Source organism: Arvicola amphibius, chromosome 3 (assembly GCF_903992535.2).
Source record: "Arvicola amphibius chromosome 3, mArvAmp1.2, whole genome shotgun sequence".
In the NCBI taxonomy this organism is placed as follows: domain Eukaryota; kingdom Metazoa; phylum Chordata; class Mammalia; order Rodentia; family Cricetidae; genus Arvicola; species Arvicola amphibius.
In genome coordinates this window covers 89,662,725-89,723,672 of record NC_052049.1, presented here as the reverse complement: position 1 = coordinate 89,723,672, position 60,948 = coordinate 89,662,725, and the positions used below count along the sequence as shown (strand labels likewise).

At 49.1% G+C, this 60,948-nt stretch overlaps 5 protein-coding genes across 8 annotated transcripts in view; 4 read left to right on the top strand and 1 right to left on the bottom strand.

Annotated features, from left to right (window-relative positions):
* The first annotated feature begins 2,039 nt into the window (after window positions 1-2,039).
* Window positions 2,040-18,740, top strand: Ap1m2 (adaptor related protein complex 1 subunit mu 2). Of its 2 annotated transcripts, none has more exons than XM_038323345.1 (13): window positions 2,040-2,154; window positions 5,184-5,340; window positions 5,520-5,587; window positions 8,525-8,655; window positions 8,746-8,893; window positions 8,980-9,106; window positions 12,023-12,165; window positions 12,260-12,331; window positions 14,243-14,401; window positions 16,634-16,759; window positions 17,794-17,869; window positions 18,353-18,444; window positions 18,479-18,740. In XM_038323345.1, exons 1-12 carry the CDS (start codon window positions 2,113-2,115, stop codon window positions 18,373-18,375), a joined length of 1,272 nt encoding a protein of 423 aa, XP_038179273.1. In that variant the 5' UTR covers window positions 2,040-2,112; the 3' UTR covers window positions 18,376-18,444; window positions 18,479-18,740. The 2 variants fall into 2 exon arrangements, with proteins under 2 accessions (XP_038179273.1, XP_038179272.1); XM_038323344.1 differs by having other exon boundaries at window positions 12,017-12,165.
* A 1,637-nt stretch (window positions 18,741-20,377) lies between these two features.
* Window positions 20,378-22,921, top strand: Cdkn2d (cyclin dependent kinase inhibitor 2D). Its single transcript, XM_038323451.1, has 2 exons — window positions 20,378-20,734; window positions 22,045-22,921. The coding sequence occupies exons 1-2, from the start codon at window positions 20,594-20,596 to the stop codon at window positions 22,402-22,404; spliced, it is 501 nt and encodes a 166-aa protein (XP_038179379.1). The 5' UTR covers window positions 20,378-20,593; the 3' UTR covers window positions 22,405-22,921.
* Window positions 22,922-23,428: 507 nt separating this feature from the next.
* Window positions 23,429-38,624, top strand: Kri1 (KRI1 homolog). 3 transcript variants are annotated; one of them, XM_038321459.2, is made up of 19 exons: window positions 23,429-23,557; window positions 23,654-23,727; window positions 24,840-24,945; window positions 26,556-26,652; window positions 30,653-30,707; window positions 30,786-30,835; window positions 30,995-31,091; window positions 31,176-31,253; window positions 31,766-31,893; window positions 32,400-32,526; window positions 32,632-32,727; window positions 33,353-33,523; window positions 35,046-35,121; window positions 35,576-35,664; window positions 35,874-36,000; window positions 36,087-36,217; window positions 36,592-36,656; window positions 36,736-36,834; window positions 37,821-38,624. In XM_038321459.2, exons 1-19 carry the CDS (start codon window positions 23,464-23,466, stop codon window positions 38,140-38,142), a joined length of 2,082 nt encoding a protein of 693 aa, XP_038177387.1. In that variant the 5' UTR covers window positions 23,429-23,463; the 3' UTR covers window positions 38,143-38,624. The 3 variants fall into 3 exon arrangements, with proteins under 3 accessions (XP_038177387.1, XP_038177386.1, XP_038177388.1); XM_038321458.2 differs by having other exon boundaries at window positions 26,538-26,652; XM_038321460.2 differs by lacking the exons at window positions 23,429-23,557; window positions 24,840-24,945 and having other exon boundaries at window positions 26,538-26,652.
* Atg4d (autophagy related 4D cysteine peptidase) lies at window positions 38,303-48,133 on the bottom strand. Its single transcript, XM_038321461.2, has 10 exons — window positions 47,713-48,133; window positions 46,622-46,705; window positions 46,363-46,536; window positions 45,202-45,478; window positions 45,062-45,126; window positions 42,709-42,839; window positions 39,741-39,819; window positions 39,576-39,652; window positions 39,379-39,498; window positions 38,303-38,832 (listed from the first exon to the last, which is right to left on the bottom strand). Exons 1-10 carry the CDS (start codon window positions 47,951-47,953, stop codon window positions 38,650-38,652), a joined length of 1,431 nt encoding a protein of 476 aa, XP_038177389.1. The 5' UTR covers window positions 47,954-48,133; the 3' UTR covers window positions 38,303-38,649.
* A 12,694-nt stretch (window positions 48,134-60,827) lies between these two features.
* The window catches only part of S1pr5 (sphingosine-1-phosphate receptor 5), a 4,409-nt gene continuing 4,288 nt past the window's right edge, over window positions 60,828-60,948 (top strand). Inside the window, exon 1 of the mRNA XM_038323598.1 lies at window positions 60,828-60,948. This exon is cut by the window's right edge and continues 10 nt beyond it. The gene's annotated coding sequence lies outside the window, so the exon portion shown is untranslated.

Here is a 60,948-nt window from a genome sequence, read left to right as displayed (position 1 = left end):
CAACAGAGTTTCTCTTTAACTTTGGAGACTGTCCTGGAACTAGCTCTTGTAGACTAGGCTGACCTCGAACTCACAGAGATCCTCCCATCTCTGCCTCCCGAGTGCTGGGATTAAAGACGTGCACCACCACCGCCTGGCACCCATCAAAAACATTTTAGGGGCTGAGAGTCTAACCAATGGTACAACACTTGCCTGGTTCACGCCAAGGTGGGACTTCTGCCCCACAGGAGAGTAAAAACAACTAGAACAACAGAATTGTGACATAGTAACCTGGCTATGTGGCCTTCTGACTGTGCTGGGATTCCTCAGTGCTGGCTGAGTAACTCTGCCGACAGGCGCCCTGCCTCTGCGTTAGGACAATTCCCGCGGCGGCTCTCTGAGTCCTCTGGACTCCAGGGCAGGTAAAGGACTGCGACTGGCTGGCTAGCCGGCGGGGTAGGGGGACTAAGGGAGGGAAGAAGAGGGGTGGTTGCGGCAACGAGGCTCAAGCGGGCTGTGTCGCCCCCTGACGGCCGTTCAGGAAACGTTTCTTCTGGTAGAGCATCAAGCCGCTGACTCCGGGAAGGTTTGAGGTGGTTCCCTTTCTCCCCACTCCGCGAAACCGTAGTCCAGCATTTGGAAGGTAGAGACAGGATGATCTTGCGTTTAAGGCCAGCCTGGGCTATTAAATAAATAAATGACGTTAGAAAACAAAAACAAAGTCAGGCGTGGTAGCTCGTGACCTTAATCTCAAGACTTGTAAAACTGAAGCAGGTCTGAACGGCTTGACTAGGTCATCCTTGGTAATCTCAACCTTCCTTCTAGAATTAGAAATATTACAAAACACAGGTCAGGTGTGGTGACACCTTTAATCCCAGCACTGGGAAGGCAGACACGAGTGGATTTAGTGCCAGTCTAGTCTACAGAGTTCCGGGACAGCCAGGGCTACACAGAGAAACCCTGTTTCTGGGGGAAAACAAACAAAACAAAGTAGTAAAATGTGTAGTGTATGGGGCTGGAGAGACCGCTCAGCAGTTAAGAGCACCGGCTGCTCTTCCAGAGGAGCCGTGTCAATTCCCAGCAACCACCATGGCAGCTCACAACTGTCTGTAACTCCAGTTCCAGGGGACCTGATGCCCTCACACAGACATACAGGCACATAAAATGCAAATAAATAAATTATTAAAAAATCTATAGTGCGAGTGAGTAAGAAGGATTGACATTACTGAACATCTGTCTGGTGGTGGCACTGGGGCACCAACACAAACTGTTCGTTAAGTCCCGTAGAGACTGGCATTTGTGGGTGAGAGAGCAAGGTCCATAGATGCATGAGCAGATTAACACCCTAGTGGATGGACAGAAGCTTGTATGTATGGGTGGGTTGATGGATGCTGATGTGTATGGACGTGTGCAGGAAGGGGTGATAAATGGATGGTAGCCAGATCAATGGACACATGTCCTGGGGGTCTCACCATCCACCCAGGCTTTTTTTTTTTTTTTTTTTTTTTTTTTTGGTTTTTCGAGACAGGGTTTCTCTGCGGCTTTGGAGCCTGTCCTGGAACCAGCTCTTGTAGACCAGGCTGGTCTCGAACTCACAGAGATCCGCCTGCCTCTGCCTCCCGAGTGCTGGGATTAAAGGCGTGCGCCACCACCGCCCGGCTCCACCCAGGCATTTTTTAACTTTATTTTATGTGCATTGGTGTGAAGGTGTCAGATCTCATGGAACTGCATTTTCAGGCAGTTGTGAGCTGCCATGTGGGTGCTGGGAATTGAACCCAAGTCCTCTGGAAGAGCAGTCAATGACTTAACTGCTGAGCCGTCTCTCCAGTCCCCCACTCAGGCATTCTTGATCACCAAAAGAAAATCAGAAAAGGAAAGAAAAGAAAATCAGAAGGGCAGCTGTCACACCTCAAGTTCTGCCTTTCCCAGCCCCAGAAGCAGTTATCAGCGTTGCTGCCGACCACTCGGTTCACCTGGCCGCCTCCCCTTTAAGACGCGCTCACCTGACGGCCTCCCCTTTAAGACGCGCTCACCTGGTGGCTCACCTGGGTGAGGGCGCTTCCGCAGGAAGAAGGAAGCTGCGCGGCTGCCTCTCCCTCTCGCTCCCGCCTCTCAGCTTCACCGGCTGCCACCATGTCGGCCTCGGCAGTCTTCATTCTGGACGTCAAGGGCAAGGTGAGGTAGGGGCAAGGGATCGCGGGACCCCGGGACAGGCCGCGGGCGCAGGTCCCGAAGCCGGAGACCCGCCCCCTCCAGCCAGCGTCTGCGGCAAGGGGCTTTACTTCTTGCCTTAGTGTTTCCCTATATGTAAAATGGGAATAAGAAAGATCCCTACCCTATTAGCGCCCTGAACCAGTGAGCACAGCCTTTCTGCAAACCATAGAGCTCAATAAATTCGCACAGTGGAAGGCCTTCACTTTCTCCTTGCAAGCTGCCAGTCCCTTCTCCGTTGGCAATCATAGCAGCAGATGAAAAATGAGCCCTGTAATAAAAGAATAAAATATAAAGTAATAAAATGGACGGGGCTGGGCATGTGCCTCAGTTGTGAGCTGGCTAGATTTGACCCCAGAGCACTCTATAAACACCTGTAATTCCAGCACTTCGCGGGTGGAGGCAGAAGGCTTGGGAGACCAAGAGAATTAGAGGCTACGTGACACACTGCCTCAAAATCAAACAGCCGCTTGGGGACCTGAGTTTCAGCCTCGAACCCAAGTAAGGGAAGAGGAGACAACCCATAAAGTTGTCCTCTGACCACATACACACTAGCCACGGACCCACACTGCCACACACACATCGTGCACAAAACAGTGTATGTGAAAGAAACAGTAACAGTGGAGCCGAGCGTTGGTGGTACAGGCCTCGGGAGGCAAGCAGACCTCTGTGAGTTCCAGGACAGCAAGGGCTCCCCAGAGAAACTTGGCTTGAAAAACAAAAACAAACAAGCAAACAATAAGGACAGTGGAAGGAGCCACATCTGTCAACCTCACTACTCTGGAAGCTGAGGCACGAGAGTGACCTGAGCTCAGGAGTTCAAGGCCAGCCTGGGCTACCACAGCAAGACAAAACAAATAAAATACTCTTGAACAAGAACAGTTCATGAAGAGGGGTTCAGGTCAGCTTGTCTACTTTTTGTGGCCATGGTTTACAGCTCCTACTTTCTCAGTCTAGAAAATGGAGACAATGACACCTGCCTCAAGACTGGGGAGGCGTGGAGGGGAGCTGTGGTTGGGATGTAAAATGAAATGGAAAAAATACATTATATATAAAAAAAGACTGAGGCAGGCACTGAACCCCTTAGCAAAGGTTCCCCCTCTCCCTCAGTGGTGGGATGGAACCCGAGCTAACCACACAGCACCTCTAGGCCACGTTGTAATCCTCTTCTAACTTGTTGTTGTTTGGTTTTCAAGACGGTTTCTCTGTGTAGCCCTGGCTGTCTGGGAACTCTCTCTGTTGACCAGACTGACCTCAAGCTCAGAGATCCTCCTGCCTCTGCCTCCCTAGTGCTGAGATTAAAGACGTGCGCCACCACCGCCCGGCGCTCCTCTTGCCCTCCTACCATGTGGGTGCTGGGGACGCCCCTCAGGCCATCGGTTTGGTGCCAAGCCCTTCTTCTCCCACTGCGCTGTGTCACAGCCCCCTCTCTAATGTTTGCTTTGAGGTGGTTGAGGTACCCAGGCCTGCTTCAGATTCACTCTGCAGCTTAGCCATCCTCCTGTCTCAGACTCTCCTTGGTAAGGCAAGGCCCAGCACATCCAGCCGCCCTGACTGGTGCTGGATTGACCTTTGCAGTGCTGAGGATGAACCCGAGGACTTCATGCGTGGTAGGCCAGTCCTCTACTGCCGAGCTCCACTCAAGCCCCGCATCCTTTGTCTTCTGTGTTGAGGCAGAATCTCATGTAGCCCAGGCTGGCTTTGAACTTCTGTACAGCCAAGGATGGCCTTGCACTTCTGATCCTCCTGCTCCCACCTCCTACTATCCCCAGTGCAGCACTCATTAGTAGAAAGTTGTTTGAGCTTCATATGGACCCAGGATACTTTTAACTGTGGGTCTTGTGTACCCACTTAACAGGCACAGAAACTGAGGCATACAGAAGTGGAGCCTTACCTGTGCCACTTAGGTAACAAGTCTGTGGGAATTAGACACTGAGCATGACGTGGCGGCAAACACCTGTAATCTCAGCATTCAAGAAACCAAGGCAGGAAGGATTGAGAGTTTGAGACCAGCTGGGTCTCCATGGAAAAACTGTCTAATAAATAAGAAAAGAAAAAGAAAGACAGCTAGGCAATAGCTCAGCGTGTTAAGCGCCTGGCGCTGATGTGAGCGAGGTCCCTAGTTCGAGACCTGGGTTAGAAAGCTTTGCCGGGCGGTGGTGGCGCACGCCTTTAATCCCAGCACTCGGGAGGCAGAGGCAGGCGGATCTCTGAGTTCGAGGCCAGCCTGGGCTACAAGAGCTAGTTCCAGGACAGGCTCTAGAAATTACAGGGAAACCCTGTCTCGAAAACAAAAAAAAAAAGAAAAAAGAAAAAGAAAGATAGGCTAAGGATGTAGTTTACTTGGTAGAGTTTATTTATTTATTTATTTATTTATTTGTTTGTTTGTTTGTTTGTTCGTTTATTTATTTATTTATATTTATTTTGGTTTTTCAAGGCAGGGTTTCCCTGTAGTTTCTAGAGCCTGTCCTGGAACTAGCTCTTGTAGACCAGGCTGGCCTCGAACTCAGAGATCCGCCTGCCTCTGCCTCCCGAGTGCTGGGATTAAAGGTGTGCACCACCACTGCCGGCTTAGAGTTTATTTTTTGTTGTTGTTGTTTGTTTTCGAGACAGGGTTTCTCTGTAGCTTTGGAACCTATCCTGGAACTAGCTCTTGTAGACCAGGCTGGCCTCAAACTCACAGAGGTCTGCCTGTCTCTCAAGTGTTGGGATTAAAGGCATGTGTGGCCACTGCCCGTCTGGTAGAGGGTTTGTCTTCATAGCTCTAGCTTAGGTGGAAGCAGGAGCACCAGGACTTCACAGTCACCCTCAGTTACAAGGCTGGCCTTGGCTATGTGAGATACTATCTCACCATCCCCTCCATAAAACAAAGTAGAGGCCAGGTGTATATGGGGAAGAAGGAGGGTTAGAGAAAAGAGACTATGACATCCTAAGGCCCCTGAACCCTGGGTCTGGGTACTGGTGATGGCTGAGTCCTTTCTTCCTACCCTTAGCCCCTGATTAGCCGAAACTACAAAGGTGATGTGCCCATGACGGAGATTGACCATTTCATGCCACTGCTTATGCAACGTGAGGAGGAGGGTGTGCTGGCCCCGCTGCTGAGCCATGGCCGAGTACACTTCTTGTGGATCAAACACAGCAACCTCTACTGTATCCACCCCATGCTGGGCAGGAGTGTCAAGAACTTGATCTAGAGGGCGGGCGATGTACTGAGACCAGTTTACACAGTGCATGGGGTAAGGGGTTGCAGGAATGGGGTGGGGGCTGCAGGGGACATGTAGCACCCCTACCTCGAAAATGGCTCTTCTTCCTTAACCTTACTGTACCAGTGGTGGCCACCACACTGAAGAACGCCAATGCCTCTCTGGTGTACTCCTTTCTGTACAAGACTGTGGAGGTAGGGACTGGCTTCTCATTGCTATCTGGTCTGTCTGCGTGTGCTCCCCCTGTGACCATGCCAATTAAAGCTAAAGCCTTCTCTCTCCTCTCACTACTGGATTAGGAAGAGTCGCCCCAGATTTGAGTTAGGGGTCTAGTCCCATTTCCCTGCTGTTTCTGTGCCTGAAACCCAACAGGAGTGCTGTTGTAATGGGAAGGGAAGAAAGGGATACATATGAAAAGGGGGCCTTGGAGGTGAAGTAATACAGAGAAAGTGTCCCCCACAGAGGGCAAGGTGAACAAAAAGGCCCTGAGGTGTGGATAGAGTGGAGGCTAAGGGGTTCAAATGAGAAGATGCAGGTTGAGCATCAGTGTGCTCGGTGCTGGACGAGCCCCGATGTTGGATGTTTCAGATGTTAGAACCTTTGTAGATGTGTAGTGAGGCATCCCGGGGATAGAGCAAAGACTTCAGGAAACGAGTTTGTGTTTCATGTATACATGTATACTTTATATTCATCTGGAAGTTTGTTTTATTTTATTTTATCGGTTTTTCAAGACAGGGTTTCTCTGTGTAACAGCGCTGACTGTCCTGGAACTTACTTTGTAGACCAGACTGGCCTCAAATTCACAGAAAAAAACATCCTGCTGCTGGGATTAAAGGTGTGCACCATCACTGCCCAGCCAAAAATAATTTTTAAATTCTTTAAATTTTTTTTTATCTGTATGGGTGTGCTGGACTGTAAGTCTGTGAACCACATGCCCAAGCAGGCTGGAATAGAGCATTGGATCCTTTGGGACTGGGGTTAAAAGATGGTTTGAGCTGTTATGTAGGTGCTGAGAATCAAACCTGGGTCCTTGGAAGAGCAGCCAATGCTTTGAATGACTGAGCTAGCTCTGCAGCCTCTGGAAGGCCATTATTTTTTTTCCCATATGGTGGTGTCCAAGCCTTTAATCCCAGTACTCAGGAGGCAGAGGCTGGTGAATCTCTATGAGTTAGAGACTAGCCTGGTCTACAGAGCAAGTTCCAGGACAACCAGGGCTATGAAGAGAAACCACACACACACACATTAAAAAAAAAAAAGGAAGGAAGGAAGGAAGGAAGGAAGGAAGGAAGGAAGGAAGGAAGGAAGGAAGAAAGGAAGAAAAAGAAAAAAGATGTCTCCACACCTTAGCAACCATTAATGGCCTATAGATCCCCAGAAGTGGTGGTGTCTCCTATCCCTAGGATGCTGACTGCTCAATTTAGTTCAGGTAGTCATGTCTGTGTATTTATTTTTGAGACAGGCTCTCTCGCAGCCCAGCTGACCTTGAACTTCCAGGCACAGGTGTACCTAGTTGTTTTACATGTATTCGGTTAGTTCTTTGTGTGTGTGGCACATGTGTGTGCACATGTGTATGAGGTATGGGTGTGGAGATCAGAAGACAGCTAGCCTTCGGCTCATGGGTCCCAGGATCATCGGGTTTGGTAACGAGTGACTGCTTGCTAAGCCGTCTGTCCCGTCCGTTTGTTTTGATGTTGGTTTCTCATGTGCTGGAGAATTACATCCATTTGCTCTGTTTTATTCTCTTCCGTTTGCATCACATCACTGGCCCTCTACTCCTGACAGATACACAGGTTCCTGGTGCAGAACACAGATTTATAAGATATGCACTTTATTTAAGATTTGTTTACTTTTAATTTTATGTATATGGGTATTTTGCTTGCTTGTATGTCTATGTACTTCAGGGATGCAGTGCCCACAGAGGCCTGAATGGAATGTTGGATCTCCTGGGACTGGAGTTACAGACCGTTGTGAGCTGCTGTCTTGGTGCTGGGCACTGAACATGGGACACAGTGCTTTTAACCCCTGAACATCTCTCCAGCCCCAACTTTTTTGTTTGTTTTGATGTGTTTGTTTACACAGGGTCTCTCTATTTAATCCTGGAACTTACTATATATAACCCATGTTGGTCTTGAACTCAAAAAGGCCCCTTTTCTCTGCCTTCTGAGTGTTGGGATTAAAGACATGAACCACCATATCTGGCCTCCACACTTTTTTCTTTTTTTTTTTTTTTTTTTTTTTTTTTTAATTTATTTATTTATTATGTATACAATATTCTGTCTGTGTGTATGCCTGCAGGCCAGAGGAGGGCACCAGACCCCATTACAGATGGTTGTGAGCCACCATGTGGTTGCTGGGAATTGAACTCAGGACCTTTGGAAGAGCAGGCAATGCTCTTAACCGCTGAGCCATCTCTCCAGCCCCTTCTTTTTTTCTTTTTAAAGATTTATTTATTATGTATACAACACTCTGCCTCCATGTATGCCCGCATGCCAGAGGAGGGCGCCAGATCTCAGTACAGATAGTTATGAGCCACCATGTGGTTGCTGGGAATTGAACTCAGGACCTCTGGAAGAGCAGCCAGTGCTCTTAACCTCTGAGCCATCTCTCCAGCCCCCACACATTTTTTCTTAGGGAGAACAAGATGGATCAGACCTCTCATTTTAGAGCTTTAAAGGCTACAGCAAGAGGATGGAAAGTTCATGCCCAACCTAGGTTCCATAGCCAGACCCTTTCTCAGAGCAACAGTCCGGAGTGTTGGGGTGTAGCTCCTTAGTAGAGCCCCTGCATACAATCCCCAGGGAGGGGCTGGGGTGTTGCTCATTTGTAGAGTCCTGACCTAAAGCAAGGTGCTGGTTTCTTCCAACCCCTGTACCATACCCACACCCAGAAAACCCATTTTAACCCCACTAGCTGTTTGTCTAGATTCTTCAAGGTGTAGGTTTCCACCGCTGTTTCCTTCCCACACTGACATGCTGGATATGATTGACCCCATCACCAGTGGCTATCACGTCTCCTCTTAAATTGCTCCATGGGAGAGAGCCTGTCTCTTTGTTTGCAGCCCAGGCACATAGTAAGTAGGTGGTCCATAATTGCTTCCTGGCTGAGTGTGTTCCCTGGGGCCCCACACCTAGGTCTTCTGTGAGTACTTTAAGGAGCTGGAGGAGGAGAGCATCCGTGATAACTTTGTCATTGTGTACGAGCTGCTGGACGAGCTCATGGACTTCGGCTTTCCTCAGACCACAGACAGCAAGATCCTGCAGGAGTGAGTACGAGAAGCTGCCTGTGACCGGGAGGCTGCTCCCTCTGAGGGGTCCCTGGTTTAGCTGCAGACCCTCACTGCTCTTCCCAATAGGTACATCACACAACAGGGCAACAAGCTGGAGACAGGCAAGTCTCGAGTACCATCCACAGTCACCAATGCCGTGTCGTGGCGCTCCGAGGGGATCAAGTACAAGAAGAATGAGGTCTTCATTGACGTCATAGAGTCTGTTAACCTTCTGGTGAGCTTCTGTGCCTCATGTCCTGGGGGCAGGAGCGGGGGACTCTGTACCTGTTGACACCCCATATTGGGATACCCCCTTTGCAGGTCAATGCTAATGGCAGTGTCTTGCTCAGCGAGATTGTGGGCACCATCAAGCTGAAGGTGTTTTTATCTGGGATGCCAGAGCTGCGGCTGGGCCTCAATGACCGAGTGCTCTTTGAGCTTACTGGCCGTAAGATTGGGGGGGACCCCTTCCCGGGAGGGGCTACTCCTAGACAGAGGCCAGTTCTGAGATAAGTGTTCACATGCAATGAAGCCTTGCATCTCAGCAGCAAAGTCCACCTGGCAAATGCTTTCTTTGTTAATGAGATCTGGCCGCTGACCAGGCCCATTTCTGGCCTTGACATTCTAGTGGGAGCAGACAGGTTAATAATATTTAAGCATCTCACAGACAGAGTAATCCATGTTGTAATGTCAGCACTCTGGAGGCTGAGACAGGAAGGTGAGGAGTTCAGTGTCATCTGGTTAGGGTAGGAGATGGGTTACAAGAAGTGGGCAGAGATAAATGGTTGCCGCACTCAGAATGCCAAGGGGGCCTAATCAACAAGTTCCAGGCCAAAAGAGAAATGCTGTCTCAGGGAAAGAAAAAACAAAAGCAAAAAAATAAGGTGGATGTCACCTGAGGAAAGACACCTGGTATTGTCCTCCGGTGTCCATGTATACATGTACACACGCATACAAATGTACACACACACACACACACACAGTAAAATAAAACCAAAGAAAACAAAAGCCAAGTCGAACCAAGCATAGTGTTACATAAGAGTAATCCCAGAACTTGGGAGGTAGAAGCAGGAATTCAAGGTAATTCTCAGCTACTTAGTGAATGTGAAGCTGTTCTGGGCTACATAAAACCCTGTCTCAAAAGATCATACCAAGCCCACCTTTAATCCCAGCACTCAGGAGGCAGAGGCAGGCTGATCTCTGTGAGTTCAAGGCCAGTCTGGTCTACAGAGTGAGTTCCAGATCAACCAGGGCTCCATAGACAAAGCCTTTCTTGAAGAAAACCCAAACCAACCACCAAACAAACAAATAAAAAACCAGGCATTGGAGACTAGAGAGATGGCACAGTAGTTAAGAGCACTGTCTGCTTTTCCAGGAGACCCAGCACCCACGTGGTAGCTCACAACTGTAACTCCAAGATCTGACACCCTCACACAGACATACATGCAGGCAAAACACCAATGCACATAAAATATAAACAAACCAATAAATAAAAAAGCAGGCATAGAAGCCAGGCAGTGGTGGCTCACGCCTTTAATTCCAGCATGTACAAGGCGGAGCAGGTGGATCTTTGTAAATTCCAGGCCAGCTTGATCTACATAGCAATATCCAGGACAGCCACGATTACATGGTGAAACCCTGTCCCCAAAACAAATCAAATACAAAGGGTATGCATGGTGGTGTTTATCTGCTCTGTGACACTGGAGGAGATCCCCAGAGTGCTCTGGCCAGCCCTGCTTGCTAGTTTGTGAGCTCCAGGTTGAATGAGACACTTTGTGTCAAAAGATAAGACAGTGGGCTAGAGAGAAGGCTGAACAAGGAAGTCGCTTGGCCACAAACACAGTGACCTGAATGAGATCCCTAAACCCACACAGAAAAACCCAGAAGTGCTGGTGTACATCTGAAATCTCAGCATTCCTTTTAAAGATCGATTATTTATTTATTGATTGATTGATTAATTAATTAATTAATTGGTTTTTCAAGACAGGGTTTTTCTTTTTTTTTATTTTTTCTTGAGTGGAGCCAGTCCTGGAACTCGCTATGTAGATCAGGCTGGCCTCGAACTCACAGAGATCCACCTGCCTCTGCTTCCCGAGTGCTGGAATTAAAGGTGTGTATTACCATTGCCCAACTCCTTTTAAAGATTTTATTTACATGTTTATTTGTTCATGTTTTATGTATATGGGTATTTTTTCCTGTATGTGCACCATGTCTGTGCAGTACCCACAGAGACCAGAAGAGGGCGTCAGATCCCCTGGTACCTGAGGAATTACTAACGTGTCAGTCCCCACTAAGGTGCTCTGAATTGAACCTAGATCCTCTTCAAGAGTAGCCAGTGCTCTTTTCCCCTGAGCCATCTTTCCAGCCCCATGAAGTCTAAGCACTTCTGTACGCAGTGGAGGCTGAGACAGGAGGATCTTCCAGAAGCTCCCAGGCCAGCTAGATTGGACCGCGTGGAGCCCTGACATGGTGGGAGGGAAGAGGCGTAGCAGCCACACATCTGTGCTCACACATCCACAGCCGTCTGTTAAATGTGGAAAGGGCCGTGGCTCAGTCACCAGGACCCGCATGGTGGAGTGAGAGAGCTGACTTCTACAAGCTGTCTTCTGACCTCCACTTGCACTGGGCACTGGGGCAAGCATGCCCCACCTCCCAAGTAAATAAGTAAATGTAATAATAGTTTAGGGAAGAAGTTAGGGAGTGATTAACCTCTGGTTTCCACATGTACACATGAATTCATATAATACATACATACACACAGTATAGTCACAGTACAAAGGGAAAATTAGGGTCTGGAGAGGCTCCCAGTGTCTGAGGACATTTCTCGCTCCTGCAGTTCCCAGCACCTACTTCAGGTGGTTTCCAACCATTTATAACCCCAGCTCCAGGAGCTCTGACACCATGTTTGACCTCTGTGAGCACCGAACACGCTTACACACGCAATCACTCAGACACACAAACCTCCATCTAATTAAAAGTACTAAAATTTGTCCTGGGCATGGTGGCTCATGTGTTTAATCCTAGCACCTGGGATGAAGAGATGGGTGGATCTCTGATTTGGAAGCCAGCCTGGTCTACATATGAAATTTTAGGACAACCAAGGCTATGTTAGACCCTGTCTCAAAAAAATAAAAATTAAAAAAAATCCTGCTAAAATTTTAAGAAGAATAAAATGAAAATAGAAAACAGAAGATTGGGGCAGGAGCCAGATGCTGGGCTTCTGTTTCAGGTCCCACCACTACCACTCAGCCCAGGCCCTGGGCCTCCTCTGCAAACTGGAGAAGGTAGCAGCCACTAGGAATGGTGGGGTGGAGCACACTCCTCAGCCCTAGGGTCACTCTGCTTGCTCCACTCCGAGTTTCAGGGAGCAAGAATAAGTCTGTGGAACTGGAAGATGTGAAATTCCACCAGTGTGTGAGGCTTTCACGCTTTGACAATGACCGAACCATCTCCTTCATCCCCCCAGATGGGGACTTTGAACTCATGTCTTATCGCCTAAGCACCCAGGTGAGATGGGGCCCAGCTGGACACAAAGGAGGTGGTGGGCAGTGGACCAAGGGCAGGCATCAGGATCTCTGAGTGCTGCCTCCTCTGCCTGCAGGTCAAACCCCTGATCTGGATTGAGTCAGTCATTGAGAAATTCTCCCACAGCCGAGTGGAGATCATGGTCAAGGTGAGCTCTGGGAGGAGTCTTTCTCTGCACAGGCACCATGTTTTTAACTCTTTTTTTTCCCCTTAACTTTGTGTATGTGTGTGTTTTGCCTGCATGTATGTCTGACATGCAAGACTTGCCTGCCTGGTGCCCACAGAGACTAGATGAGGGTACTGGATCCACTGGAACTGGAGTTATAGATGGTTGTGAACCTCCATGTGGGTTCTGAGACTCAATGTGGAGTCCTCTGGAAGACTTAACCCCTGAGTTCTTAACCCCTGAGCCATCTCTTCAGATCTTTGCAAGATCTTACCGTGTAACCCTGGATGAACTCTCTGTGTAGACAAGAATGGCCTCAAACTCAGAGATCTGCCTCTGCTCCACCTCCCAAGGGCTGGGTCTAGAGATGAGTGATCTTCTCAGCCCTTATTTATTTGTTTAAATTTTGTTTTTATTTTATGTGAATGGGTGTCTTAGTTAGAGTTTCTATTGCTGTGAAGAGACACCATGACCACAGTAACTCTTACAAAGGAAAACATTTAATTGAGGTGGCTTACAGTTCAGAGGTTTAGTCCATTATCATCATAGTGGGACATGGCATTGTGTCTACAGACAAGATGCTGAAGCTAAGAGTCCTACATCTTGATCCACAGCAACAGTAAGTGATTTGAGACACTGGGCATGGACTGAACATATGTGAGACGACCTCAAAGCCTGCCTCCACAGTGACATACTTCCTCCAAGACCACACCTACTCCAGCAAAGCCAGACCTCCTAATAATGCCACTCCCTATGAGCTGTATTTATTTGTTTGTTTGTTTATTTATTTGCTTTTTAAGGCAGGGGTTTCTCTGTTGCTTTGGCGTCTCTCCTGGAACTAGCTCTTGTAGACCAGGCTGATCTTGCACTCAGAGATCCACCTGCCTCTGCCTCCTGAGTGCTGAGATTAAAGGCATGGGCCACCACTGCTGGGTTTGAATTTAGATTAATTTGTCATCCAGTGCCTTTATCTGCTGAGCCATAACAGCAGCCTCTTCTCTTCCCTTTCTCTGACCAGGGATATTATCGGGGCCTCTAGAATGCTAGGCATTCACTCTGCACTAAACTATATTCCCATTCATTTTTCTGTTTTGTATTTCCAAATGAGATCTCACTTAGTTGTCCAGGCCTATCCTGAACACTGTCTCTAAAGTCCAGGCTGACTCTGAACACTGTCTCTATAGTCCAGGCCTATCCTGAACACTATCTCTATAGTCCAGGCCTATCCTGAACACTGTCTCTGTAGTCCAGGCTGACCCTGAACACTGTCTCTATAGTCCAGGCTGACTCTGAACTCTGTCTCTATATTCCAGGCCTATCCTGAACACTGTCTCTATAGTCCAGGCTGACCCTGAACACTGTCTCTATAGTCCAGGCTGACTCTGAACTCTGTCTCTATATTCCAGGCCTATCCTGAACACTGTCTCTATAGTCCAGGCTGACCCTGAACACTGTCTCTATAGTCCAGGCTGACTCTGAACTCTGTCTCTATATTCCAGGCCTATCCTGAACACTGTCTCTATAGTCCAGGCTGACTTTGAACACTGTCTCTATAGTCCAGGCTGACTCTGAACTCTGTCTCTATATTCCAGGCCTATCCTGAACACTGTCTCTATAGTCCAGGCTGACTTTGAACACTGTCTCTATAGTCCAGGCTGACTTTAAACACTGTCTCTATAGTCCAGGCTGACTCTGAACTCTGTCTCTATATTCCAGGCCTATCCTGAACACTGTCTCTATAGTCCAGGCTGACCCTGAACACTGTCTCTATAGTCCAGGCTAGCCTTAAACTTGACATCCTCCTGCTTCAGCCTCCAGAGTAGCTGGGATCACAAGCATCCAACACTAATCTTGCTCAGGTTGAATTCTTTTTGCCTCCTGCTCTCCTGACAGGCTAAGGGGCAATTTAAGAAGCAGTCAGTGGCCAATGGTGTGGAAATATCTGTGCCCGTACCCAGCGATGCAGATTCCCCACGCTTCAAGACCAGTGTGGGCAGTGCCAAGTATGTGCCTGAGAAGAATGTTGTCATTTGGAGTATCAAGTCCTTCCCTGTGAGTATTAAGAATGGTGGGACCCAGGGTGAGAGGGGCTTTAGTGGTGGTGGGGCCTGCCTGCACCACATGAGGTCAAGGTGAAGGAAACCTCAGAGGACCTCATCAGTATGTACATGGCTATCATGAAGGCTGATGAAGGGAAAACCCAGGCTGATGTGTGGCTGTGTCTGACTTCCTTCCAGCTGGGTGGAGGCAGGAGGATAAAAATTACATAACTACTTCAAGTCTAGCCTAGGCTATATGAGATTCTGTTTGAAAACCCAAACCAAACCAAGGTGGAGAAACTTAACCTTCCTGAAATAGCATCTTCCTACCCCATAAGTCCTTAGGGATACAGCTTTGGTTCCTGGTGTTTCCTTCATAGACTCAGTTCATCTGTGAAATGGGATAGATGGCAGCTGACCCACATTCTTTTGCTGATATTGTTGTTTTTGTTTTTTAGACAGGGTCTCACTGTGTATCCATGGCAGGCCTAGAACTCACTATGTAGAGCAGGCTGGCCTCAAACTCACAGAGATCTGCTCACCTCTGCCTCCCAAGTGTGTGCTATAATGTCCAATTATGACCACATTCTCCACATTCTGAGCACTGGTGGCTTCATTCTATGGTTATTTCGTGTGTGTGTGTGTGTGTGTGTGTGTGTGTGTGTGTGCACGCGCGCGCGCGCGCGCGCGCTTGTGCATGCACCATGGGGTGCAGGTGGAAATCAGAGGATAACTTTTAGGAGTTGGTTCTCTCCTTCCCAATAGATCGAACTCAGGTTGTCAGGCTTGGCTGGAAGTGCCTTTTTGCTTCATAATCTTGACAGTCCTTTATTATTAACTTTTTAATTTTTGTTTGTTCGTTTTTTGTTTTTTAAGACAGGGTTTCTCTGTGTAGCCCTGGCTATCTTGAAACTCACTGTGTAGACCAGGCTGGCCTTGAACTCACAGAAAGCCACCTGCCTCTGCCTCCAAAGTTCTGGAATTAAAAGCATTCGCCACCACTGCCCAGCTGACTTTTCTTTTCATATGTGTAAGTATTTTCCCGGTATATAGTATGTGCATCATGTGTGCACCTTGTGCTTGTGGAAGTCAGAAAAGACACTGGAGGGCTGGAGAGATGGCTCAGTGGTTAAGAGCATTGCCTGCTCTTCCAAAGGTCATGAGTTCAATTCCCAGCAACCACATGGTGGCTCACAACCATCTGTAATGAGGTTTGGTGCCCTCTTCTGGCCTGCACACACACACACACACACACACACACACACACACACACACACACAGAATATTGTATACGTAATAAATAAATATTTTTAAAAAAAGACACTGGCAGAGGCAGGCGAATCTCTGTGAGTTCGAGGCCAGCCTGGTCTACAAGAGCTAGTTCCAGGACAGGCTCTAAAAAAGCTGCAGAGAAACCCTGTCTCGAAAAACCAAAAAAAAAAAAAAAAGACACTGGATCCCTGGCACCGAAACTGAGCTGGTTGTGAATTGCCTTGTGGCTTCTGAGAACCTAATGTGGGTTGTCTGGGAGAGCAGACATCTCCAGTCACATCTTTACTTTTTTGAGACAAGGTCTCACGTGACCTCCCTCTCTCTCCTACATGCCAGGAGTACAGGTACCGCCACACTTGGTTCATGTGGTGCTGGGTATGGAACCCAGAACATCACATGTGCTAGGCAAGCACTACCAACTAAGCCGTAGTGCACCTCAGGTTAGTGATTCATGCATACGTGCCTATGAGAGTGAGACACAGGTGGCTAAACACCCTATTGTTCTACCTCTGTTCTGCGAGCCCTTGGTTTCTTTTCTTTCTTGTTTTTTTGAGACAGGTTTTCTCGGTGTAGCTTTGGAGCCTGTCCTGGAACTTGCTCTGTAGATCAGGCTGGCTTCAAACTCACAGATATCTGCCTGCCTCTGCCTCATGAGGACCCTTGGTTTCTTGACACAAGGTCTCACTCTGTACCCCAGAGTGGTCTTGAACTTGTAATCTTTGATTCTCTTGCTTTAGTTTCCAGGGTAACTGGAACTATGGGCCTTTGCCACTGAACCCAGCTACTGTTAGATTTGGCATGTCTGTTTCCTCCAGTTGAGGGACAAGAGTTAGATTTTTCCTATGGGTCTCAGTGAGCTCTCTTAACTTTGAAATCTGTATAATGGACGATCATCTGTGGAGGCTGCTGTGAGGGTTGTCTGAGAGACAGAGGTGGACCACTCACAGAGTCTGATGCCTCTGTGTGTCCACAGGGTGGCAAAGAGTACTTGATGCGTGCCCACTTCGGACTCCCCAGCGTGGAAACCGAGGAGGTGGAGGGCCGGCCACCTATTGGGGTCAAGTTTGAGATCCCATACTTTACCGTTTCTGGCATCCAGGTGAGGCTTCAATCACCTCTCATCTCATATCTTATTTATTCATTTGAGCTTTTATTTATTTTATGTGTATCAGCGTTTTGCCTGCATATGTCTCTGAACCACATGTGTACAGTCCCTGTGGAGGTCAGAAGGTGTCAGATCCTCTGGAACTGGAATTACAGAGTGTTTTATTCTAACCCGGGTCCTCTGGAAGAACAGCCAGAGTGCTCTTAACCACTGAGACATCTCTCCAGCCCCCCCCCCTTTTTTTTTTTTTTTTTTTGAGACAGGATCTCACTGTAGCCAGGCTGACCTGTAACTCACTTTGTAGACCAACTGGCACTGAACTCAAGCAGAGACCTGCCTGCCTCTGTTTCCAGAGTGCTCAGATTGGAGGCATGCACCACCACAGCAGGCGTTATTATTTTGTTTGGAACCCAAGCTAGCCAAGGACTCACTCTGAGTCCAGGCTGGTCTCAAACTCACCACACAACCCAGGTTGGCCTTAAGTTTAGAATATCCTTCTGTCTAGATTCCCAAGCTCTAGGCTGAGAGTCTTGGATGTGTCCCCATGCCAGGTTCTCCACTTCTTTGTCTTCTGCTCTGAATGTTGCCTCTTCTGTTCTCAGGCTGGGGCTCTCCCCTCTCTGCCTCCCCTTGCTCAGTCACTATTCACCTGCCCTCCCCCACCTACAGAGTATTCTCTATTCTCTTGTTCTGTCCCCAACTCTGTCCTGTATCTTCCCTCTGTACTTCCTTTTCCCTGCTGGCCTGGATCACTCCCTCTTTGTGCTTGTCATGCCCGGTTTGTGGCATTTTGTATCCTAAAGTATGCCCTGTGTGTTCTTTTGATGCAGGCCATCACTTTTCTTCCACCTCTTGTCACTCTCCCCAATAACCCCCCGCCATGCTAGGACTGAACCCAGGGACTGGCTAGACAGGGATTCTCCCATGACTCAGACCCCAGCTCCTCACTAGTGACTCTGGAAGAAAGCTCTACTGCTGAGCTACATCCCTAGTTCTTGGCTACTCCTTTTTTTGTTGTTGTTTTCCAGGTCCGCTACATGAAGATCATCGAGAAAAGTGGGTACCAGGCCCTGCCCTGGGTTCGCTACATCACCCAGAGTGGGGGTAAGAGCCTGGCTGTCTGGGACAATGAGCCGTACAAGGGGATGAAGGGCGTGGGGACTGGTGACATTGATGTTATTTGGGACAGTTCCAAAACAGCATGTTTTGCCCCCAGTCCTTCCCTTACCATGCATGCTTCCTTGGGCTTATACATCTTTAAAATGGGGTGGCTGGCTTGCTTCATGGTGACCATAAGGTCTGAACAAGATGGTGAATAAGACGCTTAGCACTTATGCTGCCTGTATGTGGTCCTGGCGATCAGAGGAACTCATCCTGATCTAAGCAGGATTTTTTTTTTTTTATGGCAATAGGATGGAAACCAGGGCTTTACACATAATAGCTAGGACTCTACCATCCATCCACCTATGTCCCAAGCCTGTAAGCCTTAAGCATTGTGAACTATTTCCAGGGGTAATTTTGTGTGTGTTGGAGGACTATTTCCCCTTTCTTGGTTCTAAGATGGTCCCTGCTTATCTTTTTCTGCAGATTATCAGCTTCGTACCAGCTAGAAGGGAGAAGTGGGGATTTGAACATGAGGCTTCTCTCTTCCTAGATCCGAACTGCAGACTATAGAGAGATGTGTGTGTGTGTGTGTGTGTGTGTGTGTGTGTGTGTGTGTGTGTGTGTTCATGTTGGGTTAGGGCACTGACAACACATTCTGGTAGCCAGCACCTGGTACCTCTCACTCAGCTGTCTAGACTGGATGGAGCTCTCTCATCCTGATTTTACATGTAGAGGGCCGAACAGCCCCTCTCCCTCCGCGAGTGCCTTCTTGCAATGACCTGCCTTGGGGCAGCTCTGGGCTGCTGAGCAGAGGCCCTGCTGGCCCTCCATCTGAGCATTAGGCGTCACTGAAATAAATCTAACAGCTGTGGATGTGCTTCTTGGCTATGGACTGGGATTGACCATAGTGCTTAGGTGGAAGTGTCCACTAGCCAATCTTCCACCCTGCTTCCTCTGCACCCTCCCCTTCATTCCCTGCCCCTCTCTGGTCCCCTCTCTAGCCACCAGAGGTCACTCTAAAACCCCCGCAGTCCATAACTGCCCCGCTTAACCCTGGTGCCCTTCCCATCTTGTTAAATTGGAAGGTGTCTGTTTTGCACACCACTCCGCAGCCACCTGACCACCTTCCCGCCCACCTGCTCCCCCTTTCCATCTCAGCACACGCTTTGAACCTCAGGGTGTTTGCTCGTGCAGGGACCCTACACTCAGCTGATGTCCTATCTTATTTTTCTTTTGATTTTTTTTTTGGGGGGGTTTCAAGACAAGGTTTCTCTGTGTAACAGTCTATGCTGTCCTGGAACTCAGTTTGTAGACCAGTCTGGCATTGAATTTACAGAGACTCACCTGCCTCTGCCTCCCAAGGGCTGATATTAAAGGGGTGCACCTGGCTTTTTTTTTTTTTTTTTGAAGACAGGGTCTGCTGTCTCCAGTCTTTCATCACTCCTCTTGCCTTTGCCTGGTTTAGATGCTGGGAACCAAACTTGTGTCCTCTGGAAGAACAGGATGTCTTTCAATGTCTTCTGTCTAGTTTTCCTGGATATTTTTTTTTTCTTTTTGATTTTTTGAGACAGGATTTCTCTGTGTAGTTTTGGAGCCTGTCTTGGAACTCACTTGGTAGGCCAGGCTGGCCTCGAACTCGGAGATCCGCCTGCCTCTGCCTGCCTCCCAAATGCTGGGATTGAAGGCCTCACCGCTGCCTGGCTCTGGTTCCAAGACCCTTTCAAAAAAAAAAAAAAAAAAAAAAAAAGCCCCTCCTTCAATCCCATCACGGATGGTAGAGGCAGGTGGATATCTGTGAGTTGTTCCAGGCCAGACAGGGCCATAGTGAGACTCTGTCTCATAAATTTAAAGCAAACAAAAAAATATTTGAAGGCGCGCACCTGACCGCCAAGAGGCCGTTCCTCTTGCACAGCAGTAAAATGAATGAACCAAGTTCCCGACCCATAGTAAGAGTTCATTAGGACTTCCGGGGTATATAAATAGAATATTCCAGTTCTGAGAGCTTCCAGTCCTGCCTCCATTCCTCCCGGAGGCGCTAAAGACCCAGAATCAGCCCGCGCTAGCCTGTCTCCAACCTCTTTCCTGGGGTCAGTTAAAGCTTCCCTCTCTTTCCCGCCCGTCGGGTTTGAAAAACCAAACACCCTGAGGTGGCGGGCAGCCCCACCGGTTGCCGCCCGCTGGCCAATCACGAGGCGCACCACCTCTATGGGCGAGACAAACCTTCCCAGCAACGCACTCTGATTGGCTGAGTCCTCGGTAGGCGGGGCTTATGGAGGTCGGGCGCTGGGCAAACCGGCTCCCGCTACTGTGTTGCGAGTTCGTAAGAAAACAAGGGCGCTCTAGGCGGGGCGTGTGACGCGCTCCTCCGCCGACTGACGGCTGACTTCAGCGGCCGGTGAGAGCGGCTCCGAGCAGACCACGCCCGCCCAAGCCGAGGAGGGAGGGTGAGTCTGGGGAGACCCGGCCCAAGGGGCGGGCGCCCAAGGGCTGGGCGGGGTTCCTCGCCGCCTCTCACGGTGACAGGGGGAGGAGCCGGGTGCGAGAACCGGGTCGTACGGGACCGAAGGGTCTGCGGCCGGGGAGTCACCGTAGAGTAGGCCCTAGTGGCTCTGCAGCTCCAGGGAAGGACAGCCCTAGTGTTCTGATCCAGCGCTTGCTGGTTCCTCAGCCTTGACCTGGACTGGGCTTGGGACTGGGTGGGTTTCACAGACCACCCGTGTCACGATGCTTTTGGAAGAAGTCCGCGTCGGCGACCGGCTGAGTGGCGCAGCGGCCCGTGGCGACGTGCAAGAGGTGCGCCGCCTCCTGCACCGGGAGCTGGTGCATCCCGACGCTCTGAACCGCTTCGGCAAGACGGCCTTGCAGGTGAGGCCTGGCTGACAGCCGGCTCCCAAACCGCATCCTTCCTAGTCTCCTGACCCGGATTGGCGATCCCCTGAGCACCATTCCCTGTTTGCGCCAATGTTGGGTGGGGTGGTGCGGGCGGGGTGGGGGAGGGGATGATTTTTCAGCCCTAAAGAATTCCTAGTCTTCAAGCCTAGAAGATTCAGTTTCGCTGCAGACCTTTATTCTGCGGGTGGGTTGGCGTTCAGCTTCTTTTCATGCCAGTCCTTGGGGACAGCTCATTTCTTGGGACTTCTAAAAAGACATTCGATCTCAGAAAAGTAGGAGATAGACATTTTTTATAGGAGTCCTTTTTAAGGGTTTCTGGTTATTTGGGGGTGAGGAGAAGTCTTCAATTCTGAAGGTGGTGTGGATTTTTTTCAATCTTCTGAGTGTCTCAGTTACAAAAAAAAATTCCCTATTGCTTGAAGACCCCATAATGTGGGGTGGCATTTATAGTGGGTTCCATTTCTGCATGGATGCTCATACATTCTGAAGATCATGCTTATGTCTAAAGAAGTTTTACCTGGACAAAGGGGACCCAAATTCCCTAGAGCATCTCTTTTCTCAAAAATTCTAAGTAGTTCTCAGAAGACGGGTGGGGTTGCATTACCTGGAGGGATTTAGCAGTTCTAGGATCTCCCATAGTGGAGTGCCCTGTCCCTGAGAGAGGCTCCTGGCTCCTTGAGAGTTTTCTTTTTGTCGTTTTTGTTGTTTTGCTTTTTTCAAAACAGTGTTCCTAAGATAGCTTAGAAACCTGTCCTAGAATTTGCTCTGTAGACCAGACTGGCCTCGAACTCAGAGATCCACCTGCATCTGCCTTCCAAGTACTGGGATTAAAGGCGTGCACCACCACCGCCCAGCCACTTCAGAGTTTTTATCTTCACTTCCTTTCCCCAATTCCCCTTCCTTTCTATTTTCTTTGTTTTTGTTTCTTCTTCATTACTTTAGTATTATTATTATAATTATTATTTCTGAGAGGTCTCACTCTGTATATCGGGCTGGCCTTAAATTTGAGGCTATCCTCCTGTTTGGGCCTCCCAAGTGCAGGGATTACAGGAGTGGTCACTATGCCTGGCCCCTTAAAGTTTCATGAGAGTCACTTTTGTAGTTGGGGTCTTTTGTATCTTCAGTGAGCTTTGCGTGTGCGTGATCCGGGTCCTAAACAGCTCCCTGGATGGGGGCCTGTCTTTCCTGGGTTGTCCCTGTTCACTGAAGGACCCCTTCACTGGCACTCTGCCTGACTGTTTTCCAGTGGGAGACTCCTAACTTTCTGCTCCCTACTCCCATAGGTCATGATGTTTGGAAGTCCAGCAGTTGCTCTGGAACTCCTGAAGCAAGGTGCTAGCCCCAATGTCCAAGATGCCTCTGGTACCAGTCCAGTGCATGATGCAGCTCGCACCGGGTTCCTGGACACCTTGAAGGTCCTGGTGGAACATGGTGCTGATGTCAATGCCCTGGACGGCACTGGTTCGCTCCCCATCCATCTGGCGATACGAGAGGGCCATACCTCCGTGGTCAGCTTCCTAGCTCCCGAATCCGATCTCCATCACAGGGACGCTTCGGGTCTCACCCCCCTGGAGCTGGCCCGGCAGAGAGGGGCTCAGAACCTCATGGACATCTTGCAGAGGCACATGGTGATCCCAGTGTGACCCGGGGCCACTGTCTCCAGCCAGGGAGCCTCACTGGGTTAAGAGTCAACAAAAAGAGGAAAGAAACTTTCGCTCCTCACTCCTTCCATTGAAGAAGAGTGGGAGGAGCTGTCTGTGGTTTATTGGTGTTGGTTTCTTGAGTGAGTGTGTTTGGGGGTTTCTCTTTGTTTTTCTCATCCCATTTGGTGTGTTTGACAGAGAAGGGGCTCCTACCGGCAACAGCCACCTAAACGGTTCAGTTTTCCCTGCACCTGGCTGCAGAGACCTCAGGGCAGAGGTTTAAAGCCCTAGCCTCAGAGTGACGTCATCACCTCCTGAACTCCTGGAAGCTGGTGACCTTGGCAGGCTGTGCGCAGTGACCTGAAGTGTGAGCCACCTACTTTGGGCGTGGGAGGGGGGAGGGGAAAACGTTTGGAATCAGTTAAAAGAATAGTGAGTGTTAATCTTTTTCTTGGAAGTTTGTTTTCCAGTCTGTTGTACAGAGTTTGAAATATATATATTTATTGTTTTATGGAAAGAAATTGTTTTGTGTGGTCATTTAATGTTTTGGCTCATTAAGACTTAGGCATGATGACGGTGAGAATGACTTTTGATTTGGGAGTCTGGGATGGGGTATTCGGAGTTCCAGGACGTGGGTGTGATGAAACTGGGGGGGGATGGCGTGGCTGTGGGAGTGGTGGGGTGAAGGGACGACACGGTCATTCCCAGGGCGTCAGGGTAACTGAGCTGGGTGGGGCAGCTGTCGGGTGCTGTCGGAACGGAAGGGAGGCAGGAAACCGCGAGTGGAGAAAGAGGCCCCCAGATGTCAGCTGGGTGCCGGGAGCCGGCAGGGTGGAGAAGGGTGGGCGGTGGCTTGTGGCCTTTCCCCGCAGGGGCTTGGCCCGTGGGTGTGGCCTGCAAAGCAAAGGCCAACATGATCCCGGAAGGGTCGGGGGTGGAGCAAGGTGCGTTTGTAGAGGACCTGCTCCTTTAAGAGACGTTCTCAGTGGGCGTGCCTAGAGGAGGTCACACCGGGAGGGGAGGGGGTTGCGCGCGTGCGCACTAAGTCGCACAGCCGCCATGCCGGAACCACACGGTTCTGCGTCCCTGAGGGTGAACGCAGCTTTTGCCGCACGCTACAGCCGTTACCGGGAGCGTGAGGAACTGCAGCGGCGTGAGTGAGGGGCGCCTGCGCAGGCCGGGATGTGGGACCCTGGGGGAGGGTGCATCAGATGATGGTGGCTGTGGGGAACCCGTGTGTACCCCACAGTGAAGGATCGCTATGGGGATCCGGACGGCGGCGGCGACTCCAGCTCCGAGTCTGACTCCAGCGACGAGCATGTGGTAAGGTTCCGCCACCAGGCTTCTCATCTTACCTAGATGTACTTGGGGCTTTCCCTGACCCTGGGTTGTCTGGGAGCGTTCAAGACCCGCCTCCATCCTTTGAGTGACAGGCATTTCCCCCAACCCAGGAATCATCCTTCTTTCTGGAAGCGACCTCAAACCTCCCACCCACTGAGCTCTCGCTGGGGTGCTATATCCTAAGGGTAGATTTATCTCCTAACCCCTTGAGTGACAGATAGGCCCTTCCTAGAAGTCGCTAAATCTTCCTGCTTTCCTAACTTGGCTTCAAGCCTCAAGCCTCCCACAGCACTCCTACTTAGATACACAGAGGGAGTCTGGCTCTAGGTTAAAGGGTCACACAGGCACATCCCAAGACCTGCATCCCAGTCCCTTGAGTAACAAGCAGCATTCTCCCTGTTCCTAGGGAGTTGCCAAATCCTCCCTGCCTCCCCAAAAGGACAGAGTCTCTTACCTTAATCACATAAGGCCTTATGGGAACGTTAGGACCCACACCCTAGTTCCTTAAGTTACCAGCAGCACCCGCCCCATGCCTAGAAGACACCAAATCCTCACTACCTGACTCCAGGCCGCCCATCAGTTTGCAGGAGGTAGCTTCCCCTAACTCAGTAGAGTCCCAAGGCAGTTCCAAGACACCTCCCCCATCCCTTAAGTGACAGCCAGTGCCTTACCCATCCCTAGGGATTGTCACATCTCCTATGATATGACTTAAGATCACTTTATCCTCCATCATCACAGATTGACCCCACCTTGATTAGTGGTCCAACCCTTCTGTCCCATTCCTCACGGAGCAGCCCTGTCCGTCCACAGCAGCTCTAAGTGTGGCCTTCTAGTGGTCCACCCAAGAACACTCCCAACGCACCTGCTCTGTTACCCAGCCCGTCCGTTTCAGGACAGACCTCCTTGTCCAGCTGTCTCTTCCTTTACCCATCGTTCCAGGCTGGCCACAGCGCCCAGCGCCATACCTGCCTCTCTTCATCTGGACTCCTTTTCCTCCCCCACGGGTCGCTGCTGTATCTGTCCTCCTCACCAGCCCCTACTCACGCTGTGCCGGCCTTCCTTCTGACATCAGCTCAACTCCTTTCCTGCTCTAGGAGTTTGACCCCCAGCAGGAGAGAGACTTTTACAGGACTCTGTCCTTGCTGAAGAAAAAGGACCCCCGAATTTACCAGAAAGATGCTACCTTCTATCAGAGGACAGGTATGGAGGGGGCTGCTTCTCTAAGTACCACAATGTTGATGGAATTCAGTTGTTCCCATCCTGAGTGAAGTGGCAGACACCACAGTGGCAGTGAATAGCCCATAATCCCATCACTCGGGAGGCAGAGGCAGGTGGGTCTCTGTGACTTTGAGGTCAGCCTGCTCTACAGAGTGAGTCCAGGACAGCCAGGTTATACCAAGAAACCCTGTTTGAAAAAACCAAACAAAGCAAAGTGAGTGGATGCATTTGAGGAATGTGACGGGCAAGGTGACCTCTGGCATCCACATGTACTTAAAAAAGCTATCTCTATGAATTTATAAGTCTAAAGTACCAGGCCATGCTTGCTCGCTTTCTTTCTTTCTTTCTTTCTTTCTTTCTTTCTTTCTTTCTTTCTTTCTTTCTTTCTTTCTTTCTTTCTTCCTTTCTTACCTTCTTCCCTTCCCTCCCCTCCCCTTCCCTTCCCTTCCCTTCCCGGTTTGGCAGCAGGCATCATCACGTACCGAACAATCTTGCAGCCTCCTCCCAGATGCTTTAATTTTTTCTTCTTTGTTTTTGTTTTAAAATTTGAGACAGGATCCCACTGTGTATCTCTGGCTGGCCTGAAACTCACTATGTAGATAAGGCTCGCCTTAAATTTACAAAGATCTATCTGCCTCAGTCTCTCAAGTATTGGGATTAAAGATTTCATTTTTGGTTTTTCAAGACAGGGTTTCTCTGAAGCTTTGGAGCCTGTCCTGGAACTAGCTCTTGTAGACCAGGCTGGCCTCACAGAGATCTCACAGAGATCCGCCTGCCTCTGCCTCCCAAGTGCTGGGATTAAAGGCGTGCGCCACCACTGCCTGGCCTGCTTTTTTATTTTTTTGTAATATCATTTCTCAAGCCGGGCAGTGGTGGTTCTAGGACATCTCCAAAACTACAGAGAAACCCTCTCTCGAAAAACCAGGAAAAAGAAAAGATCATTTCTCATGTAACCTAGACTAGCTTCTAACTTATATAGCCAAGAATGTGAATGAACTTCTGATCTCCCTGCCTCCACCCTCCTGAATACTGAATAGGTATGTGCCACATAACTGAAGCTGAACAAAGAGCCTCGGGCTTGATAGGCAAACGCTATCACTATAGCTATATCTGCACCTGAAGATTTTGTTTGGTTGATTGTTTTTTCTTTTTCTTTTTCTTTTTTATATTTATTTATTTATTATGTATACAATATTCTGTCTGTGTGTATGCCTGCTGGCCAGAAGAGGGCACCAGATCTCATTACAGATGGTTGTGAGCCACCATGTGGTTGCTGGGAATTGAACTCAGGACCTTTGGAAGAGCAGGCAATGCTCTTAACCTCTGAGCCATCTCTCCAGCCCCCTGTTTTTTTTTTTTTTTTTGTACATAGTGAGTTTTAGTCTAGTCTGGGCTACATTATACTCTGTCCCTGGAAAAATAAAGGGTAGAATTAGGATGATTTACGATTTTATAATTGGAAGTGACTGGCAGGGATTCCGAACTCATGTTTGCTCCCAGCCCTGCCGTTGGGATTCTCTGCCTGGGGAAAAGGGCAGTTAGGGCAACACAGGTATCTTTGCACTGGCCCACAGCCGAAACCTCGTCTTCAGAGAGTGAGGAGGAGCCAGCAGCCTCGGGAAAGCAGAAGAAAGTCGAGCCCATGTACCTGAAGGACTACGAGAGGAAGGTCATCTTAGAGAAGGAGGGGTAAGGAGGCCCTCAGCCCACCTGTTAGCCGCCAGCTCTCTGGGGACCATGAGGTGTTTGGGGGTGGTTTTGCTGGTGGTGGGTTTTTGTTGTTGGTTGTGGTGTTTTTTGTTTTGTTTTGTGACAGGGTTTCTCTGTATCCCTGGCTGTCCTGAAACTCACTCTGTAGACCAGGCTGGCCTCGAACTCAGAGATCCATCTCTTCCTTCCTCCTGAGTTCTGGGATTAAAGGCATGTGCCACCATATCTGACCTTTTTAACATTCTTAATTTTATTTATTTATCATTCTTTTTAATTTTCTTTTTTTATTTTATGTGCATTGGTGTTTTGCCTACATGTATGCCTGTGTGAGGATGCCAGATCCCCTGGAATCGGAGGTATAGACAGTTGTGAGCCATCATGTGGGTGCTGGGAGTTGATTTAGGACCTCTGGAAGAGCAGCAAGTACTCAGCTTCTGAACCATCTCTACAGCCCCCAATTTAACATTCTGAATTTATTTATTTTCCATAGCACATGTAGAAGTTGGATAAATTCTGGAGTCTGTTCTCCGCTTCCACCATGTGGGTGCCAGTGATCAAATCTCAAGTCTGCATGTTTGGCATTAAGAGCCTTTACCTGAGCTGGGCAGTGCTGCTGCACGCCTTTAATTCCAGCACTCAGGATGCAGAGGCAGGTGGCTTTCCATCAGTTTGAGGCCAACCTGGTCTACAGAGTGAATTCTAGGACAGCCAGGACTACACAGTGTCTCAAAAAACAAACAAACAAAAAAGCCTTCACCTGCTGAGCCATCTTGGCAGCTCTCACTGTTTATTATTATTGTAGGGAGAAGAGTGGGTGGGCCCATGTGCTCATGCCACAGCATGTATATGGAGCTCAGAGGACAGCTCTGATATCCATTCTCTCCTGCCTTTATATGGGTGGGTCCCAGTTCTCAAATTCGGGTCCTCTGGCTTGCATAGAATATGTCTTTCAGGCAGAGCCATCTTGCTCGCCCATTATTTAGGGTTTTACAGGTAGAAAAGCCCACCATATCCAGGTTTGATGGCATCAGCCTATAACTCCCGAGCTTGGGAGGCAGAGGCAGACTGATCTCTGCTAGTATAATGTCAGCCTGGTCTTCATACTAGACCAGCCAGGGCTACCTAGTGAGAGCCTGTCTGCAGAAAAGAGGGAAGAAAAGCCCAAGACTACATAGTAAGGGACTCACTTGGAACAGAACCTCAGTGTTCCTGCCCTCAGTCTTAGGTCCCTCCCACCAGGAGCTCAGAGCAGTTCCTCACCGCATGGGGACAGAGACAGTAGGGCCATCGTATATATATGTAGGTCTGTGTGCTATATATGTAGGTCTGCTAAACCCATTGCAATTAGAAATCACTGAAGATTGAGGCCAAACATGGAGATGCTCAACTCTAAGAACTCAGAGATAAAAGTAGGAAGATGGAGGGGGCTCAAGAGCTGCCTCAGTGGTTAAGAACACTGAATTATCCTCCAGAGGATCCAGGTTCAGTTCCTAGCACCCGTATGGCAGCTCCCAACTGTTTCTAACTCCAGTTCTAGGGATCCAACATCCTTATATAGACATACATGTAGGTAAAACACCAATGCATGTGGAATAAAAAAGTAAAAAAATAAATAAAAACTTAGAGCCAGGCTGTGGTGGTGCATGCCTTTAATCCCAGCACTTGGGAGTCAGAGGCAGATGGATCTGTTGAGTTTGAGGCCATCCTGGTCTCCATAGTGCATTCCAGGATAGCCAGAGAAATAGAGAGAAAAGAAACCTTGTCTTGAACACCATCCCCCCAAAACAACAACAACAACAAAAAGAAAGTAGGAAGATGGAGAGTCTGGGCCAGCCTCCACTATGTGGTGGCCTGTGGGAGGATTAGCAGGTAATGGTGCTTCAGTCCCTGAACTGACTCCCACATGCACATGTGGTATGCATACATACACATATAAACACACAATAAATTGAAATTAAAGGTCTTTTTGTTGTTGTTTTGTTTTGTTTTTTTCAAGAGGGGGTTTCTCTGTAGCTTTGGAGCCTGTCCTGGAACTAGCTCTTGTAGACCAGGCTAGCTTCAAACTCACAGAGATCCTCTTGCCTCTGCCTCCCGAGTGCTGGGATTAAAGGTGTGCGCCACCACCTCCCAGGTAAGAGAAGGTCTTTTCCAGAAGACCGGGATTCGCTTCCTAATCCTCAGGCCAAGCAGATCACAACCGTCTATGACTCCAGCACTAAGGGATCCTCCACTTTTGTCATTCCCAAGCACTGCACTTATATGCACAACCCCACCAGACACACACACACACACACACACACACACACACACGATGAAAGGAGCAACATTTTTAATGTTTTTCAAAGTTGGAGAGATGATCCAGCAATTAATAGTGCTTTCTGTTCCAGAAAGTGTCGGCGCACGCCTTTAATTCCAGCACTCAGGAGGCAGAGGCGAGTGGGTCTTCTTGAATTTGAGGTCAGCCTGGTCTGTTGAGCGAGTTCTAGGACAGCCAGAGCTACAGAGAGAGAACCTTTGGGGTGAGGGGAGTGAGGAGTGTTTGCTGTTTGTTATTCCAGAGGACACGAGTTCAATTTCCAACATCCAAATCAGGCAGCTACCACTTGTCTGTAGTTCCAGCTCCAGTGGATCCAACACCCTCTTCTTACCTGTACAGGCATCCACACACATGTAGCATATAAACACATGCACATATACATAAGTAATATTAAAAAACACAAGGGTCGGGGCTGGAGAGATGGCTCAGCGGTTAGGAGCACTGACTGACTGCTTCTCCAGAGGACCTGGGTTCAATTCCTAGCACCCACATGGCAACTAACAACTGTAACTCCAAGATCTGACACCCTGGCCCAGACATACATGCAGGCAAAGCACCAATGTACATTAAAAAAATAAGAATAATAAATAAATTATTTAAAAATAATATGAGGGGCTGGAGAGATGGCTCAGTGGTTAAGAGTATTGCCTGTTCTTCCAAAGGTCCTGAGTTTAATTCCCAGCAACCACCTGGTGGCTAAACCATCTGTAATGTAATGAGGTCTGGTGCCCTCTTCTGGCCTGCAGGCATACATGTAGACAGAATATTATATACATAATAAATAAACATTTAAAAAATACAAGGGTCAGGGGCATAGGCCTCAGTGGACTGCTTTGTCTTCCATGTGCAAAACTATTGGTTTGCTCCTCACGTTATTTAAATAAAGAGAAAAAAAAGAAATGAAAATATTGTGAAGTAAAAATGCATTTATAACTAAAGAGTTCTAGCCAGTCTCTGGAACACATACCTATAACCCCAGCACTCAAGAGACAGGAGCAGGAGAGTTGTCATAAGTTTGAGGTCAGACTAGTCAGGTAGCAAGTTACAGACCAGGTAGAACTACATGCTAAAACCCTGCCTTGGGAGCAAGGAGTGGGGTAGACTAAATGACTCTGGGTTAGATCACTTACCATTAAAGCTAGAGGACTTTGTTCAGATCCCTAGCAGCCATGTTAAATGTTGGGCATGGCCAAGCATGTACCTGTCACCCCTATGGATTGCAGGAGCTTGGTGGAGCAAGCCTCTCTGCAGCAGTGAGCAATAAGAAAGGCTGAGAATAACATAGTGGAGGAGGGCTGGGTGTGGTGGTACAGCCCTTCAATCACAGTGCTCTGGAAGTAGAGGCAGGGGACTGTCAGCTCTAGGCTACTGTGGTCTACATAGTGAGTTCTAAGCCAGTCAAGACTACATATGTCCTTTATGGCTCTCTATTTTTTTCTATTGTTTTTGACACAGCCTCTGCAGCCATGTACATGCAATGTACCTACACATACACACGCACGCATGCACATTACATACATACACTCACTTATAAAAGATTTCTTTGCGAAAAGGAGATACTGAATAGACATCATTGCCTAGTAAAGCCATTGTGAGGTCAAGACACTGTGAGCGCCAGTGCCTGAGCACTGCATGCTAAAGTCTGGACTGTTCTCTGCACAGCAAGTATGTTGACGAGGACAACTCTGATGGGGAGACTTTTGACCAGAGGCTCAAGGTGAGTAGAAAAATGGCTGGCCGGGGGCTTGAGGGCTCGTAGCTGGCTTTAAGACCCACATCAATTCCTCTTCTGCAGGAAACATCAACGAAGAGCTACGTAGAAGAACAAAAGCAACTGAAGGAAAGGTGAGCTTGGGTTGGTGTTAGTGGCTATGGGCACAGGCACTAAGGTGGGGACAGGACAGCTGCTGCAGGGCCAGCAGTATACACCCGCAGTGTCACTGAGTGTCTGGGCTCAGGGCTGGTCGTGCGCCAGTGCTGAAGTCTCTTCCATGGTGTGCGTAGCTTTCGCGCCCTCGTGGAGGACAGCAGTGATGAGGACAGCGCTGGGGAAGGTGGCTCTGGTTTGCTGCGGAAACACACTAAGAGCAGGGAAGAAAAGGTCAGTGTTTGGGACCTGCCAGGATGCCTGGACTGGAGACGGGGCAGCTGGACTCGCGAGGAGCTCACTGCTGGCTTTCCACAGGCCCAGGAGGAAGTAGACTACGTTGAGTGGCTCAAGGGCCAAAAGGAGATCCATAGCTCTGAGACCTTGAAAGAACTGGTGAGTCCTCAGATGTGGTCCCCAGGGCTGAATTACCTGGTACAGCTTTGTCTCACCCTCCACTTCCAGATACCCAAGGACACTTGAGGAACTGGGTGTGGCTCAGTGGTAGAGCATCTTCCCTGAACCCTCTAGTGAGCAGCTGGTCATGGCTCCAGGGTAGTACCTACCTAGCATGCACAAGCCCCTGTGTTCCATCCCCAGCACCAAAAACAAAGGCATATTTGTTGAGGATAAACATGAACAATTTCTGTGCTTCAGTTTCTCAGTGAATAAAATGAGGCAAATACAGGCCAGGTATGGTTATCCACATCTGTAATCTCAGTGCTCAAGAGGCAAGACAGGATTGCAGTTAGTGCAAAATCAGCCTGGGGTATACAGCAAGACTTGATCCCAAAATGGGGAAAAGGCACAGAATGGTGCTGCTCTATCTACTCTAGGTCAACTTGAAATTACAATTCTTGAGGTCCCTCCCCAAGGTACTAAGCTTGTTACACCCTCTCTCCCCATAGACACACCTCAAGGAATACTGGAACAGCCCAGAACTGGATGAGGGGGAACAATTCCTGAGGGATTATATTCTCAACAAACGATACGAAGAGGAGGAGGAGGAGGAAGAAGAAGAAGAAATGGAGGACAGGTGAGCGGCCACCTCCTCTTCCCAGTGTGTTTCTCAGTTATTCTCCAGCATCCAGGCCAGGCAACAGTGGGCACTAAGCTTGGGTTTTGGTTTTTTGGTTCGTTTTTTGAGAGGTTTCTCTGTGTAGCCCTGGCTATCCTGGAGCTTGCACTGTAGATCAGGCTAGCCTCAAACTTACAGAGATCTGCCTGTATCTGCCTCCCAACTGCTGGGGTTAAAAGCATGTGCCTCCAACTGCCTGGCTTTTTTTAAAAAATTATTATTTCTAATTTCTTGATTACATTTATGTGTTTGCAGGGGTGGGGCTTCACTCGTGGGAGTCAGTTCCCTCCTTCCACCTTGTGGTCCCATCAGAGGGAACTCGGGCTCTAGGGCGTGTCAGCACATACCTGCTGAATCAGCTCCCCAGCCTGTTCTTGTAGAGTTCTTGTGGGGATAAAACCAGCTGGTGTCTGACCCGGGATCTTTGCTGTTCCTGAGCCTTATAACTCCATCATGTCCTTCAGGGTTCCCGGACCCCCAGTCCAGCTGGCAGTGGACGACTCCTCGGATGAAGGGGAGCTATTCCTGAAGAAGCAGGAAGACTTTGAACACAAGTACAACTTCCGCTTTGAGGAGCCTGACTCAGCCTTGGTGTGTGTCGAGGCCTGGGTCAGGGAGGACATGGCTGCCCAAGGGTCTGGAGCTTCAGCCCCATATGATCTCTGAAGTCCCTCTGGGCTCCTCTATTGCCCACAGGTCAAGACGTACCCACGTAGCATTGCGTCATCTGTGCGTCGCAAGGATGAGCGCAGGAAGGAGAAGAGGGAAGAGACTAGGGAGCGGAAGAAGAGGGTGAGTGTGGCTAGTTGTGGCAGTGCATGCCAGCGATTCCCAGCCCTCCAGAGCCAAGGCACACATACTGAAAATTTTGGGCCTGCCCCAGCTAAGTTGAGAGTTCAAGGCCAACCTGGGGAACAAAGTTACAGAAGAAAAAGAAGCTGGTGGTGCATACCTTTAATTCCAACACTCAGGAGGCAGAAGCAGGAGAATCTCTTGAGTTTTAGGTCATGATGGGCTATGTCAAAATAATAATAAAATAAATAGTAAAACTAAGCTGGCATGGTGATATTCACCTGTATAGCACTGGGAGGCAAAGGCAGGTCACCACAAGCTCAAGGTCAGCCTGGTCTACAGAAAGAGTTCTATGCCATCTTCAGCTACTCAGTGGCTAGAACACTAGTGTGCACAAAGTATTGGCTTTCGCCTAAGCACTGAAGGGATCCCTACAGGAACCAGGCATTGCAGACAATGCCTGTCTTCTTCGAGCTCAGGACCTGGAGGCAGGAGTATCCCTAGTTCAAGGTCAGCCTGAGCTACCTGAGACCCTGTCTCAAAGAAAATGGGAAACTGCTTGTATTGAGAGGTCCTGTATGCAAGATTCTGCCTCTCAGGAATGCTGAGCTTCTTTGTCCCACAGGAGAAGGCCAGGAAGCAGGAGGAGCTGAAACTGTTAAAGAACCTAAAGAGGAAGGAGATTCTGGCCAAGCTGGAGAAGCTGCGGCAGGTCACTGGCAACGAGACGCTGGGCCTTGAGGAGCAGGACCTGGAGGATGACTTTGACCCTGCCCAGCATGACCAGCTCATGCAGGTATGCTCGGGAACTTGTTTGTGGGACCAGAGGTCACCTCCTGGCTATGTGCTCTCAAGAAATGACTTAATCTCTCAAGACCTTTTCCTTGCTTTAATGTAAGGCTTACTGGAGCACTGCCTTGGACCAAGGAAAGGACAGGAAGAGCTGGCCCGAGAGGAATGGTGGGCTACATACAGGGCTCCTGCATGACTTCAAGGCCTGCCTGGGATACACAGTGGGCTGGCTACATAAAATCTGGAGAGGGGTTCGCATGTGCAGGGAGGGGCATGGTTCAGTGGTAGAACCCTGCCTATAGTCTCCCAGTGAAGGTCTCGGGCATGATTATGATACGGCAACTCCCTCCCTAGTTTTGGGTTCTAGCCCCAAGTGCCAAAAGATTGAGGTGTGGGGAAAAAAACCCACCGAAACTAATGAATGACCCAGATTAGTGCATGGCACGTGCAGTCAGTTTTCTTAATGACTGTGGGGCTGGGAGGCTATAACTCAGTCACCACCTGTTTGCTCTCAGGAGCGCTACAGACAGTATCATTAGATACAGAAAATGGTTGCAGTTCTGTCAGTCTGACGTCGTGGTGCAAGGAGTATAGGAGTTTGAGTCATGGACATGTTATCAGGATGTCTTCCTTAGTTGTTCTGAGAAAAGAATCTCACCACGTATCCAGGCTGGCCTCCATCTTACCACCTCCTGCCCCTGCTTCTCGGGTACTCAGGGTTGTAGGTGTGTGCCACCATGCCTACCATTCTGTAGCCTAGGCTAGCCTGCTACTTATCTCCTGGGCTTGGCCTTAGTGCGAAGTACAGGTGTGTACCGTATCTAGTGTAGGTAGGATCTTGGATGATGATAGCTCAACTGTGTCCTGACTAATTACTAGGTCACAGGTGATGGGCACAGGTAACAGGGTTGAGTCCTGCAGAGCTAGAACACAATATAGTTGTGTGAAATACAACCTAGACAACAGGTGGCCATGTGGAGGGTTCCAGCACACAGGAGACCTTTTCAAGGAACTAGGTCTTGGGAGGCTCAGGAGCCACACAAGTTGGGCATGAGTTTATAACCCTAGCACTTAGGAATCTGAAACAGAAGGATCACCAGCCCGGGTTAAAAGACTGTCTCATTGGCCGGGCGGTGGTGGCGCACGCCTTTAATCCCAGCACTCAGGAGGCAGAGACAGGCAGATCTTTGTGAGTTCGAGGCCAGCCTGGTCTACAAGAGCTAGTTCCAGGACAGACTCCAGAGCTACAGAGAAACCCTGTCTCAAAAAAAAAAGACTGTCTCATTAAAAGCAAAAAACTGCCATTCATATACTTGTAATCTCTGCACTCAGGAGGTGGGGCAAGTGGATCACAGTGTCAAGGCTAGCCTCTACTACGTAGTGAGTTTAGGCCAGCCTGGCCTACATGAAACCCTGTCTCCTAAAACCAAACAGAGTAGACTGGTGAGTTATGCTAGCATTGGCATGGAGAAGCTGAGCTGCAAGTGTGCGGGTTCTGCTGTCTTAGGCCTGGCCTTCCCTTGCAGAAATGCTTTGGAGATGCCTTCTATGGCACGGCGGAGGAAGAGAAGCCACAGTTTGAGGAAGAAGAAGGCCTCGAAGGTGCGTGTCCTTACAAAGCTAGGGTGATGGATGGTCATCTGTCTATGTGTTACTTTCATTGATTAATAAAGAAACTGCCTTGGCCCTTTAATAGGACCGAAAATTAGATAGGCAGAGTAGACAGAACAGAATTGTGGGAGAAAGAAAGCAGATTCAGGTAGTCACAATAGGCAGTCACCATGCCTCTTCTGAGTCGGATGCAGGTTAAGATCTCTCCTGGTAAGCGACCACCTTGTGGTGCTACACAGATTACTAAATATGGGTTAGTCAAGATGTGAGTTAGCCAATAAGAGGCTGAAACTAATGGGCCAAGCAGTGTTTAAAAGAATACAATTTCCATGTAATTATTTTGGGTAAAGCTAGCCGGGTGGCCCGCCGTTCCATCTACACTAGGGGACCAGGGCTCAGGTGCGTAACCTACGTGCTGTCCTTACTTTGCCTTCTGTGGAACCAGATGACTGGAACTGGGACACATGGGGTGGACCTGAACAAGACAGAGACTGGAATCAGCAGGGGCTGCACTGTGAGGACCCTGACTTTAACGTAAGTACCACTGATCTGAGGTCCAAGTAGGGTGCAGTTGGCAGAGCAGAAGATTTCCATGACCCAGGCTCCATCCCAGCCTCTGAGATGGAGCTCAAGGCTTGGCTGCATAGCGTGTTTGAGGCCTGCATGGGCTGTGAGACCTTAAGAACAGTGAGTGTCCAGAGGGTTTTTAGGACTGGCCTGATCTGACCAGCGCTTCCTGACAGATGGACGCTGACTATGACCCCAGACAACCTCGGAAGAAGCTTCGTGAGGCCCCCTCCACAGGCAAGAAGAAGCGCAAATCCCCCTTTGCAGCTGCAGTGGGGCAGCAGAAACCCATGTTTGACCCTGGTAAGGTACAAGGCATGATGGGCAGCATGGGAGCATGGCTCCCAGGGCCTTGAACATGCAACACCCTGGCTGTATCTTCTGAGCAGGGGACAAGACCTTTGAGGAGTACCTAGATGAATACTACCGGCTGGACTATGAGGACATCATCGACGACATGCCTTGTCGCTTCAAGTACCGCACTGTGGTGCCCTGTGACTTTGGGCTCAGCACCGAGGAGGTTAGAACCAGGGCTGGCAGGGAAAGTAGAGAAGCCCAGAGAATGGGAGGTGAATGTTCACTGTGGAGAGGCAAGGTCTGGACTTCAACTAAGAAGAGTTAAATAGTGCCAATGTAGGCCAGCATTAGAGAGGGTGAGGTGGGCAGGGCACTACGGTGAATTACAAGCCAGCCTGAGCTGTGCAGGGACTTTCAAAAAAGAGCCAGCATGGTGGGACAAGCAGGAGAATCAGGAAATCCAAGGCCAGCTTGAGCTACATGAGACCCTGCCTCAAAAACAGGGAAAACACTAAACACAATTGTCCCCAACTCTGAGTGACTGAGGCTTGAGGCAGACCCCAGAACCACACAGCAGACACCTTCTTTCTCATGCAGATCCTTGCAGCTGATGACAAGGAACTGAACCGCTGGTGTTCCCTAAAGAAGACCTGCATGTACAGGTGACAGTAGGGGGATGGGGACTGGGGGGGGGGGGTGCCCGCCAGTCTGCACAGCTTCTGAAACACCCCTGACCCACAGGTCAGAGCAGGAAGAGATGCAGGAGAAGCGGGCATACAGCCAGAAGGCCCAGAACGTGTGGAAGAAGAGACAGATCTTCAAATCACTGTGCCAGGAAGAGTAAGTATGGGCCTGGGGAGGACGGAGCAGCTGAGCCAGCTGACACCCAGTTACTGTTCCTCTCAGTAAGGTCACTTTATGGCTCAAAGATTGAGCTCATGCATGACACACTCAGAATAAGGATCAGTGGACCTGGACACGTGGTACACACCTATAGTCCTAGCACTAGGGAGGCAAAGGCAGGGTTTGAGTTTGAAGCAAGCCCAACTCCACAGCAACAGCTTGTCATTATAGGATGAAAATTGCGCTTATTTCATTAAAGACTGGGCCTGAATAGTCCTGGCTGTCTTTGGTGTTCCCTATGTAGACCAGGATGGTCTCAAACTCACAGAGATCTCCCTCTGCCTCACAAGTGCTAAGATTGGAGGTGTATGCCACCACATCTGGTGAGACTGTTTAGCATGATTGAAGTCCTGAGTTTCATCCAAAGCCTGACCAGAATAATTCTTAGAAGCACTTTATAGGCTTGTTAGCTGTTATAAGGATGGTTGTCGTTGCTTACTAGACTCAGTTGAGACACACTCTTACTGCACTTAAGTTACAAGGAGCTGACTAACATAAATGGCTTCAGCTAGTCCAGCTAATTTGTAGCTGTCATATTTATGACAGTTGTCTCAGGAAGCTGAGGCCATCCGGGTTCCATAGTGAGACTATGGGCTGGGGCAGGGTTACCTAACAGTAGAAAGCCCTGGGCTCTATCCCAGCACTGTATAAACCAGAGGGATTTGAGTTCAATGCCAGTGGTATAGTCTACAGTAGTGAGGTCTGGGACAGCCAGAGCTGTATTAGTGAGACAAACTCAACACCTCACCCCTACCCCCCCCCCAAAAAAAAAGCAGGACCAGAAGTTAGAGGGCATCTTTCAGTACACAGAGTTTGAGGCTAGCCTGGCTTATACGAGATCCACCTCAAACAATGAAAAAGTGGGGGATCATTGCCTGTTTTGAACAGCAAGCTGACCTGAACTTTGACTTTTTCTCCTATAGGACAGACATGCCCACAGAAGCCACAGGGAAGTCACGGGGCAAGGCCAACCCACAGGAACAGCTGCCCATGCCTGATGGAACCTGTGGGAAGAGGCCCCAGTCTGAGAGCCAGGTAGTCAAGGAGTTGGCACACACAGCCAGCCCAGAGAAGCCAGCTTCCCAGAGGCAGAAGAACAAGAAGGCCAGGCTGTTGGGTCCCACGGTGACACTTGGAGGTCACAAGTTCAGCCGACAGAGATTGCAGGCCTTTGGTCTCAACCCCAAAAGGCTGCACTTCCGCCAGTTGGGTCGCCAAAGGAGGAAACAGCAGAGCCACCCATGAGAGCCACAGGTTACTTCCACAACCAAGTTATTGGCTATACACCTCCCAAACCTGCGTAAATCTGCCTGCAGGCAAGGATGCTGCTGTCTCTTCTCAGTGTGGAAATAGGCTGTCGGAGCTGTGTACAAGACAGCCTGGAAAGTCAAGCAACCCCAGTGTGTTCAAGTCTGCATCTTTATCAACCCCCACCCAGCAGTCAGTCGGTTCTCCAGGACAGCGGCTTTGGGACCAGTGAGTACAGTGATCCAGTGCAGGCTACAGAACTTGAATCAGGCCCTGAGTGAGTGCCCTGGAGCCCACTCGCCATCCCTGGCTCCTGAGGGGGCTTAGGGGCAGCTAAAGGGCACAGCCCCAACCTGGGGGCCTAGACAGGTCTCAGCTGTGTTGGGGAAGATGGGGGACAAGAGGACAGGGAATCCAGCACTGCCATCGGAGTTCCAGATCCCATACCTGACATGACATAAATAAAAAAATAAATAGTCTGGCATCTTTCCCCATCCCTTTCCACTATAAAAACACAAAGTCCTCAGAGCTGGGCCGTTTGGCCTTCAGGAGGCGTCCTGTGCAAGGTAGCCGCAATGTGGGCTGTGAGAGCTGGGTGCAGAGGGCATCCAGGCTGTGGTCCTGAGCGTGGCCCTCAGCCACAGTGAACATGGGGTATCGCTCTGTGGCTGAGGAGGAGCTGAGGATCTGCAGAAGGATGAAAGAGAGTGGTCTCAGTTCAGGGTCATCCACAATCAGCTGCAGCAACAACAGTGCACAACCAACTGCTCAGCCTGTGAACAGCTGCCCTGGAACTGTGAGCACCCAGGTACCCTGCCCCCACCCCAGCAGTCACCCACGCTTTTCAGGCACCCTTCACTTTCTCTCCTCTATTCTGGGCTGAGCTTCCTGGTGGTGGACAAAAGAACCTTGATTGAGCCGGGCGGCGGTGGCGCACGCCTTTAATCCCAGCACTCGGGAGGCAGAGGCAGGCGGATCTCTGTGAGTTCGAGACCAGCCTGGTCTACAAGAGCTAGTTCCAGGACAGGCTCCAAAGCTACAGAGAAACCCTGTCTCGAAAAAACAAAAAAAAAAAACAAAAAAAAAAAAAAAACAAAAAAAAAAAAACCTTGATTGAAAAAGTCTACCTGGATGTCAAGCACAGGTAATGTGCTACTGTTCCAGAAGCATGTTTGTCAGCACATGGTAGGCAGGTACTTCACTGCTAAAGACAACCCCACAATTAGAGCTTACCCTCATCAGCTCCGAGCAGAGAGTCTCAAACTCCTTCCTGTTCCCAGCGTAGAACCCGACAGTACAGCTGGGGTCCATCTTGGCAAAGGCCATCTTGCGAGGTGAGGCGCAGTGAAAGGACTGGGCAGACGGGAGAGATTGAGGAACCCCAATTTTGTGACTGTGCCTGCAGCTCCCACCCAGAGCCACCAGCTCACCTCAAGGGGAAAATCAGCCTGGCTGACGTCCACAGTAGGCTGGCAGTAGTGGGGATCCAAGTAGAGCAGGAAGTCATCTGTGGGGGGTTGGGGAGGGGCAAATGTAAACTGGGGTGGGAAGAGGAAGGCAGAAGGCTGTGACCCCAGAAAGGTGCCATGGCTTACCCTGGTAGCCAATGAAGTACAGTGAATGCCGGGGCTTGCCCCCCATGATGCCCAGGCAGAGTTCTGACCGCAGAAGCTCCTGTAGAGACAAGATAGCTGGCTTCAAATGGGTTCAGCAAACTGAACCGGTCTAGGCAGCTACAAAGCCAGGAGACTCACTGAGCAGCCACCATGCTAAACTAGCCTGATGGCACTGACATTCTAGAACAGAAACTTAGATGTGAAGACTCTGGGAAGGGCTACATACCTTAACAGGTTTTTAATTTTTGTTTTTCTACGAGGGTTTCACTATATAGTCCTCACTATCCTGGAACCTGCTGTATAGACCAGGCTGGCCTCAAACGCAGACATCTATCTACTTGTCTCTGTCTCCCGAGTGCTGGTGAGCCTGTATATGTGTCTATCTGTGCATTGATTGTGCACCTTAGTGCACTGTGTGAAAAAGAGGGTGTTAGATTATGTATGCTGTGAATCAAACCCTGGTCCTTTCCACGAGCAATGTTCCCTCCTCACCACTGAGCCATCTCTAACCCAGTGGTTCGCAACCTTCCTAATGCTGTGACCCTTTAATACAATCCCTCATGCTCCCCAACCATAGAATTATTTTCATTCATAACTAAGTTTGCTATTGTTATGAATTATTATTATTGGATTTTTGAGACAGGGTTTCTCTGTAGTGATGGAGGACTCTCATTGGTTAATAAAGAAACTGCCTTGGCTTTTTGATAGGGCAGGATTTAGGTGGGTGGAGTAGACAGAACAGGATGCTGGGAGTGAGGCAGATGCCTCAAGCAATCGCCATACCTCTCCTCTTTGGGACAGTCGCCATGAAGCCTCAGCCACCAGGTCAGACATGCTGAATCTTTACTGGTAAGACACCACTTCGTGGTGCTACACAGATTATTAGAAATGGGTTAATCAAGATATGAGAATTAGACAATAAGAGGCTGGAACTAATGGGCCAGGCAGTGTTTAAATGAATACAGTTTTGTGTGTTGTTATTTCTGGGGCTAAGCTAGCTATGCGGGAGCTGGGTGGGATGAAAAGCAGGCCTGCCTGCAGCCCCTCACTACACTGTCGCTTTGGAGCCTGTCCTGGAACTAGCTCCTGTAGACCAGGCTGGCCTCAAACTCACAAAGATCCGCCTGCCTCTGCCTCCCGAGTGCTGGGATTAAAGGCGTGCGCCACCACCGCCCGGGACTTTTTTTTTTTTAAGATAGACTCTATAGCCAAGGCTTGCCTTAAACGTCTGATCCTCCTTGCATCCACTACCTCCCAAATACTAACTCTAGTACCAGGAATGTAGCAAGAGGACAGATCTTGAGTCTGTCTCCCTATGGAGCCCAGACTGGCCTTCAGTGCTAGATTTTCTTGTCTCAGCCTCCAGGACTACAGGAGTATGACAGGACCCCATACTAAGTTTTATTCATTTACTTCGGTGCTGGGAGGAAAGCCTGGCCTTGCATATGCTAAAAACGTGCTCTGATACAGCTCTCCAGACCCACTGCACAGCCAGCACTGATAGACAGGCAAAGGCCTCATGGAGAGACTTGTCAGCAGGGCTGGGTTTGTGTGTGGGGAGACTTTTGAGCAAGAATGTTGTGCAAGCCGGGCAATGGTGGTGCACACCTTTAATCCCAACACTCGGGAGGCAGAGGCAGGTGGATCTCTCTGAATTCGAGGCCAGCCTGGTCTACAGGAGCTAGCTCCAGGACAAGCTCCAAAGCTACAGAGAAACCCTGTCTTGAAAAAACAAAAGAATGTGCAAACACCACACTGGTCAGTGTAGCTGGGAATGAACAGTACAGAGGGGTGAACGTGAGAGATGAAATGGTGTCTTCATCTTACAGAAGAATTTGGTTGTCCTGAGTGCAAACATGCCAGGGGCTTTCTGGTTGAGCCTGTCATGCTGTCCCCTTTCCCTGAGAGACTTCTCTAGCTCCTCAGCTAACTTCTAGAAGGCCAAGGAGGGGCTTTCCTCTGGCTCCACTGGAACCACTCCTGGCCCTTTAAAGTCCACATTAAAATGCTAACTTTTTTGTTTGTTTTGTTTTTCAAAACAAGGTTTCTTTGTAGGCTGTCCTAAACTCAGAGAGATCCTCCTGCCTCTGTCTCCTGAAAGCTGGAATTAAAGGTGTGTACCATTAACTACCTGGCTCAAGTGCCAACTTTTGTTGATGGAGCCTCCCTCACAGCTTAGGCTGGCCTTGAACTTGCTAAGTAACTGAGTTTGGCCTCTGAGTCTAGCTGCTCCTGCCTCAGCCTCTCAAGTGCTTGGATTCAGGAAGACAGGTCTGTTTTTAATAGAATATATTTACTTGCTGGGGATTAAACTCAAGTGTGAGTGTGCAACCTGGCACAGAGCTCCACCTTGAGCTCCTTCCCCAATCTTCCAGAACATTCCAGCTTGTTCTCAAATAGAATGTTCACTCTACCCAACACACTCAGAATTTGGCTCATTTCACTGGGTTTGAATCCCAGCCCCCAGGGTAGTAAATGGATCAGCTGCAGCTGTTTCATGACCTGCATTTGGTCCCCAGAACCTCTATCAAAAAGCATGGTAGAATGTGCCTATAATTGTCTCATAAAACAAGGTGGGGTGGGGAGACAGCTCAAAGGATAAAAGCACTTGCTGACAAACACAAGGACATGAGTTCAAAACATCAGTACCTATGTAAAAACCAAGGTACAGCCATACATGCCTGTAACCTGGTACTGTCGGGGCAGAAATGGGGACTGCTGGCTGCTACCCCAGCTCCAAGGCTAGTGAGAGAACCTGTCACAAAAAAAAAAAAAAAAAAAAGCAGAGTGACAGAGAAACCCTGTGTCTTCTCTCACTTCTGCATATACACACCACATACATTTACATAGACACACACTGCAGACAGGTCCAAAGAATGACACCCATGGTTGACCCCGACTGTTTTGTGGAGCTCCCAGGCAGAGGTGCACACCAGGAGACACTTACCTTCACACAGGGCACATACACGGGGTTAAGGGTCTCACCACCCAGTCGTACAGGCACCAGGATAACCACAGACTTCCACTCCGCTGTGGGGTCTGGCCACGACACCAGGCGTGCCACATCTGCCTTGTACACTGTGGGGACAGGGACAGGTCAGCAGATCACTTTTCTTTTCTTTTTTCTTTTTTTTAAAATATTTATTTATTTATTTACTTATTTATTTATTTATTATGTATACAATATTCTGTCTTGTGTGTCTGCCTGCAGGCCAGAAGAGGGCAGCAGATCTCATTTCAGATGGTTGTGAGCCACCATGTGGTTGCTGGGAATTGAACTCAGGACCTTTGGAAGAGCAGGCAATGCTCTTACCACTGAGCCATCTCTCCAGCCCAGCAGATCACTTTTCTACCCAGCCTTCAAGCCCCAGGAACACACCAGTTTCAACCCTAAGTGAGCAAAGAATGCTCATCAGCAAAGAACGTATTCCTAGTGCACCAAGTTCCAGATAATCCTGGAGCCTCCAGGCGTTAAGAAAAAGGGTGAGGACCTGAGGAGTTCATGTGTCCCAGATGGGCCTAGAACTCTAGGTAGCCAGAATGACTAAGGCCTGACCATCCTGCCTCAAGTGCTGAGGTTATAGGTGTGCGCCCCTAAACTGGGCATATACGTATTCAATATGGAGCTCAAGGCTTTATGCATGCCAGGGAATTGCTCTACCAGCTGAGCCAAATCCTAGTAACGCAGGGATTCTGAGCATGTACCAGCACGCCTCACTTTAAACTTGGGGTGCTGGGGATCAATTTCAGAGCTTTGTGTGTCAGTGTAAATAAACCCTATACCATTAAATCACATCCCTAGCCCCACCCAGTCTCTCATGTGTGGCTGGATAGTCACGTGTGTATGGATGTCTATGCCTATGTGTGGACTCTTGAGGTCAGAGGGCAACCTTCAATCTTGTTCCTCAGGACACCCCACCTTGGTTTTTGAGACAAGGTCTCTGACTGGCCTGAGGCTGGCTACCAGGAGCCTCAGGGATCGCCCCGTCTGCACCTGCTACCATGCCTAGACTCAGTTCTTCAGTTCTTTGCAACTGAGCTGTTTCCTCACCCCATACAAAAGTGCGTGTGCACACACCTTGATTTTGTTTTGAGACAGGGTTTTTTCTGTGTAACAGCTCTGGCTGTTCTGGAACTCGCTCTGTAGATCAGGCTGGCCTCTAAAGGAGTGCAACGGTTTTTGTTTTTGTTTTATTTTTTAAGACAGGGTCTTATTAGGTAGCTCTGGCTGTCCTGGAACTCATTATAGAGACCAGGCTGGCCAAGAACTCACAAAGATCTGCCTGTCTCTGCCTCAAATATTAGGATTAAAGGTGTGTGCCACCACTCCTGGCCCAAAAGGCCCCTTTTAAACTGCAATCTTCTACAGGCAGAAGGATCTGGAAGTCAAGACTATTCCTTTAATTCTTACATATGACTCTGAGGCTAGGTTGGGCTATGAGACCCTATCTCAACACACGCAAAGCTATATAAATATAGTTAGCTGACCTGGAAGAAAACAACAGCTAACATCCGGTCAATCTGTTGTGAGCACTTTTTAATTAATTCATTTGTATGTGTCAGTTCTCTTCCTTCAACATTGGGGGTTCTGGAATCCAAGCCACTTTCTCAGGCTCAGCAGCAAAAACCTTTGCCAAATGAGCCTTTACCTATCTGGGCCTTTTGTAAAAAAAAAAATGCATTATTGTGTGTCTGTATGTGATCATGAAGGGGATGTACATTCTACAGCACACAACTGAGGCCAGACAACTCAGCTGCAGGGTCAGACTCTAGCTGCCAGGCTTTGCCACGTCTTCACGCACTAAGCCATCTTGCCAACCCAGTAGTTTTTTGGATCACTGAACCCTGACACCTGATGAGACTTCAGACACATCAGAATAGGTTTTAGTTAAGAGTGAACCGGGCTCATGGGATGGTCGAGCAAGTAAAAGCCCCTGCTGCCCAGCATAACGACCCAAGTTTGATCTCTAGAACCCACAGGAGAATACCCACTCCCCTACGATGTTATGTGCACCATGATTCAGGCCCACCCCAAACACACGAATAAATAAATGTAGTTTTTTGTTTTTTATTTTTCTAAAGTGAGGCTGGCATGAAGAAGGGTAAAGAGAATCTCTTGTCCTGAAGCCCTCATTCTGACTTTCTAGGTTCTGCAGGAGAGGGAACCCTGACTACACCTCCATGGATTGTACCTAGAATCTATATCCAAATGCCCTTCATCCCAGAACTTGCATTAGCCCCTGAGGAATGAGGGCCTGGGGTAGCACTGGCTCCAGGTAGAAGCTTGCTCCCAGCCTCACCTGTGCAGTCCTGAGAGACGTACACCGCCAGGTGGGTGACCTCCGAGCAACTCTCCACAGCTTTCCTGAGGGCAGGAAAGCAGACAGGCTTGAGTCCCTGGGGTAACCAGCAGCCCCATCTGCCCTGCAAAGGTTCTCACCTGAGGATGTGTGCCACCACAGAGGGCCCGTACCAGTCTCCTGCCTTCTTGCCAGAGCTCTGCCCATGCTCCACTAGCCGATGTAGCCCAAAGGGGGCCTGGGGATGGTCAGCAAACCAGGACACAATCCGCCGGTGCCAACGATCCTGCTCCATCTCCAGTGTACCCTGGGTCCATCGTGGGGGCACACGACGACCAGGCCCTTGGTAGCGGCTGGGAGAGGCAGGCCCTGGCATCTCAGAAGAAGCTACTCCTGTGCCCTCCACCCACCTCCAGTCTGCAGAAGAGATGAAGTTTGTAGTTAAAACATGTAGTGTGTGGGGACAACTTTTCCATTCCCTCTTTTATTTGACACGTAATCCTAGCACTCAGGTAAGTTCCAAACTGACCTACCATTTTCAAACACACACAAAACTCATTTTTTAAAATAAAATTTATTTACTTATAGCTTCTGTACAGGGGTGTTTTGCCTCCAAGTATTTAAGAGCTCTGCAAGAGCCTGGTACTCGACACCAGAAGCGGGTGCCAGACCCAGAAACTATAGTTCCCTACGGGTGTGAGCTGCCCTATGGGTGCTGGGAATCAAACCCAAGTTCTCTGCAAGAACAGTAAATGATCTTAAAGCTGAGCCATCTTTCAACTCCTATTTATTTTTATTTATTGAGACAGGGTTTCTCTGTGTATGTAGCCTTGGATGTCCTGGAAGACTCTCTGTAGGCCAGGCTGGCTTCAAACTCTCAGAGACCTGCCTGCCTCCATCTTAAGTGCTGGGATAAAGGTGTGGTGGCACATGCTTCTTAATTTTTTGAGAAAGATTTTCTTTTTTTTTTTTTTATTTATTTATTTATTTATTTATTTATTTATTTATTTATTTATTTATTAAGTATACAGTATTTCTGTCTGCTTGCATGCCTGCAGGCACCAGACCTCATTACAGATGGTTGTGAGCCACCATGTGGTTGCTGGGAATTGAACTCAGGACCTTTGGAAGAGCAGGCAGTGCTCTTAACCTCTGAGCCATTTCTCCAGCCCCGAGAAAGATTTTCATGTAGCCCAGGGAACTGAGCTTGCACTGCTGTTCTAGGGACTTGCTTCATGCCCAACTGAAGTCTTACTTTACTGACATATACATACATACATACACACACACACACAACTCACCTCTAGGCAGAAAATGCAAGAGCAGGCCCTGGGCCAGCATCATCTGACCACTTCGTAACATACATCCCCAGCCACAGTCTGAGGTCAGGCTGCCCCCAGCTAAAGGTGGGAAGTCCCGGCGATATGTGAGCCATAGACGAGATACAAAGTCTCTTTGAAACCGCTGGATGTCACCTATGAGAGTCAACTAGTCAGCTTGTCGACCAAGGAGAACCCCATGAGAGACTCCCCAACCCTCGCCCCAGGTTGGACATCTCACCCTCTCCCTCGAAATGGTAGCGTCGCCCACAGAGGTGAACAGTAGAGATCTTGCTGAAGCTGGTCCGGCTTTTAACTGCCCAACCTGGGGAGACACGAGGCAGCTCCCAGCAACTTAAAGCACTCAAGTATTAGCAATGGGCCTTCCATTCCCCAACGGTGAGATGAGCCTGGTGCTAGCTGGGATTCTTGGGGGAGCTGTGCAAAATTCATGCCACACCTGTCTAAAACACAGGTAGGGCTTGGTTACACCCTCATAAGGGTCCGCCACTAACTCAGGGAATCAGGACCATTCTATTCTAACAGTTGATTTTTGTCGTAAAATGTGCAAAGTACATTATATTTTTTTGTATGTGAGACTGTGTATGTGTGTGGACAAGTGCCACACCTTGGGCCTGGAGGGTAGATAATTTGCTGGAGTTGGCTCCACCAGGATAGAACTGAAGTCCTCAGGCTTGGTGGCAAATGCTTTTAACTACTGAGGCATCTCACTGGTCTTTTTCTGATTTTTTTTTTTTTATGTGCTTTGGTGTTTTGCCTGTATGTTTGTCTGTGTGAGGGTGTTGGATCCCTGGGACTGAAGTTACAAACAGTTGTGAGCTGCCATGTGGGTGCTGGTAATTGAACCCAGTCATACAGAAGAGCAGTTAAGGTTCTTAATCTCTGAACCATCTCTTTAGTCCCCATTTCCCAATTTTTAAAGGCAGAGTCTTATGAGGAGCTCAAGTCAGCCTGGAACTCATTATGTAGCCCAGACTAGCCTAAAACTCCTGGTAATCCTCCTGCCTCAACCTTCCCAGTGTTGGGACTACAGGTGTCAACCACACCACCTGCTAGCTCTCTTCTTACAATAGCACCAATTTTAGGAGGAGAGTAAACAGCCCGCCAGAAAGCGAGAAATCTGGCCAAGGTCAAACAGGAGCAAAGGGCGGGGCTTGAAAAGGATTCCTAACCTACCAGTCCTAGGTCCTGAGTGAGTAGGGAGAAGGACCTGCAGGTGACTCCACCAGGGTGGGGCCATCCGCAAGACAGGGCTAAGGTTTGGTTGGCTTCGCTGACCCTTCTGACACCCACTCTGCACCCCCTCCTTACCATACTTGACGTTGTTCCAGGCTGTCAGGAACTTGGCTTTGAACTTGTCCACCTCGTCAGGCTCGGCGGGGTCGGTTCCAGATGAGCCTAGAGCTGCCCCGCCCGACCCCGAAGGTCCTAGGCTGTTGGGATCCGGGATCCGGGTTTGTCCCCTCGGCCGGCGACCCTCGGGCCGGCGCGCGTCCTCCGGGCTCCCGCTGCGACTGCGGTACTGCGCCGCGGCCGGCGACACGGAGTTCATGGACGCGCCGGGGAGGAAGAACGTAGGTGTCCCCCGAGGTCAGGGGAACTGCGAACGCTCGAGCGCAGCCCCGTGGCTAGAACAGCGCTACTCGGTACCCGGTGTCGGGCTCCCGGGCCCGGCTCCGGCCGCTGCGGGTACCCGACTTTCTATAACAAGCGCCATCTTGGCAGCCCGGAGCACCCGGATACGGGTGGGCGTGGTCATAGAGCAAGCCCGCCCCGCCCTGCACTTGCCCACCTCCCTTCGGCTCACCACACCCACCTTATCTCACCGCGCAGGCGCGCCAGCGAGCCCCTGCAGGCTCTGAGACTGCTTTGTCATAGCCCTGGAATCCACGCCCATTGCCACACCTCCGGAACATCCCCTCGTGAAGCCTTGCTGACTGTTTTCTACCTCAAGCTGTGGAAGCTGGGCTTTTTCTAGCTCTGGCGTGAGATTCCTCTCCTGGCCACTCAAATTCCACTGCAGCAGCGGTCACAACTTCTGGGTGAGACACCTGAGGCTTGTCATGCCTCTGGTGGGCTCGAATGTATATGCACAACTTGCTGTAGTCTCTTTTCTCCTTCAATCCTGAGCTCAGGTTCCCAGGCTTGTCAACAAGCACCTTTATCCACTGAGCCATTTGAAGGTCCTTTTCTAGTGTTTTGAAGCACTTAGACCGCTCTGGCGTGAGGAGAACAAGTTCCGTGTATTCAAGACATACATAGGCATGACTAGTCCCAGGTCTCACACCCAGAAGATGTGACCCCCAGCTGCAGTGAACTTTATAAAGATGTATTGCTGTTTTACCTTTCCTGCCTACGGCACCTGATTGGTCTAGTAAAAAGGTGAACAGCCAATAGCAAGGAAAGAGGTATAGGCGGGACTTCCAGGCAAGGAGACTGAGGAGGAGGAGGAGGTGCTTAAAAGGGAGAAAGAAAAAGAGATGACAGGAAGACACCAGGAGCCAGACAGACAGACATGGAGAAAGCAGGAAAGATGTACAGAATGAAAGAAAGGTGAAAAGCCCCAAGGCAAAATGTAGATGAAACAGGTTAAATTAAGTTAAAAATGCCTAAGCTAACGTCAGGCATTCATAACTAATAACAAGTCTCTGTGTCTTTATTTGGGAGCTGGTTGGCCAAAGAAAATGCCAACTACAAATCTCTGTGAGTTCAAGGTTAGTCTAGTCAATGGGGTGAGTTCCAGGACAGACAAAGCTAGACAGAGAAACCCTGTCTCGAAAAACAAACAAATACAAGAAAACAAAACCCCAAAACAAAAACAATGAACAATCAGATGGGTGCAACAGGGGGTTCTAAATATCTCAGAGTGGACGGGCACTGACTGCTAAAACTGATGGACTGAATTCGACCCCAGGCCCCACATGGTGAAAGGAGAGAACCAACTCCTAAAAGTTGTCCTCTGTCCCTCCAAATAAATGCTGTAATATGCTAGCACACACACACACACACACACACACACACACATAAAAAGAGAGGGTTTTATTACTTTCTGCAGCAGACTACATCCCCAGCTCTCTTCCTCATGTTCTAGTGGCATTAATTCAACCGGCTGTGGTGGCTCTCACTACCATTCTAACATTCAGGGGACTGACACAAGAGAATTACTATGAGCTGAAAATTAGCCTTGTGACTTTGAGGCTAGCCTGGGCTTCGCAAGGAAACCCTGACTCGGACAACAGCCACAGAAGGAGTTCTTGCCACAATTTGCCGTTTTGAGATGTGCACCAGTGATTCCCCATCTGGATTTCCTGGTTGAAATATGTTGCAAGAGCAACTGGGGTTCCGTGGAAAATGTGCCTCTAATCTCGAACTTTGACCTTTTCCTTGGCTGACATTTACGATAGGCCTTTTTTGTAATACTGAGCAGGGGAAGCAAGACTTGGCACTCAGCCACCCACAGGATGGTGAGGGAAAATATCAAGAAGCCACAGCACACCTGGCTGGAGGGAGAAGGATATGGCATCCAGTCCTTCTGGGAGTGTCTTGTACAGTCATGGCTGGGCTCCAACTCACTGTGCTTAGCAAAGGATGGCCTTGAACACTCTCTTATAGACAATGTTTTAAAAATTAGTTATCTTTATTTTATATATGTGAGTGCCAGCAAGTATGCATGTATACCACGCGTGTGCCTGTTGCTGGCAAAAGTTCTGAATTCCCTGGAGCAGAGCTACAGATGATTGTGAGTCAAATTGTGGGCACTGGGAGTTGAACCGAAGAGCTCTACAAGAGAAACCAATTCTCTTAACCACTGAGCCATCTAATCATCTTCAACTTTGAATTTCTGGTCCTCCTTTCTCTACCTCCTGCATCCTGAGATGACAAGTCTGTACCACCACACTTATTAATGTGAGGCTGGGAATGGAACCCATGGCTCACACATGCCGTGCAAGCACTGTGCCACCTGAGACATGTCCCAGACTCTCACAGTTGCCCTTTCTGTTGGTTTATATTGTTTCTTAAGACTTTTTAAATTCTGTGTGTGTGCATGTGTGTGAGAGAGAAAGAGGATGAACGTGTGTGTGTGTGTGTGTGTGTGTGTGTGTGCACATGCCCATGAAGGCCAGAAGAGGGTGTTGGGTACTCTGCAGCTGGATTTACAAGCAGTTGTGATCCACCTTCTCTGAGTGCAAGGAACCAAACTTGAGTCCTTTTCAAGAGCTGAGTGGCCGCCCCAGTCCCTCCACCCACTCTTGAAAAGCTCCCACACCTGCTGCAGCTCTTGATTTCCCAGACAGGGCCTGACTATGTAAACTTCTCTGGCCTGGCACTAACTGTGTAGCCCAGAAGGCCTGGAACTCAGTAATCTTCCTGCCTCAGTGCCCTGAGTGTGACTGAGACTGTGACTCAAGGAGATTGTAACCACTACCTCACACACTTGGAGAGCATTAGCCTGCTGAGGACAATGGGTTCCATCAAAAATATCAGGAAAGAAGGAAAAAGGGAAAAGAGAAAAACAAATTCATCTGGCAGCATGAGATGCAAACATGACAGTTGCCATGGAACCGCTCTCTATTAGATGGGTTTTCTCCAAGGACATTGTGACATTAACTCCTCAAATTATTAAAGTCTCTCTGCCATTCAAAAAAAAAAAAAAAAAACAAAAAACAAAAACCAACTTCCATTCACCATTCATTTCCAGCCAGTTCCCACGCCCTGGATGAAATATATCACACCTTGAAGAGCAGGAGAGCAGTTGTTGCCACAAAAAACACACGATGAGCAGACAGACGTACATTCTCACAGCCGTTGCTTTGTGCCACTCGCCTTGTGACTGTCTAGAGTCACACTTCACACCTCTCCTGTCTGTACAGCATGGGTGCCTGATGAGAGCCCCTCCTTAAAAGGAGAGAGAAAGGGAGGGCAGGATAGAGAAAGAAAAAAAGAGAAAGAAAGAAAGAAAGAAAGGAAGGAAGGAAGGAAGGAAGAAAGAAGGAAAGAAAGAAGAGAAATGAAAGAAAAGAGGGGGGAGACAGAGAGAGCCCTTTAACAACTCAGGAATAACAAGGTCATCCTCATAATAACACAGGGAATTTGAAGCTAGCCTGGGCTGCGTGAGCCCTGTCTCAAAAACAAACAATAAAATTGCTTTTGTCTAATGCTGCTTCATAGCACATGCGGAGGGGTCCAGGCAGACAAAGCTCCTGCACCCTGTAACTGCACTGGCTGCAGCTCACTGCCTCCTTTGTCAGGGCTGGAGACACAGGGCCTCAGTGGGTAGAGCTGCCAGTGTGATGACCAGAGTCTGTGCTGCAGGTCCCACACAGTGGAAGGAGAGAACAGACCTCCGCATGTTCCCTGGCCTTCACACATGTTCTATTTCACACGCACACAGGTAAGAACGTTCGATGTGCAAGCATGAAAACCTGAGTTCCAAGCACCCACATGCAAAGCTGGGTGTGGCCAGTGTGCCTGTAACCCCAGTGCTGTGGGGAACTCTGGGGTTTGCTCAACACCGGATTCAGGAACAAGGCAGAGAGCAGGATCGTTGACATCCTTCCCTGGGGCCAGGGGCAGTTATGGGTGCATACTCATACACACAGCATAGACTCAGTGTCAAGACCAACCAAACAAAACATTTCACAACATGGAATGGATCAAAACTGCTAATACTTCTCACATTCTATGAAAGTTACTTTCACCAAAGTAAAAAGATAAACCAAGAAACACAAAAATACCAGCTTAGCCAGACATGACGTTAGTCTCACGACTCAGGAGGCGGAGGCAGGAGTATGTTTGTGACCTCCAGGACAGCCAGAGGTACATGGTGAGAACCTGTCTCAAAAATAAAAATCAGCAAGGCAGTGGTGGCACACACCTTTAATCCTGGCACCCAGGAGGCTGAGGCAGGCAGATCTCTAAGTTTGAGGCCAGCCAGGTCTACAGAGTTCCAGGACAGCCAGGGCTACACAGAGAAACCCTGTCTTGAAAAAAACAAAACCAGGGGCTGGACAGATGGTTCAGCGGCTAAGAGCACTAGCTGCTCTCGAGGTCCTGAGTTCAATTCCCAGCAACCACTTGGTGGCTCACAACCATCTGTAATGAGATCTGGTGCCCTCTTCTGTCCTGCAGGCAAACATACAAGCAGAGCACTGTTTACATAATAATTAAATCAAAAAAAGGAAAAAGAAAAGAAAAGGAAAGAAAGAAAGAGAAAGAAAGAAAGAAAGAAAGAAAGAAAGAAAGAAAGAAAGAAAGAAAGAAAGAAAGAAAAAAAGATCAGAAAAGAAAACGGAGTTGAGTTGTACAGCTAGAAATGCAATGAAAATGAAAGTCAAGTCGAGGCAGGAATGGGAGGGAGGCCAAGTAGCTCCCAGTAGGAAAATGATACCTCATATTAATTACAATTCTCAATTGTATTCTACAAAGCAATATGGAATTATGTTTTCATAAAAGCAATAAAAACAATATGAGACACCAAGTCATCAAGTGTGTGCTTGTTTCAGGTCAGTGACTCAGAAGAAACACGTGATGTCTGGAAGGCATCTCAAACCCAACCAACCCCTGCCTGCACTTCTGACCTTCCAGAGCCTGTGGGCTTTTTAGCTCAGATGTCAGAGAGGCAATTTACTATCATTTGAGGACTCCTTAGGGCCCACTGAGGCGCTCACCAATCTTGAGAAGAGTTCAACCCCAGCCTGCTCAGCCTGTCCAATCAGGGCAGCCTATTTTCCCCTATACCAGCAGATAGGTTGTTTACAACGGGTGGATTTTTCATTTGTTTGTTTGGTTGGTTTGTTGGTTGGTTGGTTTTTCCAGACAGTTTCTCTGTAGCTTTTTGGAGCCTGTCCTGGAACTCAACTCTGTAGACCAGGCTGGCCTTGAACCCACGGAGATCTGCCTGTCTCTGCCCCCCAAGTGCTGGTATTAAAGACGTGTGCCACCACAGTGATATTTATTTTATCTGTATGAACGTTTGTTTGCATGTCTGTCTGCATGCCTGGTGCCTTGGGGACCCTGGAAATTATGTTACAAATGGTCGTGAGCCATCATGTGAGTGCTGGGAAATGAGTCTGGGCCTCAGGAAGCGCTCCAGTGGTGCTAAATGTTGAGCGATTGTTTCAGCCCCCACATTTTTTTTATCTTTAAAAGCGAGTTCAAGTGGGGCCTGGGGAGATGACTCAGTGGTTAAGAGCACTGACTGCTCTTCCAGAGAACCCTGGTTCAATGCCTAGTCCCCACAAGGCAGCTAGCAACTGTCTGTAACTTCAGTTTCAGAGGCTCTGACACCCTCACACAGGCGTACATGTAGGCAAAACACCGATGTATGTAAAATAAAAATAAGTAAATCATTAAAAAAATAAAATAAAACAGGAAGTTGTAGCACAGCCCTTAATCCCAGCATGAGGCAGAGGCAAGTAAACTCTTTGAGTCTGAGGCCAGCCTGGTTTACAGAGTTCCAGGACAGCCAGGACTAAACAGAGAAATCACGCCACAAAAACAAAATAAAACAAACAAAAAACAACAACAAACAACAAACAAACAAACAACCCGAGCAAAGGCAATGGCTGCTGTATGTTCTTCCTGAGAACCTAGGTTCGATTCCCAGTACCTATGTTGTGGTTCTCAACCATCTGCAACCGCAGGGTTTCTAATGCCCTCTTCTGGCTCCTGTGGGCACCAGGCATGCACTTGGTGCACAAATATACAGGTAAAATATCCATACACTTACCAAAAAAACAAAAAAAAACTTTAAAAGCCCACACACAGGCTCACACACATGAACCCACACACAGGCTCACACACAGACATATGCTCACACATAGGCTCGCACACAGACACACAGACACGTGCATAAACAGGCTCACACACAGACACACACAGGTTTACACATGCTCAGATAGATACAAACACATGTGCAAATAAATAAATAAATAAATAAACCTTTAAAACAAAACCAACAGCCTCAAAACAAAGCAGGAACAACTGACAAAGAGTACAACTAACACAAAATGATGCGGGTACCAGTTTTGGTGGCGAACACCTTTTATCTCAGCACTTTGGAGGCAGACGTAAGAGGATCTATGTGAGTCTGAGACCAGCCTGGGCTATGTCATGATAAAAAAAATTAATGAAGATAGATAGGAACTGCTCAAAGCAGTGAGATATCACTTCATTCTCAGTAGATGGTTATAATAAGATAATAAATTGATTATTTTGGGGATGGTGAGAGCAGTCCCACACACTTCAGGGTAGCTCTGAGGATGGCCTTGAACTCCTGATTCTTTTGTCTCTACCTTCTGAAAATTGAGTGTTGGAACAGCAGAAGTGCACCATCACATTTGATCTAGAATTTTACAGTATGTAAATTCTATCATCTCAGAGCTGATACACTCTATCCAGGGAGCGGTGGCACACACCTTTAATCCAGCACTTGAGAAACAGAGACAGGCAGATCTCTGAGTTCGAGGTCAGCCTGGTCTACAGAGTGAGTTCCAGGACAGGCTCCAAAGCTACAGAGAAGCCCTGTACAGAAAAACATGACAAAACCAAAAATTAAACAGTATATACACTCTGCCAGGCTTGGAGGCAGATACCGTTAATCCCTGCACTCGGGAAGCAAAAGCATACTGATCTCTGAGTTTGAAGTCAGCCGGGTCTACACAGAGCAAGTTCCAAGACAGGCACGACTACACACAAACACACACACAGACACACACACACAGACACACACACACATATATATATATATAATCTGTGTGTAGATGAACGTATGTACAAGTTCATCTGTGCATCCACAAGTGTTTGTTGGTCAGAGGACACCGTGCAGAAGCCAGTTCTCTCCTTCCACCATGTGGATCCTGGGAATCAAATTCAGGTCATCAGGCTTGACTGAAAACATTTATTTGTTTGTTTGTTTGTTTGTTTGTTTGTTTTGTTTTGTTTTTCGTTTTCTCGAGACAGGGTTTCTTTGTAGCTATGGAGCCAGTCCTGAAACTAGCTCTGTAGACCACGCTGGCCTCGAACTCACAGAGATCCACCTGCCTCTGCCTCCCCAGTGCTGGGATTAAAGGCGTGAGCCACTGCCTGGAAACTGAAGCGTTTTTATCCTCTGGGTTATCTCTTCTAGTCCTTTCATTCTTTTTCTTTTAAAGTTTTTTTTGTTTTGTTTTGTTCTGTATTTGTTTTTTGAGACAGGATTTCCTGGCTGTCCTGGAACTTGCTTTTTAGAGCAGATTGGCCTCAAACCTCAAACTCACAGAGATTCACCTGCCTCTGTTTTCCTAGTGCTGGGATTAGTGTGTGACACCATACCTGGCTAAAGATTTGTTTTTATTTATGTGCATTTGTGTGTGTGTGTATGTTTCTGTGTCTGTACACATGGGTACAGTGCATGCAGAGTCTAGAGGAGGGCATCTGATCCCCTGGGGTTGGAGTTAAAGGAGGTTGTAAGCCACCCCACCATTTCTGTTGGGAACCGTACTTGGGCCTTCTGCAGTAGAAACAAGTGCCTTTGACTGCTGAGCCATATATATAATTTGCATTGGTGTTTTGCTACATGTATGTCCGTGTAAGGATGTCAGATCTTGGAGTTACAGACAGTTATGAGCTGCCATGTGGGTGCTAGGACTTGAACTCAGGTCCTCTGGAAGAGCAGTAAGTGCTCTTAACCACTGAGCCATCTCTCCAGCACCCTGATGAGCCATCTTTACAGCCCCTTTAGTACTTTTTATTTTAGACAAGACTCACTGTTTTGTCCTGGAACTTGCCATGTAGACCAGACTGGACTTGAACTCACAGATCTGCCTGCCTTTGTCTCTTGAGTGTTGGGACTAAAGGCAGTGCCACCAAACCAGGACCCTTTGTTGTTTTATTGATACAGGATTTCACGTGTCTTGGCTGGTCTCATGCAACTTTTGAGTTGAAAATGACCCTGAGCTTCTGATTCTCCTGCCTCCGTCTTAGAAGGGGTGGGATCACGGGCGCGCTGCACCATGCCAGGCTCCTGTGGTGCTGGGGTGGCACCCAGAGCATCTGCAGGCAGGGCAAGCTCTCTGCTCACTGTGCTACGGCCGCAGCCCTGAGATTCCGATTTTACTTTTGGCTGAGGAGGGCGGAAAATCCATTTTCTAACAAGGTCTTGGTATAGAGCGCTGGCCTTAAACCCCCGTCTTTCTGCTACCCTCTCACTGACATGATTGGGATTAAGGTACCAGTGAGCACTGTCAGATAAAACCACTCTCGTGTCTCCATTTCGCAGGTGAGCAAACTGAGGTCAGAGAGGTTGAGCAAGCAGTGCCCAGCCACACAGTGAGGAGGTAGTCACACCTCTTAGGCCTGGTATTCAAGGCCCTGCCAGACCTGACTCTTGTGCCACCTCCACCCTCCCTGTTCCATTCTTGCCCTCAGCCAATCTCTTTACTGTAGGTGCTTTCCAGCCCACAGGCCTTTGAGTGTGCTGGTCCAAGGCTTCTGCACAAATGTCCTTTCCTCGCCGGGCGGTGGTGGCGCACGCCTTTAATCCCAGCACTCGGGAGGCAGAGGCAGGCGGATCTCTGAGTTCGAGGCCAGCCTGGTCTACAAGAGCTAGCTCCAGGACAGGCTCCAAAGCCACAGAGAAACCCTGTCTCGAAAAACCAAAAAAAAAAAAAAAAAAAAAAAAATGTCCTTTCCTCTCCCTTTCTCTCCTAGCCTGCGGAACGAATGTGACAGAGGGAATGAGAAGGCTGATGCCAGGCTTCCAAATCTAGTACTTGAGAGGGAAGGGGGCTCAAGGGGTCACCGGGAGGAAACGATCAGGGCCTCTTCTCCGCACAAGTGCTTGGCTTTTGTTCTGAGACATGCCTGAGCTGTATAGGAGGGCTCTTGTAGGTAGGTGGGCTTAGATTTTCCTCTGCAGAGTTCTCCAAGCCTGAGGAGGGACAGGGAAGAGCAGAGGGGTGGAGTCTTTCCTCAGACTCACCCAGCACCATGCTACCTTGTCCTCACCTCCACACTGGTCTTAGAGATCTCAGGGGACCCCTAGGAAGAAGCAAACTACAGCAGGGCTGGCGCTGGACCTCAGTTGGCAGAATGCTTGTCTGTCGTGCACAGAGACATGGGTTTCAGCTTCAGAACGGAAAATGCCTATCATCCCAGCTCTGGGAAGTGGAAGCAATAGGATCCGGAATTGGACCAGCTAGGCTACATGAGAGCTTGTCTCCCAAAATAAAAGTAAAAGCAACATGGAAAAGCAACATGGCTCAGTGGGTAAAGGAATTTGCCATCAAACCTGACAACCCCAGTTGGACTCCCAGAACCCACATGGGAAGAGAGCCACTCCAGAGAATTGGCCTCTGATGCCCACAGGCACACGCGGTGCAGAGGTGTGTATGTCCCTTCCTCAGAAAAACACCAACTAAATCAAAGAGAAACAAACAACAATAAACGCCTGCCATTTGAGGGAAAGGCACTGAGCTGAGGAGTCGCGCTTGAGAGTAGACTTTGAGTTAGCGCTTCTGAGTGGCCTCTTTGTGCTCTGGTTCTGTGAAACTCAGGGTCACACTTGCTGCCATGTTCACATTGGGCCTGAAGAAGGCAGGGGGAAGAGTGAGAATCAGCGGCCCCTCATGTCCCTCTGGCTCTGATGCAGGCTGTTGGTGGTCTGAGGGGGAGCACATTTCTGCCCCTTGGTGAGGCACAGCCCTGCCTCTCAGAGAGTGGGCACAGCATGGGCGAGGCAGCCTTTGTGCCTGAGGATCTGCTGTAGAACAGGCTGGGCAGGTGAGTGGCCTAGACAAGCCTGGGGGCAGGCTGTGGCAGGAGTGTGGGGGCCAGGGCTGGATTCTAGCTGTACCTGTGGGAGGCAATGGGAACTGGGTGCGGTGTTGTGGATGCCTGGGGTGCGGTTGTCACCCTTCCGAATTCCTCTTTTGAGATACAGTGGTGACAAATAGTACCCACGCTCAAAATTACAGAACTTAGACACAATCAATGTCCAGTAGCAAACCCCGAAATATCTCTATTTCAGCAGCCTTGAAGCAACTGACTCTGGCTTTATATTCTATGCCAGCCCTCCTCTTGGTTAAATTATAAAAGGCTCGTGTGAGGAGGTGCACTCAGGAAACAGTGCTGACCGATTCTAAAGTTCTGCTTTTGTTTTTATTCTTCTGTGTGTTAGAATTTAGTGTTCGTGTGTGTATGTGCGTGCACGCATCTGGGAAGAGAGTGTATGCGTATGAGTGTGTGTATGTGCGTGTGTATTCAGGTACTCCAGCATCACGGTGCTCTTGTGGAGGTCATGTGATACCTCTGGGGAGCTGGCTCTTCTTCCCGGGATCAGACTCGGGTCATCAGGCGTGGTAGCCGGCTGAGCCACCTGGCAGACCCATAGCAAGTGCGTTGATGGCTGAACTATCTCACTGGCCCAGGCTCCTTGAAGAATAAGGAAGCCATTAGTAGGGCTGGAACAAAGAACATAGCTGTCAGGAAGTGGGGCTGAGTGGGCTACTTAGTTGGAGAGACTTTGGAGACTTAGTTGGCAGGCTTTGGAGCAGGTGAGGGAAAAATCCCAGTGGCAGGGTGTGAAGTGAGGGACAGAAGCATGGGTGGTCTAGGGAACTCATGACATCTGTCCAGGTCGCTGCAGACTGAGTCCCGCAGTCAAAGTATGTAGAAAAGAAAGCAAGGAGCCAGCAGGAGCGGAGGCCGCTGGGTCTGGAACCTATGGCCAGTGGCGGTACTGAAAAGTCTCAGTGCCTGGCAGAACTCACAGGAGGTGATATTGTCGCCTGGGAGGTGTGAAGCAGCCACCTCCCACACTGCTTCCCCTCTTATAAAGAAAACCATTTGTTGAGCGTCTGCTGGTTACCAGGCAAGACCCGGGGGCTCATTTCCCAGGCACCCAGAGAAATGCCAGGGCCTTGGAGTGTGAATAACCAGGCAAAGGTCCGACCCCAATCATCCTATTGGCTATGCTGCCTGAGTGGGTGGTTTCGATTGGTTAAAACTGGAAAGAGCGGTTCTGCCCGCTGGGAACAGCTGGGTCTGAAGCCGTGGAATCCCCAAAGGGCTACGTTAGGGGGCAGGACTTGAGACCTCTTCAATGGGGTTCACCAGAGGCACAACCTAGCCTGGGACTTCTCGAGATTCCTCCCACCGGGAACAACTGTGCTCACCTCTCACGAGGTCCCCGACATCTGACCAGCTGAGGCTGGAGTGACCCTGGGCAAAGGGTATGGTCCCAGGAATGTCTCTCAAACAGACACCGGAAACCAGACTGTGGCCGCTGGTCTGAGACTTGAAGAGCTGGGCCCTGGCAGAAAGGTCTTGGGAATTAAGGCGGTGGGGGTGCAGAGCCAGCTGAGGCTAGGCGTGGGGAAGCAACAAAGACAGGGAGGGAGACAGAGCGCAACATACCAAGGAGCTCTGAAAGAAGCCAAAGAGATGCCTCGGCATGGAAAGGCGTTTGCTGCTAAACCTAACAACATGAGTTCAATCCTGGGGATTTACGAGCAGAGGAAGAAGAAAACCAATTTCGACAAGCTGTCCTCTGATCGCCACATGACATGTGACATGACACACATATGCACGCACACACACAAATACATAAATAAGTGTAATTTTAAGAAATTAAAAAATAGACCTAGGGAAGAGACACAGCAAATAGACATCCATTCATTACCTTACATATTCAGAAGTACTCAAGACAACGTCAAATCCTGTCCCCAGTCAGGCGGAGGGGGCACACGCCTCTAATTCCAGCACGTGGGGGGGGGGCAGAAGCAGAAGGATCTAAGTTCGAGGCCAGCCTGGTCTACAAAGCGAGTTCCAGGACACCCAGGGCTACTGAGAGAGAAACCCTGACTCAAAAAACAGAAAACAAAACAAAAATCCCTGTCTCCCAAAACACAACAAATGGTATGTCCTGTGGTTGAGATTTAAAGGTTCAGAGAAGTGCAGGGCGAGAGGAATCAGATCTTACTTATTTGGGGATCTGGAAGTTCCCCCATCCTCATCTTGCTTGCTCCCGTCCCTCCCTCTCTAGCCCCTTGAGAGAGTCCGGAAAAATGGGGGAGGGGCCAGTGCTGTTAGAGCAGAGACCTGTCCGCTCCCGGTGAGGACTGAAGATTGCTGCGGTCACGCCCACTCAAAGTATCTCATAAATTGCGTTTCTCAGGTACTGCGCCCTTAAGGTGTCTTTGGGATGCAGGATCAGGAGTCCAGGTATCAGAGGACAGACTGAACCCCTTAATTGGAATATGGGAGTAATTCACTTGGAAAGGCCCTCCCTTCCCCGTGATTCTGGACCATCCCACCCCGAGTGTCCCTGGGAGGGGTCCCGAGAGAGAAGCTAGGACTTGCTTGTACCAGTCGCCGCTAGGGCGCTCTCCGGTGCCGCGGCGGGTGGCACAGGCTGGCAACCGGGGCTGGGAGGAGGAGGGGGCAATTGCTGGCGTTCGCCCGCACTCCGCCTCGCGGGCCCGCCCCCAGGCCTGCCACCTTCAGCCAGCCCCGCCCGTGTAGCAGCTGTGCAGTGTTCCCAGGCACAGAGCCCTGGGTGCACTACCC

Excerpts from the sequence above, each read along its gene's own strand:
- Cdkn2d (XM_038323451.1), top strand. The coding sequence starts at position 20,594 with ATGCTTTTGGAAGAAGTCCGCGTCGGCGACCGGCTGAGTGGCGCAGCG. Across the intron at positions 20,735-22,044 it reads TCGGCAAGACGGCCTTGCAG|GTCATGATGTTTGGAAGTCC; the intron begins GTGAGGCCTGGC and ends CTACTCCCATAG.
- Atg4d (XM_038321461.2), bottom strand. The coding sequence starts at position 47,953 with ATGAACTCCGTGTCGCCGGCCGCGGCGCAGTACCGCAGTCGCAGCGGG. Across the intron at positions 39,820-42,708 it reads TGTATGTGCCCTGTGTGAAG|GAGCTTCTGCGGTCAGAACT; the intron begins GTAAGTGTCTCC and ends TTGTCTCTACAG. Across the intron at positions 39,499-39,575 it reads AGGCTGATTTTCCCCTTGAG|TCCTTTCACTGCGCCTCACC; the intron begins GTGAGCTGGTGG and ends CCGTCTGCCCAG.
- Ap1m2 (XM_038323344.1), top strand. The coding sequence starts at position 2,113 with ATGTCGGCCTCGGCAGTCTTCATTCTGGACGTCAAGGGCAAG. Across the intron at positions 8,656-8,745 it reads GACAGCAAGATCCTGCAGGA|GTACATCACACAACAGGGCA; the intron begins GTGAGTACGAGA and ends TCTTCCCAATAG. Across the intron at positions 12,166-12,259 it reads CTTATCGCCTAAGCACCCAG|GTCAAACCCCTGATCTGGAT; the intron begins GTGAGATGGGGC and ends CTCTGCCTGCAG.
- Kri1 (XM_038321458.2), top strand. The coding sequence starts at position 23,464 with ATGCCGGAACCACACGGTTCTGCGTCCCTGAGGGTGAACGCAGCTTTT. Across the intron at positions 31,254-31,765 it reads CTGAGACCTTGAAAGAACTG|ACACACCTCAAGGAATACTG; the intron begins GTGAGTCCTCAG and ends CTCTCCCCATAG. Across the intron at positions 36,835-37,820 it reads AAATCACTGTGCCAGGAAGA|GACAGACATGCCCACAGAAG; the intron begins GTAAGTATGGGC and ends TTTCTCCTATAG.